Below are 72,089 nucleotides of genomic sequence, written 5' to 3'. Positions count from 1 at the left end.
GGTTTTTTACAGGGTTTTTATTAGAAAAATATGTCAATAAGGCAATTTGCTACTTATTAAAAAAATAACAAAAATATAACACAATCAACAGCTTTTGTAATTTAATGTGTTTTGGAATTTTGAATATTAATTTTTTCACTGAAAAAATACTTCTGTATGTCACTGAATTTTATTACATACTTGGATGCTTCTGAACTTAGGCAAACACTAAATGACAAAAAAATACATGTGGACCACATATTTCTTTCTCACATTCTATTTTCAGTTCTATCAGAACATATTGTCACTACGAGAGACTGGTATGTTGTGTGACTGCCTATGAAAATAAGCATAAAAATCTTATACCATTCATATTTTTCCCCAACTTGTTTGCCAGTTTCTGCTAATATTGCATTTGCTTAAAATATTATCCAATTTATGTGATGGTGAGTATCAATCTTTCTAGCAATATAAGTCTGACACCACTCTTACTTGTCTAATTAATATCTATGCATTTCTCTGCCACACAGTGCATCTTGTTTTTATTTTGTTTGACCTTTCTGTGTAATAAACCCACTGGGAATCTTTTGGGAGAGAAATGCATAGGTATATAAACCTGTCATGATCTGGTAGTAAATAGCCAAAGCAACTTTGGTGTCTTAGAGTTGAATATTCACAGAGAGCTTAACTAGATTAAAACCACAACACTTATTTGGTTTAATTTCTAATTTAATAGTTAAAAATTCCAATCCATGTTTTACAGGTTAAAAAAAAAAAAATCTCCCTATTTCCCAAATGATAAAGTAAGATATAATTGTAAAGTAATATAAAAAAAAAGTGATAGGTGATTAGCATTTATTTTAATGGTATTTCATCACATGAGTGTGAGAGTATTTACACCCATCACCTGTATTCCCCTATTTTCTCCGCTGCCGTCATTCGGAGTCCTAAAAGGGTCCCAGGCAGAATCAGAGTAAAAGTAAGAAAAAAATAACATACAATATGAATTTTCTTTTTTAGAACACTCTAATATTAAACAGCTTTTTCATTTAATAACAATTTTACATATGTAGATTAAGTAGAGATTTCTTTTGGTTTTGGGGTTTCCATTTTGGGGGGTTTCTTACTGCCATGAGGTAGTAACCAGGTCTGTCCTGGTTTTGGCTGGGATAGTTAATCTTTTTCCTAGTATCTGGTACAGTGCTGTGTTTAGGATTCAGGATGAGAACAATGCTGATAACACACAGATGTTTTAGTTGTGGCTGAGCAGTGTTTAGTCTAAGTCAAAGACTTTTCAACTCCTCAGCTGGGAGGAGATACAGCCAGAATAGTTGACCCAAACTGACCAAAGGGATACAGTTCTTTCTCTCTGCTCATCACTACTCAAGGGAAAGGCTAAGCGTAGCTACTCATCTCCTGAGGTCAAGAAAGTAACCATGATATCCCCATCAGACTGTGAGCAACAAGCTACTTCAGGCACCAGTACAAACCACCTCTGAGATCATAAAATGGCTTGGCTTGGAAGGGACCTTAAAGATCATCTCATTCCAACTCCCCTCACTTTACACAGGAAAGCCCTGGTAGAGTATAAAACTCTGAGTAATGCAGTGAGTTGTCTTTCAATTTAAAAGTACCTTAGATCATAGGCCAGCCTTCTCCAAAACACAGGAATAATCAGTTCATCAGTTTGGCAAGATACTGTAGCTGATATAAATCTGCTCAGTGTTTATGACTTCAAAGGAGGCAGCCATTTTGATACCACAAAGATCACACCCACACTTCCTCATAAACTGGTGACTCTCAGATCTCACAGACATCGTATGGTAACAATTAAAAAACATTTGCTGACCGGAGCCTTGGAGAAGAGTAGATTTTTGCCATTAAAAGAAGACTCCAGCACAGTTTGGCTTCCTTAACACCCACCACATCACATTTCAAGATGCCAGAGTATTTCTTTAAAAAAAAATGCCAATCAAAAAAAAAATGTCCTTAATCTTTAAAGTTGATAATTAGTTCACTTCATATCTTTCACATGCTAGGGTGAATAATTTACATTTTAAAATATTTTTATTGTCTGTTTCTTTGTCCTACTCAAACATGCATATCCCATGTAATTTACAGTAACTGTCTGACTCTGGCTGCTTGGGACTGCATTTATATTGTCACATCAGCAACCACCTTCAGCAAACAGAGGGGGAGTGTAACTGTACTTGCTAAAAATTAAACAAAACAAAAGCCCAGTCAGGTGATTTAAGAGTAATCTGCCAACATATTTAAAAACATGTAATTAAAAAAAAAATTACTTGAACAAAATTCAATAGGGAAACAAAAAAAGAAAAGAAAACGCTTAGATTATTTTCTGGCAGCTGTAGTTATGCCTGTAGTTGGGTGATTGAAAAAGGCTCACAAAATTACTCAGTCTTGACTTGGCTTTGGTGGTAGTGGTTACAGGAATTTAACTCAGAAAACAGAATAAAAAAAGAGCACAGAGCTGAACAGCAAATAAAGTGGGACAGAGGGAGGCAGATCTCATTTAGTTTAACTTTCTATTATTTTTAGCTGTCAGCTGCTTAAGGTGAGTCAAAGGGACTTTTTCCCCTTTTCAGTGAAACTTTCATATCGCTTTTACAATTTTCTGACTGCTAGGTCAGAAAAGCTCAAGTCCCATGATTTTTTTTTTTTTTAATTTATTTGCAAATTTTCCAAATTGCTGGCAAGTATCCTGTTGGAGGATATTCTGGCCATCAGAAATTACCTAGGGCCTCGCAGGCACACCTCCAGCGTGGGAGCAGTACAGCCCCAGGGAGCAAGGCAGAAGGGAAGGGTTTGGTGCATGAGCGCAAAAAGACAACAGCTCTTACAGCAAACCAGATTATCATCTCAGCATTTGGTCACTTCCTATGCCAATAAATTCAATATAAGCACTCCAAGTCACAAAGTAAAGGGGTTTCCCATCTGTGTGAGCATCCCCCAGATTTTCCCTCCCAGTTCCCAGCACTTCAGATGCTGTTAAATTGCCTCTGGCTAGAAGTGACTGGGTGCGGCTCCCTCCAGAGTTTATTCATGTCATTTCCGAATATAGCCAGAGGGGACATGAGAGTGACACGAGATGTACTTTCCACTTCTTTCCTTCTCTGCTAGCACTGGAAAATGGCCTGCATAACATAATAGGTATTTTCTGTCTATAATTTCCATCTTGATATGCTTTGCAGGAACTGGATGAGCTGCTTACGCAGAACCCCTTGCCAGTGTTTGGACTAAAACCAGTGTTCTGCTCTTTCACTTCTGCTATTTTATTTTTTTTTCTTATTTTTTAATGACTCTGTCATTTATTTTACTGTCTTTTGCCGTCTTGGAATTTCTCCACGCTCCTAATTCTTAAAGAAATTTCTTGCAAGTCTGGACTCCTAATTTTAACTGAAGCATATATTTAAATTTAAATATGCATCTCTGTTACTCATCACTTCAGTTCCAAATTGCCTCCAGCTAAACAAACACACACAGAGGACACAAAATTACGTTCATTCTGAGTAGTACAGGACATACTATACTTCCCAATATTTCCCCTGCCTCCAAACAAGTTCCTGTAATCCCTGATTGCTAAGGCTCTTAGCTGTGATCCTGTTCCATGGTGCTGGTCCTCTGTTGTCCTCTGCTCTCTAACTGATCAAAATGGTCCTGAGGATTTCTCTCGGGCAGCCAGCTGCTGATAGTGCACTCTTCTCCTAATCACGCTCCACATCAAGAAACTCATTTGTTTAAAAATAAACTCAGATGTGGAAGCAAGATGAAGACGTGGATTTTCCATTTGTAATGTTTTGGAGATAGATTTCATGTTCAGTAAACCAGATACCATTTTCCTTGTTAAAGCTGGTCTTGAATTAGACCTAGGACACATGCCCCTCATTGTCTCTCAACCTTTGCTTTTAGTACTATAGATGGGAGACAGGACATTTAATATCTGAGGTTTCTGGGTTAGGGAACCACATAGCTTTTTATAAACTGCATCTGATTAGAGAAAAGAGAAAAGGAGGGAATTAAACCCGGGTATGTGAAGAGTTACGTTAAGCATATGCTCATTGTTCAAAATTATTAAGCACTTTCAATATCCAGCAGAAAAAAAATATTCTGTCATCAAACCAATCAAGAGAGAGTCTTACAGCACTAAACTCTCGTAGATATCAATGTGTGGCTTTCTTTAAGCTATAGCAGACTCTGCCCTATTTCATAAAATACTTTTTTTTTTCAAAAAGGAGAAATCTGTCCACTCTGGAGTTCAAAGTGCTGGGATATAATTTGGCAAGCTTTTGCTGGTAAATGCCAATCCAAAAATATCAAATTACTTCATTAATAACACAAGTTTGAGTGAAAATTGTGTTTTTTACGAAAAGCTGTAAGAGATAATTTGCTGTAGTTTCCATTACCAGTGATGCTGCTTATCCTAAACTGTCTTAAAATTTGTTGTGTCTTTGTACAACAGAGGTTTCCATTAATATGTCAGAACTACTTAATCTCCTAAACAGCTCTGTTGAAAGTGCTTCTCACCCTGTTTCAAGTATGGTTTGGAGTAGAAAGTTACCTGTTCATGAATGGTTTCCAGTTTTTTGAACTTGCATATGTCTTTATCAGTTCTTATCTGTAAAAACTGGATTACTTCTTAAAAATCTCTCCAGAAATATGGGAATTTTATTAATTGTTTGTGAAATGAATGATATTGCAAATATTCTTATTTTATCCCCAGTTGGGATGTTATTTTCCCACTTGCCACTTGAAGTGATTGAACTATACACACACATGTATACATATACCCTCCTGAAAGGGCAAGAAAGAAATCTGCTTATCTTACGGTGTTAGCATCATCATAAACAATGAACCCATTGTATTTTCTGATGTAATTGAGTGTAGCTGATTAGAGATATCTCTTATCAAAACAGTTTTTGTCAGGGGCTGATTTTGTTGTAACTGTTTTAAAGCAGAGTAGCACACTTCTACATATATGTATAAATAACCAATGTATTCCCTCACTGAATCTCTCAAAGTAAGCACATTTGAAAAAAAATCCTTTCTGTAAAGTTAAGAAAACATACAGAGTAGCTCACAGTATTGGTGTTCACTTTATGGAAACCACTTTAAACACTTTTGTATTCAGTCATACTCTGTCCTCCAGCCAATTCAATTTGCCTGGAACACAAGTTCTTCTAATTTTATTTTTGGTATTTAACATACTCTGCATCAATCTCCTTAAATTTAACACCATAAAAACAAACAAAACCCCCCAGTTCCATACCAAGAAAACACATAGAAAATAATTTAGAGAGAATAGTCCTCTTACCTAAACAGATTGAACGTAAGTATTTTATTGAATTTCATGTTGTGTTATAAAATAAATTTGAGTCCTAGCGATATAGATATTCTAGGTTATTTGCTCAGTAGATTAAACAACCATAAATATTGAGTGATTCAACCTAGCAGCCAGTGCTGGCTGAAGTGACTTGCATGTTAACTGATTCTGGAGCTCCAGGACAGCCCAGAAAATTGTGCCTAACTAAGCTTGCTAAAATAACCTAATAAATGCCATTTTTCTAAATACTTATATTACTTATTTTGGTAAGGGCTCACTGAGAGTTTTCCAAAGTGATTAAAACTCCTCATAAGTCACACACTAATTTACTAAAGCTCTGGAGATAAACATTGGGAGGTGCAAGAAGCCCTTCCAGAGAGCCATGACCAGACCACCATCCCCAGGTAGGTTGGAATAAGACTAAAAAAACAATTATAACTGTGTTGCAACTGGAATCTCTCTCTCATCAATACTCTCTTCTGAAACAAGTATTTTAAAGCATGAAGCATAAACAGAAAGGATAGTTATGTTGTCTCCAAATTCCGTCACGTTTACAAATACTTGGAGAGATACTTCTGTTTCCTCTCTATTTCTGCTTTTAGGTATCATTCCTTCAAATTATGCTTCATGGGAAGATACCACTGAACCATGTAATGCTAAACATACAATATTACTCCTAAAAAAACAATAGCAGCAATCTATCATATCTAATTTCACTGGTAGTGTATAATGAGTCTCAGGCTCAATATTTAACTAAATTGCCCAAAGAAATTCTTTCAAACATGTAATGTATAAAAGCAACTCTTCTGTAAATTGTCTGGGAACATACTGCAGAGCAACTCTAAAGAGAAAAACTAGAGCTGAAATATTTTCCCATGCACCCTCCCGGGTGACATTCCTCTCTCTTGTTCAAGATTTATCCCCAGCACAACCAAACAGACACTACCCTTTGTACCCACGTGTGTTTGTGCTTCCCTTCCTGTTGATATTTATGACAGCTGTTTCTGATAGCCTTGTAGCATCATCCTAATTTTGGCAGCAGTTTCTGTGTGTTCACGTTCCAAGAGGAATGGAAAGAACACAAGCTGTCTCCAAATTGAAGGAATCAATTTTCATTTCTAAAGTCAGATGGGCTTTTGTTTATTTCTTATTGACTCCATGGAGAGATAATAATAGTACTAGTTGCTGCTTTCAGTGAAAAAGGCCATTATTGAGGACAATGCACTCAGTCAAGAAAGATGCCAGCTCTCATCCTTCACTCCCCAATTTACAAGCAGGGCTTTTTCCAGAATCTGTTTTCTACCTGGCCAGCTCCATAAGAGCCCCAGGGTATAAGGAGGATGCGAATATTTTTGGACATCAGTACAACAACCAGAGAGGAAATGAGAGAGTGAGCACAAACCTTCTCCAGCGGCAACTCCCCACAAGCCAGCTGCTCCTGTCTCGCAAGCCCAAAGCATCACCATATGTTTGGCTGCCTCCCATGCAGCCAACAGCCCTTGGCTGGAGACATCAAATCCATTTGGACTCCTCTTGCTAGTGCTGAGGGACACCCAGCCTTTTCAGGCCTCAGCCAAGCTGTAAACAGACTGTGCTGGCACCACTGGGCTCATTGAATCAGCTCTGTAGTAACAGAACCTATCCCTGTTCTCATCAGCTTCAGACAAATCGTACCAGGAGACAACAGACCCCAGACAAGATTTACAAGTCTCACATTCCCAAATCCAGCACCACACCTGGCTCAGAGGATTTAGCCAGAAAACCATGCTCCATGTCCAGCTAAGGGTCCCCAAACAAGCTCAGTACCTTCAGTGAGGTACTTAAACCATGGAGCACAGTTGTCTAGGTCTTTTCCCTGCTCTTCCTTTTTCCTAGGAAATCTGTGATAACAAACAGAATAGGAAGTGAAGGAGACTATTTTTTGGATCACTTGGTTTTAAAGTAAGTTGTTTACACAACAACAGTGCCTTTTGAGAGGTTCTTGTAGAGTTTCAGGGAAATGTTGTCTATTCTAATTCTTCTATTACATGCTAATTAAAGTTGGTACTGATGATGCATGGGTTTGCCATTCTACTGCAGCTTCATTTCAATGATGCACTACCACTAAAACCTTATTCTTAACACCAGTCTTTCTGAAGTTTTTAGTCATGGCAATGATATTAAAGATGGGTTGTAAGTAGATGAAATAACCACACTCAAAATCCTACACAATTATTTTGCCATGATATCTAACCTTTAGTCTTTCAATAAAGCAGAGATTTATCAACATGTTTTCTCTTTCAGTATCTATGTTTCAATCTAAAAAAACCACCAGATTTACTTGCAAAACAGTAGTGTGTTCCACATACAGATTCTTACTTTATATTTTAATTTATATACTTCTCAGAAATTAAGCCATTAAGAACTCCATAGCTTGCAGTCCTTCACAAGAACATGATTTTTTTTCTGATTTTCAATTGATTAAAGTTTTCATGGATACCACTGGTTATTTAAACCCTTGAAGTTTCTTTCTAGTTTAATTGCAAAATAATCCTGTTGGTTCTTTGCTGACACATTATATTACATGCTTTTTTTTGTCTAAAACTTGCACTTAAGACTGCAGTTAATGACATGTGCACACCTTTTCCAGAAAGCAGTTTCACTGTGATAAGAAGGAATGAGGTAATTTAATATATGCAGAAGTGCAGAACGACATAAACTAACAAACTGTCTCTCTGCACAGTTAACTTGAACTGCTGCATATTCTCTGAGAGTGTTTTGTTGTAGACTTTTGTAAACAATGTTGAAGAAATTGGTGTTGAGTAATACAGGGCATTGGAATGTGCTACTGCAGTCCACCCATGCTGGAAGCAAGCCACTGAGTTTTCAGTTGTTTACAGATGTTTTCAATGATAAATCTCTTTGCTATTTCCCATATGAAGTTATGTACTCCAACATGTGCTGCTCCAAGTGCTATGTGCGTAAGTGAGACAAGAACCAGAAGAGAGACCTGAATTTTGGTTGCCCTTCAACAAACACACCTACATTTGGGATTTTGTTTCACAGGTTTTTAGGATCATAAAGCATGATTCTAATAGCATCACTTGGTTCCTTAAACCAGTGAAAACCCTGTTCACCTACTGCACCACCGAAACTGTAAATGCCCAAATTATATCCTCTTTCTAAAAGTATTTAAAAGTTTAAATTATAGGACTTTCCACAGTCAGATCAGACTCAACCACAAAAAAAAATCCGAACATGAGGATGCATAAGGATTGTAACAACAGTCTCTGATATTTTGAAAAGATTATAAATAAAACATTCCACCACAAACATTTTTCTAGCCTGAATACAAATCAGCATGTCCTTTCTAAGTTAGGTGACCTGATTATTGCAAGAATTTAAGAAAGCCAGATGGGTCAAAACAAGCCCAAGTGGTCTCAAGCCTGCCAATTTACTAAGCTTATGCTTCCATTGTATTTGAATAAAAAAAAATGTCTATCATTCTTTACCAGAGGTGCACTAAGCTACTGTGGTTGTTTGTCATCATTTTTATACAAACCAACCAGGTTACCTCTCAGTTTGCAAATATTGTGGATAATGGGCATTACTTGAAGCAGCACAGGCCTGATTAACAAGAAAATTCAATTTTTTTTAACTTGTTCCTCTCCTTTTCCTCTTGCACAGTACTATATTAATTTGGATATGGATTTTTTCCACACATCTCTCACACACAGGCAGCACCTTCGGCTCATTAGACCAGAAGACTCTTACAATTAGCTTTTTACAGGGCAACAGCTTCTCTTACTACCCCATCCAGGATTAAATAGAAAAAGAGTCTTTCCACATAAAATTATTACCAGGCTCAGATGTGCCTCCACTTCACCTATGTTCATAGCAATGCACCTTTACACATGTCATAAATGTGTTTTATGTGTAGACAGAGAAACCATTTTGTTTCAAGATCAGCTGAAGCCTGTAAAAAGAGACACAAACACAATACTCTCTCATCTACACTTTGCTTATTTTCCTTGCCTTAGCTGTTTTAGCTGTACATAATAGTAACTGGAGAGTCTGAATTCTCTTTCTGAGATCTAAATACAATCATTGCTTATCTTTTAAAAAGGTAAGACAAGTTATTATAACCACAGTACCATATATGAGAGACTTTCATTTGCCATACACAGCAGAAAGAACATTTCCCTTTAAGACAGAATTCCTGGTAAGCATACTCCTGGAAAAGCTGGCAGCCAATGCCTTGGACAGGTGCAGTCTTTGCTGGGTTAAAAACTGGCTGGACAGCCAGCCCCAGAGAGTGGTGGTGAACAGTGCTGCATCCAGTTGGCAGCCAGTCACTGGTGGTGTCCCCCAGAGATCAGTGCTGGGGCCAGTCCTGTTTAATATCTTCATTGATGATCTGGACGAGGGGATTGAGCCCACCATCAGTAAATTTGCAAATGACACCACACTGGGAGTGTGGATCTGTTGGAGGGTAGGAGGGCTCTGCAAAAGGGCCTGGAGAGGCTGGATAGATGGGCTGAATCCAACAACATGAGGTTTAATAAGTCCAAGTGCTGGGTCCTGCACTTTGGCCAGAACAACCCCCTGCAGCGCTACAGGCTGGGGGCAGAGTGGCTGGACAGCAGCCAGGCAGAAAGGGACATGGGGGTACCGGTCGACAGCCAATCGAACATGAGCCAGCAGTGTGCCCAGCTGGCCAAAAAGTCCAGTGGCATCCTGGCCTGGATCAGGAATAGTGTGGTGAGCAGGACCAGGGAATTATGGTACTCAGTGGGTTGGTGTCATGGTTTGACACCGGCCCAGTGCCAGGCACCCAAGAGAGCCACTCGCTCACCCTCCCCTGCCACAGCTGGGCAGAGGAGGGAAAAGGAAAAAAAGTCAACAAAGGCTTCGTGAGTGAGATAAAGACCAGGAGAAACACCTCAAGGGTGAAACAGGCTCAACTTAAGTTGCAAAGTGAATTTATTGCTAACAGAATCAGAGGAGGATAATGAGAAGTAAAATAAGCCGTTAGAACACCTTCCCCCCCCAGCCCCTCCCTCCTTCCCACCGACAGCGCAGGGAGACAGGGCATGGGGGTTTGGTCAGTTCATTTCCTTCCGCTGCTCCGGAAGAGGAGTATTCCCCTGTGAGACCGTGGGGTCCCTCCCACGGGACACAGTACTCCGTGAACTTCCCCAGCATGGGTCCCCTCTCAGGAGCAGCAGCCACACCGCCCCTGCTGCAGCCTGAGCCCCTCCCACGGGCACACAGTCCTCCCAAAACTGCTGCGCCGTGGCTCTCTCTTTCCACAGGGTGCAGTGCTCCAAGGACAGGCTGCTCCAGCCTGGAAGCAGGGGCCCTCTCTCTACCGGGTCTCCCACTGGATCACAGGCTCCTCCAGGCATCCACCCGTTCCGGCGTGGGCACCTCCCCCATGGGCTGCAGGTGGATCTCTGCATCCCCCGTGGATCCCCATGGGCGGCAGGGGCACAGCTGCTGCACCATGGGCTGCACCATGGCCTGCAGGGAAATCTCAGCTCCAGTGTCTGGAGCACCTCCTCCCCCTCCTTCTTCATTGACCTTGGTGTCTCCATGTTGTTTCCCTCACATGTTCTCACCTCCTCCTCTGACTAGAATCCGGAACTCTTGTGACTTTGTTTTGATTTTCTTCTTAAATATGTCATCAGAGAGGCATCGCCAACCTCTCTCATTGGCCCGGTTTTGGCCAGCAGCATGTCCATCTTCAGAGCCTTAGCCATTGGCTCTGCCGGACATGGTAGGAAGCTTCCAGCAGCTTCCTCACAGGAGCCGTCTTTGTGGCCCCCCTGCTATGCAAAACCAGGCCGTGCCAAACCAATACACATGGTCTAGTTGACAAGGTGGTGTTAGGTCATAGGTTGGACTTGATGATCTCAAAGTTATTTTCCAACCTAGTTAATTCTGTGATTCTGTGATTCTGTGTTTTTTTCTTAAATCTCCATGATGGCCATAGGACACTCCATTGCTATGGAGGAGATTAATTTTGCCAAACAGGTAAAATTTAAATTCAAAATACCATTTTGCACTGAATAATTGTCTTGGGGATGGTTTGTATCCCATAGCCATTTTTTGTGCCCTGAATTGTCACTGTTGCCACCACCTCCCCCCCACCTCCTCCCACCCCATGGCTCAGGGATATCACAATGGACAAAGGGCAGCCCGAGATCCTGCAGGGGGTGGGGGCCAGGGGCTACCCTACTTGTTGGTGGGGTGATCGACACGGTGGCCACATGGCACAGGGGGTGAATCTGACCTGAGATCCTGTTGCCCTGTGGATTTGGGTACTTTTCATTTTTTTTCTTCTTTAAGCACTGTCACCAGGGCCTGCCATTTTGCTTCTCTGCTCCTCTGCCGCTTGGGAGCCCAGAGCCGATGTGTGCTGTGCCAAGACCCAGGAGCCAGGAGCCCTCTCGGCTGGGCCGTTCCCTCTGCGTGGCAGCCCAGCCTCGGGGCCAGCTGTCACTGGTGAGTTGTGCAAAGGAGTAATCCCCCGCCCAGCCTTCACTATTTTCTGCCACTGCTTCAGGCTTTTTACTACACTTTAACCCGACACCCCACATCCACCTGGATCCTGCTGCTCCTGCCACTGCTTCGGGGATAGTTCTACACTTTGATTTGCTGCCCCTGGGGGTCTGCTCACCTCTGCTGTTCCAGCCTGATGCTCTGAGGCTACTGCTACAGTCCAGCTCACCACCCGGAGTGGCACTGAGACCGGCTGCTCCCCTCGAGTTTTGGAAAGGGAGCCTCCTCCTCTCTTTCCATGTCGCCTGAGTTGCCATTGTCAGTGGAGAGGCGGCTGAGCCCGCGCCACAGCGCCCCCTGCAGGCGCGGGGGAATCATCGCAGCCGCCCTGCCCGGCCGGGAGCCACCAGCGCCCCTGCCGGCTGTGAGCGGAACTGCACCCAAGGGGAAAGGGCCCGCGGCCGAGAGAGGCTGGCACTGGCTTCTGGTTCTGCTTGCCGCTGCTGTTCTTGTTTTTGTTTGTTTGTCTTGCTATATATACTCTAGTAAAGAACTGTTATTTCTTTTTCCATATATTCATCTGAAAGCCCTCTAACTTCAAAGTTATAATAATTTGAAGAGAAGGGGGTCATATATTCCATTCCAGGAAGGTTCCCAACCTTCATGAACAGACACCTGTCTCTTAAACCAGGACAAGAGTTTAGTACAAAAGAAATATTCAAGGTTATCACTGTCCATATTTGCTGTAAAAACTGTACATCGACATTGTACACATGCTCGACATGCTGAGAGCTCTCCTAGACCACAGGAGACAGCACTGGCTTCCCAGTCCCTTTGCCCACCATTGCTATTTATTTTTCACCACAAAATCATCCAGTGTTTTAGTGAGATGAAGGTTATTGGCATCCAAACCACAGAGAGAATGAACAAAACAAAAGTGAAGGAAATATTTGAATGAAACAAAGTAGAGCTAGGCTTCCTCTCACACTAATTTTCACAGCAATTGAAGGCTAAATGCACAAAAGAACATATGTACCTTTCCAAACTTCAAGATCTATAATACTAACATGCTTTCTTTGCAATACATGGGAAGAACTTTGTGTTTGACAGTGAATGTCAGACTTAAACAAACCACTAAGAAAAGCAGATTATGGCAGTATGGATTAAACCTCCAGTCTATGGGGAAAGATCACCCTCCACAGCCATCTCTGAGAGGGCTGCATACTGAACTTGGATTAAATGCAAAACTTTTAAAAAAATATTTTAAGCTAGAATTTTATTTTTCTTAAATAAAACCCCACCGTTATCTCTGCTATCTTCAGGACAAGAGCATATAACAATTCTCACAAAATGCAAGTATATGAAAATACAGTGTATACTTTTATCATTATCTGAGCTATGAGACAGTCCAGCTTCAAATCCCATTGTCTTCACAAGAAGCTTCAACTTCTTGTTAAAATTTCAATCTCTTCTAGCCACTACCCTACCATACAATTTCAAATTTTCCCATTGAAGCTGCTGCCTTTGTTTAATGTTTAAAACACATAGTTGAGGAGTGACTGGCTGGAAGGGTAGACAATTGCTTTCCAATGCATGGCATGGCATGCATCCCTCCTTTCTGTCTTCCTGTATTTCCTCTGGAGTCCAGTCTTGCATGTGTGTTTGGAGGCAAACCGCACAGAGATGGGCAATAGATTGCAGTCATGCACTGAAATTGCATGCCTGGTGGAGCTTTAAATGCTTCCTGTGAGCCATAAAACTGTTTGCATGGTGACTTCTCACTGTATTTCCCACACTGATCCTTGGGCAAATGGTTGGAGGATGTCTGCACTGGTCAGATTTCAGCTTCAATTATTACCCAGTTTTTCCAGGGTTTCCCTTGAGTTTTAATCAAACAAAGTATTATTTACCAACTCTGCTGTAAATAATTTTTACAGTATGGTTTAAACAGTTTCTGTGTGACTCTTTAGAGAGGCTTTTTTCAGTAGAAGGTTACTTGATCCCAGAATATTATTTTTTACAAGTGCTCAGTCATTTATGATTCTACAGCTCTGAGGATGTAAAATACAGCAGGGTTGTTAATTATGAATCTTTTTTATTGATTGAAGTTATGATATTATCACTTCTTTTTATATTATCATTATTATTTATATAAACTGCATTGCAGAAAATATTGCAGGCCAAGTTTGGTGCGCAGGCAGAGTTTGACCCTGGTATACAGAAAGGAGAGAAACTGTACCTGAAAGTGTAACAGCCTGCATTATTGAAAGAAAATACACGTATACCATAGTGTCCTAGATCAGATGCTACGTTAACCTAATGCTAAAAATGGAGGCTTCCAAGTCTTCTAATCTTGGGAAACTGAAATCCTCTGCAGGTTGCACAGAAAGAAATTAAACTTCTTGGCATTTTCTATGAATTTCAATATTGCGTTAAAAAAGGTAAGGAAACTGTAAGAGTTAAATATTTTGCAGTGGCTTTTGTTTGATTTCTATTGCTGTTCTTAGACATAGCAACTATGAACACAACCAGGGTAAAGAATGCCGCAAGACATTATTGACAGCCACATCCCCTTAATGTGGTTATCCTAATGGGCACTTAATAGCAAAGTGTGACAGAAATGCTTAAACACAACTTAAATAAGTGGTCAAACAACTCTGATCGTTATTTCAGTGCATTTTTTAATGTAACAGTTTCAGAAATTAATATAAGAAACTTACATGGAGCCTGAAGAAAAGTAGTTGCTGAGCATCCATTAATAAACTTTGTATTTCCTCAAAAGTCTCAGCATTTCCATATATAGAAGGAATCCCAGAACCACTAGCACATGGAATTTGGGTTTGAAGGGACCTTAAAGATCATCTTGTCCCAATACCTTGCCATGGTCAAGGACACCTTCCACTAGACCACTCAGCTCAAAGCCCAACCCAACCTGGCCTTCAATACTTACAAGGATAATCAGTATTTTGGTAATTACCATTTGCCAATTTTCACAACCTTTTCTGTCATTATACCAGGAAGGATAAAATTAGTAAGCATTTATAGAAGTACTAGGATCTTGTGTTCTGGAAAGGACAATCATGCTCATGTTTGGTGCTTAAACCACATGAGCAACCCCTAACTCTCTTTTAGTTGTCAAAATGCAGCAAATATTATTATATATTTTGTTTAATCTGCATACTAACATTTTTCCCTGTTCTTTACACAGAAGAGATTTGGTGCTAGGGTTTTTACATATGCACACATACACTTATATAAATATTATATAATTTCTCTCATTTATAAAGGAAGCCTGAGAAAAAAAGGGACTCTAAACCAAGCAGGATTAAGATAGATTTTTCTCTCATTTACTGCTATCTACAGATCTTTTAATAAGCTTCCTATCAATAATAAATACAACTCAAACTCCGATGCATTTCAGATATAATCTAAATAAACATTCTTGCTCCTGAGGACTGGTCTAATTACTGGTCTCTTTATATGATAAGATTCTTGCAGCAATGCACATATCAAACACTATTACTATGCGTTGGTACAGAAATCCCCTCTTGGACAACCTTACGTGTTTTACGATATTTAGATGCCTAGTGCTACCAGAGAAATTCACTGCAATTTACTTTTTCTAGAAAGTCCCCTCTGAAAACAATGGCTCTTTAAATCATTGAGACTATCCATGTGACATAGGCCAGCAGGCATAAACTGATTTAAGGGTTTTAAATTTAAAACAGGTTGGTAATCCCTAGTGGATGATATGACTGTGAAAATGAAGCTTATCCGGCTGCCCTGCAAGCTTGTAGACGGAGCAAAGCAGTCTGAGCCTGAATGTCTAATATTTCCTCCTCCAGAAATGAGAAGAAACCGCTATCTGCACATATTTGTGGAGGAATCTACACCACTTGGAGGGGAGTTTCATACTCTGCTGCTGATTTTGTAACAGACAGCAATGTTTTATCCCTGTCAACAGAAAAATAATTTTAATAACTATTTTCAAAGTACCACCTTGTACATTTTTAACATAATAACCAGTACACCTCACACATTCTGTGTGCCCAGGCTGGAATCAAATAACCAGGGAGGCATGAGTTTTGTCTTCATAATTGCTTTCCTGACCCTCCCACTTCTGTGAAAAGTCAGCAGTGGGGAGGTCTAGACATACAAGTCAGTCCTTTCCATGCTGTACAGGAACCCAAGAAAAGGCACGGGGTGTAGAGGAATTCAGGAATCCAGTGGAGCTTACAATTACATTGTAATTACAATTACACATCAAAAAATTAGGGCAAGAGAGGATTTGAGGGATGTGCTAGCTAGGTCCAGCTAAAGACGTAGAAACTGGGAAATTCAGTAATGGGCAAGGTTATCAGGATACAATAAACTCTGTAAACATATCTGCAGGCTGTGCAGGATTAGTATGTGGGTCAGATTTTAAGGGAAGTGGAGTGAGAGAGACAAGAGGAGTTAAAATGAGGTAAGGGTGAGGGAACTTGGAGAACAGGGCTAAAACTGGACACTGAAGAAGAGAGAAACAGCAAGGGGAGTGTTGAGATGAGACAGAAACAACCTAGTTAAGGAGGAAGTTATGCCCTTGTGAACTTTAGGACTGTTACAGCATCCTGGCTTCAGAGTCAGCCTGATCTTGCTGTTTTAAAGCATCAAGAAGACCAGGAGCTGAGAGCAATCCCAACATGAGCAGTACCTGCACTGACAAAGTGTAACCCTACAGAACTTGGATGCAGCAGGTTGAGCGAGGTGCTGGCAAAGGGATCCATTGTCAGCCCTCAGCATGCCAAGGCGACAAACCAGGATGAGGATCCAAGGACTCCCACCAGCAGCAGCTGGATATGGCTTGGAGGCACAACTATAAAGTCAGTCCCAGGTCGACCCTGAGAGCCAAAAGAGGACAAATACTCATAGAAGAGCTGCCTGCTCCAGTCTGAGCCCTTGGAGTGAGGGGGAGTGGGAGAATAGGACTCAGGGGAGGCTTGTGGGGCCAATAATGCCTATTAGTAGGAATGAAGGGCAAAAACAGGGAAGAGGCGTCAAATATTTAATAAGGTATTACAACTTCCTCCCAGTGACAGCAGCTCGATGAGACCGAAGTCCTGTTTGCACTCAAAGGTGCTATAACAAACCTCCCAATGTGAGGTCCTGGTATTTCTAACCAGTAAAGCATAGCATGAGCTCCTGATGTGTAAACAAGTTGAGAATCTCTCCATTGTTGAGGTGTCAGCAAATGCCTACACATCTTCAAATGTCCCATCTACAGCACTGTGAAACCAATAAGGAGATTAAAGTTGCCAGGCATACAAAGAAAACAAATGAAGCTTATGCATGCAACAAAATTCTTGCTTTTTTGGGGTAACATTAATCAGGAATTTTTGTATCTAACATAAAAAAATTATTTTATAATATACTTTACAAGTGCAATTCTCCAGAACAAATGCATTGGTTTTAAACCCAGGTTGACTTGGATTATTCCAACAGTTTTTCACAGTTCTGGCAAAAAATACATATCCTATAAAATATACATCTGCATAAAATGCCCAAAATACAAGTTTTTATGGCCATCTCTTAATACTCCTGAAATGAGAACTGGGGGTTCAAAACGCACCCATGTTTCTCAACTGTAAAATCCATTTGTTTACTACTACAAAGATCTCCTTGTGTATGCCAGGCTAACGAAAAACAGTTTTGAAAAAAGGAACTAAAAGGACCACATTGACATTTATCTGAGCAATATTAGTTACATTGCCCCACTGTGGCAATGGCAGCACAATCTAAATGATTTTTCACTGAGCTTCAAGACAGGGAGAAGCCCTACTACGGAAGGATGGGATGCAGTCAGAGTGAATGCACCTGTAGGTTCGCTCTTTTCTAGGAAGTTCAAGCATTTCTGTACTACTTTGCAAACAGAAGACAGGCACACTTAAAACAGAGAATATAGCTAATATAAAAATATAGCTGCTTTGCAGAGGCAAAATATAGCTGTTTTTCTTGAAGATGTAACATTCCTTTTATTTTGGTGTCATTTACAAGGATAAAGCAGTTCACTGCAATTTTTGTATTTACATAAATTCAGAATTCAGCTTGAGGTCAGAAAAGCTGATTTTATTGTATACACCACTGACTTCAACTGGCTTTGCAGTGTAACAACAGCACAACAAAATTAACTTTTTTTTGCAGAAATTATAGTGGAAGACCCAGCACAGAACTCCATGATTTCCTCACTGGGGAAACAGTTACGTGCCAAAGACAGGAACACCTCAGCCTGCAATAATCCATTAATGAGAAAATGATTCTATAGACCAAAAGCATCAAAATAAAAAGGGACATTTTAGGTTTCATAGGAGTTACAATTCTTTATTATAAGAATAAAACATTGCAACAAGGTGTTGGATCATTTACTGAAACTAACATTTGCATAACTTTTTCAGTGTTTTGAATTTGTATTTGAAACATTTGAAAGAAATAATAAGGGAAAACAATAGCCCTCCTTTTTTTTTTTTTTTTTTAACATGCCTGTGTGGCAAGAATGCTCTAGGTTTGACAAGGGTGGTACCATCTATATACATTTAGGAAAACATGCTTGCTTTGGGTGTAAAAAAATAAAATTTATTTGTTAAATTACACATAAATATAAGGTACAAATGTATTTTTAAAATACAGATAATCACACTTGCATTGTGTACATATGAAAATACAGTATTTTAATATTCAACATACACAGACACATTTATGATAAATGCAACTAGTTGGCAATGCCAGATCTTCTCAGTCTATTTTTTATTCTTTTTTTTTTTCCCTTCCAGTTTTCCATAAATATGGAAAAATAGGCTTTTGAAACAATTAGTTCTGCCGGACATCTTGCAGCAGCTTGTTAATTTCTGCCACCAGCTCACTGGCATCCATGAGTTCATGTTTGCCATCGCTGAGGTGGTTGAGCACGTTGTCAAAATCATCTTCTTCGTAGTTCTCCGGGATCTCCTCCATGGCTGGCAGCCATTTGGATGAAGGCTGCACTCCCGAGTGAGTCCCCAGAGTGGGCCCATTGTTGGCAGGGTTTTGGAAATGTGTGCTGGCTGCCCAGGCTGCCACCCCTGGTGGATAATTTACAGTCTTGGCTGGCAAATGTCCCTTTCTGCGCTCCAACGAGTTGGAGCGATCCATCTCATTGCACTCCGTGTAGGCGTCCAACGAGGTAGGCAGCAGGCGCTGGAAGACGCTGCTCATTTCGGAGAGGAGGGAGGAGGTGCAGGTGTCCCCTGATTCCTCCTCGCTCTGGCAGTCCTTCCCAAATGTTGAAAAACTCTTTTTCTTCTCACCAGCCTCAGCTGCCTGGGCATCCTCCTCGAGGCCCTGATGATGCTGCTGATGCAGGTGCTGCTGGGGTGACTGGAACTCCTCCCCAGGGATGAACATGTTGCTTCTGTAGTCAGAGGAGGGAGAGGGCAGCGGTGGCATCCAGCACTGGTCAGAGTGGCCCAGGACCCTGCACTCCTCTGTGCACAGCCGCATCGCTGCAAGAGAGACATGAGGAGAGTGAGCATCCCCTCCTGCTGCACACAGCACCTGCACTCACATGGTCTCCTGACACCAGGACTGAACTTCCCCAGGGATGTTCAAATCTGGTGTTCGGTTTCACCTTCTGTGTGCAGGAAGGTGGCAAATACAAATGGTCTGGTACCTTCATTGCCAAGAACAAGAACAACCAATGCAGTTAATGTAAGACAGTAATACAATCTCTTACCTAAGGCTGAAGATAAACATGTAAATCCCAGATGGAAAAACAAGCACTTGTGGCTTGAAGCCATACAAGCCCTTTGTACAGTTCTAACTCATTAAAAAATATAAAATAAAAGGAAGAAATGTCTACCTCCAAGCACTCGAGTTTTAGACAAGTTTTCCACATGCAACTAGTGAGGCAATTCAGAGCAATAAAGTGGGAATAAATGGACAGGGGAAATAAAGAACAAAGAATAATAACATGCAGAGGGATCTCCTTTTCCATTAAACTCCTTTGTTCTGACATGTATGTAGAACTCCAGATGATCTACTGCCATATTACCTTTTTAAATAAATCAGTTAAATCTTAATCCACTATCAGAATACCTTGGGTCTAATTCCCAGTCTGTGTGACTCTGGTGCTTATACTGGATTTATACTCTCAGGTGTACTTGCAGCTCTGTAGCTCAGATTACTGGCCCATGCTGGCTCAGGCTTTGGCACAAGGAGGGCTCGAACCCACTGGATGGGAATTGAGGTCATTCATGAGGGCTTCTGAAGAGCAGAAGACAACAGACCTGCTCTCTCAGCTTCTTGGTTTATTGATATCTCTCAGGTAGAAGCAATAAGATGGGGCAAATGACTGGAGCCCTGAGAGGTACGCTTATCCACACTGGCCCACCAAGGGGCACTGCAAGAGTTTTCTGCAAACATTCTAAGAGGTCTGAGAATGGTTCCTGGGAGCAGAGACATGAGAAGCCCAATTTGACAGACCGGCAGAGAGGGATGTGCCAGGAGAGACACTAAATTTTCCACTCCAAAGGGAACTGATTGTAGGACACAAAGCCTCGCCTCAGGCTGGGTGTCTGTGTGCCTGCCAGATCTGCTGGAGAAGATCTGGGTGCTGCTGGGGCCCTTACGGGTTTGAGTTACCAACTTCAAAAGACAACTTTCAGAAATTACAGACTCTTTACATTATGCATATTTTGACCATTAGAAACTCCTGCCCTAATCACTTAATGGTTAGATTACCCCACACAGAATAGAGTTCCATGTTCTTTCTCAGTATATACTGACAACATAAGAAATGTTTGCAGTCATGACCTGGAAGTTTTCCTTGCTCCCTCAATACACTTCCCATCTGGCTCTGGATCCACTCTGTTTATCAAAAAATCTTTTTGTAGTGGTGTAAGCAGAATTGAACAGAGTATTTCAATTTAGGATGTACCAGTGATTTATAATAGTGCTTTCATACTGTCAGCACTATTTATTTTTGCACTTTACACAGCCTATCATATTGTTTGCTTTCCTAATGGCCTTTCCATTCCTGTGAGCATAAACTTTCTCTGTGTCATGCATGCAACAGTATGAATTTCTTCAAGATTACAAGCTCAGACAGCAGCCTGGATATTGCACAATCTATTGCAAAATAAGTGCTGATCCAGGAAGTTTCAAACAGACAAAGCAAACTAGAATATATCAGTGGCTCAAGTTTTGATACAAGTGACTGAAATGCCTGCAAGTGTTTGTTCCCATGTATGATGTTTTACAGAAAATGCCCAAGAGTTAGAAGTGTCAAAAGACATCTAAGTGATCCGTGACCAGTTCTCAAGTCATCCCAGAAGGTGAGGACTACACTTCTAAATAAGAAAACTCCTTTAAGACTCCTTTAAATTAATTTGATACTTTCAGTGGTCTAGCATTTTATTAGCAGCAAAGTTTGTCTCAGCATCAGTTTTCTAACTTCTGTTCTCAGGAATGGTTTTGGTTTAAAATAATAAATTCTGATGTTCCTGAACACAAAATCAAAAGATACTCTGAAGTAACTGAATGGTGACACAATCTGTCCTTAAATCAGATATAAAATTAAAAATGTCCAGATGCACAACAGCTTTTTCTTTCTCCTTTTTTCCTTCCCCTCCTCCCCGTTCCCTCCCCCCCGCCTCCTCCCCCGCCCCACCCCCCCCCCCCCCCCCCCGAATATAATGCTTGTTGGTTAAGATTTAAAAAGAAAAATAAACAAGTCTTTCAAGGACAGTTATTGAACTTTCTGATCATGTAATTTGTGGATTTTTGAGAGACTGGCTCCATTCCTTTCTTGTTCCACCTTAAACAGACAAACTGAAAGGGCCTTCCCACAGCATTTTTGCCTGTGTCCAGACTGACAATGCAGAAACCTTTCGAAATGGAGAACAGGAAACCTTCAGGGAGTTATCTTTTCCTTTTCTTATACTGAGGTTGTAGATCAATTCAGGTCTCATTTGAACAGGTTCAACAGATTTATCTGAAGGATTAAGGCCATGCATAGCAGTAAATGGACATCCGGGTAAGATTAAATACCAATCTTGATAGCTCAACCAGGTTCCACACTGAGAGGAGTTTCCCTTACTTTGAATGTAATTAGCCTGGCATTTTTGGAAATCCTATCCTTTGGCTTACTGTTTAGAGAAGGAATTGTAAGAACTGAAAATGGGTCATGGGCATTTCAGCCAGCTAAGAGGACAACCATTCCTGTCTGCTGGCAGCCCCTAGCTGCCCACTGTAAAGGGATCGCTCTTCCCTCGCAGCAGCAGGGCTGGATGCCAGTGCAAACACCATTGCACTTGAAGTTCCCCAGGCAACAGAGAGCTCCAGGAGATCCCTCCCTGCCTCCTTGCTAAAGCATAGGAGAGAATGAGACATGTCTCATCCTAGCTGGCAGAGGAATAAGTAGTAGGAGTTAGGGAGGATGAGGATAAAAATATATTAGGACTCCAGATTTAGGTTAAAGATTCTGAAAACAGAGTAACCCTTCAAGGCCTCCAGTTTTGAGCACATTTGAGGAGGTAGGTGAATAGCTGGGTATGTGATACAAGACCTAAACTGGAGCAAAATATGCACAGAAAATTTTAAAATTAAAATGTATAAGAAAAACAATTTGAACTTTTGGCATTCTGTCTTGCCTAGTGTAATAGCCCTGGTTAATACATGGAGGTCACTTTAGGAGGGCCATGTGCTGCACCACCCCCCAAAGCAAAGGGCCTCCACATATAAAATTACTTTACTAAACTTGTTAAATTTATAAACTTGGTTCAGTGAATCCTAATGAAATTATCTGGCCCTCTGGTTATACAGAGAAAACTAAGTATGATCTCAAGTAAGAACAAGATCCAGGGTACAACCAGGTAATTATTACAACAAAATATACAACCTGTATAATTATTAAAGTAATCACAGAATTCTTCTATCTATACTAAGCATGAATTCCCATGACCTTTTATTTAACTTTTATTTGGGCATAAATTTAAAAGCAATACTTCATACACATGAATATGTATATGTGTGTTTATCCTACTGCCACTCACCCTTTTCTAATTTATTTTCTTTTCGGCCCTCTGCCCCTGAACTGTACCTCTTAAGCTCTTTCTTCCAGAAATTAGGGTTGCAAGATTTAAAATCTGGGACATATTTAGATCCTTCCCTTGCCGCTCAAGTTCATTTTTCAGTGGGAAGAACACTTTTCTTTCTTTTCCATCCATATTTCCAGTCCACTTTCACCCTCAATTTCTAAATGGTAAAAGTTTGTATCATATGGATCAAATCCACTGTGGAAAACTTATCTCCCAAATTATAGTTCACTGTATTTTTAACAAACCACAACTGCCTGGCTTTGCAAAAACATCCACCCAGTCACTAAAAGTCTAAGAACTTGGAGCAGATCATACTTTTAGGAGGAATCTGGAGCCAGCTCAAGATGTGAGTAACAAAAAAAGTAGGCATTGCTCTGGGTAGATTTGCAATTTTATCTGAAGTTTCATTTTAGTAGACATGTCAAGGCTTCAACTCAGTATTTATCATGAAGCAGAGTGAAAAAGGAAGGAAACACAGGACTTGAAAGCTAAAGAATTTTTGCTTTCTCAGTAGTAGTTTTATCAAAGTGACAGCCAGGCAGTACTGTAAATAAACTGCTCAGCTTCCATTGTGCTCTTACCTGCAGGAATTCTCCCATCTGTAAGGAAAAGGTCACTGAATCCTTCCCCAAGAAGTCTGTCAATTGGAGACTCTCTCCCCAAATCATAATCACTGTCTCCAGCTTCACTATCACCCCGGCCACTGTCTTTCAAGCTGAATTTATCCATATCTTGCAGGGCATATCTGTAAAGAGAATTGTGGAGAACTATATTATGTCAAGTATGTTATAGTCCACTTTTTGTTTAAAAATACATGTCTGTATTTTCTGATCTGTGTACATTCATATGTAGCAGAACAGTCTGGATTCTTACCTATAGCTTCTGGAATACTTGTTGCCTCGAAAACTTGGCCTTGGTTGATACTGGCCCTGGTGAAGCATGGAGAGAAGCTGAGAAACCTGCTAAAGAAAAGGTGAAAAGACTGATTCCTTGAAATAAAAGCTCAAGCTCCTAGCTTTAAAACCACTAATTTGATTCTCAGGTTTGTTTGTGGTTTATTTTTTCTCCTTTAAGATTTAATTAAATCAAATTCCTGCACATATATAATGCAGTACAACAGACTATTTGGTAGTGTAGTGTCTGACACGGGAAACATCTGAAGACTCTGTACAATAAGGAAGTTCACTGCTGTTCATTAGCTTCTTAACTCATAATAATTAATTCCTTAACAAGTAAAACAAGCACTTAAACAGAGGTAGAGTTTTGTTTTGGTTTAATATATTAGAATCAAGCCTTTATCATTCCAGGATCCTTATTCAAAACAAAATGGCCTTGCTTTACATGTAAAGAGTTACCAGGACACAGATTTTATTTATTTAAGCCATGACCCAGCATTTCCAGTAAAAACTGAGACAGGGAGTCTCAAAGTTTGAGACACAGTGATCATATTTTACAACAGCTGTACTCAAACTGTGTCAGAACCTTTTAGTTCTTCACCCCCATTAATAAAAGAGTTTCCTGGATTGTTCCTGAATATAAATACTCAGGCACTCTTTCTCAGATGGAGCTGTACAGAGGGAGAGGGCAGGCAAGGAAGAAAGAGTGAACAGTTAACCAGTGCAGAGCACTATGTTCCACTCCATTGTTTTGACTTTACAGAGAAGAACCAAGGAATAATGCAATTAACAATAGATTTAACCCTGTTCCCCAGGGTAATGGACTCTGTTGATATTGGACTAAAACTGAAAAGCTATGACATTGAAGAGAAATCCACAACACATTCCCATGAAGCATAGACCTGACTGTCTCTTGCTCTCACAGATTGCATGCAGGGGGATGTGTATGCTCCCAAATGAGTGCCTGCATAAATGGATGTGCAAAAACAAGGTCTGGACCTTACCTCAACAGCCGGTGTAGCATGGGTGAGCTCGAGGGAAAAATTTTCGGGCACGTGATTCGAGGAGATGGTCACCAGGCTGTTCAGTGATTGGTGGCTGTGGTGGCTCTGCCGGCTGCTCATTTGACCCCTCTCCAGGGCCGGGGACGATGACGGCGAAGCTCTGTGGTGAGATCTGATGGGTAGAGTGCCATTAACCGTTGGCACCAGTGTTATGTCCCCTTTGTGGATCTGCCTGGAGGGACGTTTCGGATGGTGCTGGTAGGTTGATTCAGCCACACGACAGTTGTAAGACCTGGTGTCCTTTTTCTCTCGATTGCACCTCGTAGCAAAGATAACCATAATAACCAACAACACAGCACATATTGATCCTAAGGATATAATCGTTATCATGGAGATGTCCAGGGAGGGTTGGCTTACCAAAGTTGCTTCGGTGCTTGAAAATGAATAAACATGCTCTAAAATGGTACATTTCAGAAGAGCTTTAGTACTAAGCTGAGGGCTACCTTTATCCTGGACTATTACTAAAACCTCCCATTGTTTTGCTGGAACTGATCCAACACTCACATTGATAGAGATGTCACAAGTTTGGGGATCCATCACAAAGATGCTGTTTTCCTTGTCAGTTGCTATGGAGCAGCTGAGTTCAGAGTTCATACCAGAGTCTCTGTCTGTAGCCCTTATCCTGGTGACAAGAAAGCCAATTTCAGCATCTTTAGGGATTGAGATTTCTGCTGTGCTGTTGTGCAGCGCTGGCCCCACGATGACAGGAGCATTATCATTTTCATCAATGATGGTGAGTACAACCGTGGTGTTGCTAACAAGCTGCTGGCTCCCTCCATCCCTAGCTTGGACCACGAAGGCAATTTGATTTACTTCTTCATGATCAAAGGTCCGCAGGGCATAGATCGCCCCGTTGGAGGGATCAATGGTCACATAGGTGGTTACAGAACTTCCCAAAACAGAGTTCTCCAAAATAGTGTATGTCACCTGCCCATTGTCGCCTAGATCTGGGTCTGTGGCTGTGACTGATGTGATGTATGCTCCTGGAGAGTTATTTTCCAAGATAACAACTTCGTATCTGTTTGTTTGGAAGCGGGGTGGGTTGTCATTTTCATCACTGATTTGGACAGTAAAGTGTTTCACTGTGGAGAGACTTGGCGTTCCCTTGTCCTCTGCTATTACAGTCAAACTGTATTCAGATCTCTTTTCCCTATCTAGAGTGGCATTAGTCAAGATTAAATAGTTATTTTCGTAAGTCTTTTGAAGTTTAAAGTGGCCATGCCCGTGGAGCTTACAAATGATCTCTCCATTCACACCAGAGTCTTTGTCTTGCACTCTGACCAGGGCAACAAAGGTGTCCAGGGGTGACCCTTCAGAAATGTAAGCTACCTCTTCTCTCTCTGTGGACATTAGATTTAAGTTAATTTCTGGCTTGTTGTCATTCACATCCACAACTTTAATTATAATTTTGCAGTGAGCTGGAATAGAATTTGGCCCCATATCCTGAGCTTGAGCATCAATTTCGTAAGATTTGGTTACTTCATAGTCCACTTGCTTCAGCAGGGTCAGGTGACCTTTTTCTGGGTCTATCCTAAAAGTTTCTGTAATTTTGGCAGACACATGACTGCTAAAGGAGTACATGACCTTCCCATTGGCGCCCTCATCTGGATCAGTAGCATTGAGGTCTATGAGCAAAGTCCCAATGGGAGAGTTTTCCAAGAGCTGGATAATATACGACTGCTGCTCAAACACAGGGCTGTTGTCATTGGAATCAGAAATGCTGATTTTCAGCAGGGATGACCCAGATCTCTGAGGCACTCCTTTGTCAGAGGCAGTGAGTTGGAGTTCATAACTCGACTTCAACTCACGGTCCAGCTCTCTAACCACGATCAGGTCTGCATACTTAGCACCATCAGTCCTGGTTCTCACATCAATGTTAAAAAAATCATTTGCAGAAAGGGAGTAAGTGTGAAGGGAGTTGTCTCCCACATCTGGATCAAAAGCACCATCCAAAGGAATCCGAGTTCCTACAGCTGCACTCTCTGATATCTCAATAGGGATAAGAGCTCTGGAAAACTGCGGAGAGTTGTCATTAATATCCAGCACTTCAACTTCAACATGGAAAAGCTGCAGATGTTCAGTGGGCAGAGTGATCACATCAAACTCTATGGAGCAGTTTAAGTTTTTCTGGCACAGTTGTTCCCGATCAATTTTAGCTCCTATGCTGATTTCTCCATTATCCTCACGGACTACAAGCAAGGGAGAATTTCCCCTCTGCATGGCTCGAAACCGAACTGAGGAAGGGTTAGGCATTTTTAATAAAACATCAGCAACATCCTCCGATAGTCTTGCAATTACTGATCCAACCTTCTGCTCCTCATAAATCCTGTATTTCAAATTCTTGCCCAGCACAGCATTATTGCAAGATATTATGATCAGTGCAAAAATGAATAGAAAGTGCATTTTACTGCCGATTCGATACATTTGTAAGTTTTTGCAATTAAAAAGCAATTATTTTGCCTTCCTTCGGTACCTTAAACCCAGAGCACATCAGAACCTTTCCAACTTGAAAACGCCTTTCTAGCAAGCCAAGTATTAATAACTTACAGATCAGAGAACTTTTTGCTATTTTTATACACACCGTGCCGGGACATCCAGATACAATCTGTAAGCAATCCACGCTTTCTCATTTGACTCAGCGCTCCTCTTCCAGGTTGAGGTGTTCCGGGGCAGCGTGCTACTCTCCCGCCGTTAGCATCCAGGGACCGCCGGGAGCTGGCGGGATGGAGCTGCAGCCCGTCGTCCCCTCCCTCTCCGCACTCGCCGCCGGACTGAACGCTCTCCCTCGCTGGCTCCAGCCTAAAATCCCCCGCAATTTCACACCAAGTCCCCAGACAAAGCTTTTGCCCGGCCTGTGCTGAGCCCAGTGCAGCCAATCAGCCGGGGAGGGGAGGGGATGGGAGGGGGCCCGCAGCACGGCGCGCCGGGGCGGGGGGACCAGGAGCGCCGGGGCGGGACTGGGGGCAAGCGGGGCGTCCTCTCGGCCAGCACCCGCTCTCCGCCAAGGATGGGAGTTGGGGGGCACAAATGACTAATGGGCAACTTTAAGTCAACGTCTCTCCTCCCTACCCTCCGAATTTTCATGGCACTTTCAAGAGGGGTTTTGTGATTTTAATTCCTCCCCTTCCTGCCACGAGAAATGCGATCGCGCTCCTTATTTACATACTTTTAGGTTCCCGCTTGTTTAACTCGCTGGGAGCTTTTAAGTGGGTTTGCTTAGTAAAAGAGCTGGGGGTGACGTCTTGCTATCCGTGCCGCAAGAGCGTCTTCTTGCTGGCTGTTTACCTATAACCGGCATGTTCCCAATATATGTGCTCCTGTCCGGAGCCCAGCGAGAGCACCTCCACTCCACGAAACCCGTCCTCCTTCTTCCCAAGTTAGGAACATTTTGCACTCTCCGGTCCTTCGCCGGCTGCATCTTGCAGCATCTCTGCCCTCAGCGCAGCTGCCTCTGCCTGAGCCCCATTCCTCTGTGTGTTCGTGTGTGCAATTGTCTTTGAGCTTTTTTATTTGCTGTTCCAGTGCTACTTCAAATGATCTTTTTCATCCTATTTGAAACAGCACTTCATGCTCCACCGTGACAGTCTGTGCTAAGCATACATTCTACATGCCAAGTGTTTTAAAGGAAAGGAAGCCACAAGACAGATTGTTTAGAAAATGACAAATTCCTCCCCTCTCTGATGTTGCAGAAAACTATTTACACTCCCACACATTTGCACACAAAAATACAATCTTATGTCTGAGTCGAGCATGTATTTTGTGCACACCAGAAATGTTACAGATCCGTGCATAAGCTTCAGGCTGCGTTCAGGACATGGAAGCTGATGCATTCTTCTCATTTCAAATTATCTATTTACGTGACTTCTACTTCCTTTTTACACATGCTTTTATCATTTTATTCACAGGCTTGCTGTGTTTCTCTTTGTTTTTCTGCTATCTTTGTCCATTTTTTTATTAGCATTGTCCATAAGGATACATCACTCTTTTATTGCTCTTCTCCCTCTCTTATGTTCCCCCCATGGCATATTCAAAAATGTAAAGAGCAAATCTCTTATTCGCCCAATTTACTTACTCTCAGCGGAGCTCAGCCAAAGTCACTAAGAAGGTTTTTGCTGAAAAAGAAAGCAGAGGAGGCTCAGTGTGAACTCTCCTTCTTTTTAAGCATTCAAAAGCATTTTATAAGCCATTGTCTCTTCTTTTTTTCTTCCACAAACTAGCACCGTGTGGCAAATTGTGCAGAATAGAAATGCCCATAATGAATGTATTTAGTACTGGGTCACGCTGATGAACATTCTGCCCCCATGAATAATACTGTTTTACAAGTTTGCAGCCCTTTCAAATTGCTGATCCCCAAACCCTATAGGCAAACTAGAAAAGCTAACATAAGCAACTGGGACTTTAGAAACCCATAGCCATCTGGCCTAAATCTCTAACAATCCAAGCCAATAATTATATCAGTTCAGGCTTTAGTGAACCCCTTTGCAAACACCAAAAGAGCAAAGAAAGGAATTAGTGACCATTCTAGGTTCTGGTGGAGAGAGAACCATAATTCCATTAGTTCATGGACAGCTTTTTTTGCAGCTCTGATAAATCTTCCTAAAACATTTTTCCAAAGCGCAAGTGTAAGCTCTTTTCTGACGATAATTGGGGAAAGAGGTTCAATTAAATGCTGTTCTTAGTGTCAATAAAAAGTATTTTGTTGATAAAAAAAGTCACCAACCCTTTACATGATGAGTACAGGAGATGAATAATTCATAGTAAAAAGAATTCCACTGCTTTAAAACTATTGTGTATACTTTTAAATGATAACATGTTCTTCCAAGGAACTGTTTAGTACACTTATATATGCAGAACTTGCTTTATGCAATTTTTATCACTTTCCAAATAGTAATTCTACTTTGTCACATCAGTTTTTCTCAGAGGCACACTCTATATTAATAGAGAGCAGGATACCTACAGACAGGAATTACAGCACCTCTTTTCTTTTTTTCCCTTTTTGAATTTATTTTTTATTTTACAACTTCACCAGTCATATTATATGTCATATTATCACTTAAGTTCACAATGTCTTGCAACTGACAACTTGCACTTAAAATGATGATAAAATGTCAATGCACAGTAGTCCTTACCTGAATTCTGAACTAAAGTAAGGAAAAAAATTCAATTTTCTTTCTTTATTTTTTCATTTGACAAGCTGCAAGTGAGGAGGAACACATCTTGAGATTGTTTGCTTAGATGGAGCAATATTTAAGCATATAGCCCTTCTAAAAGTGATGCTTCTCTAGGGTGCTTAGGAGCAATCACAGCAATCCCAAGGCCGGTATCTCCAACATCCAGCAAAAGAGTTTTGTCTGAAAGTCTCTTAAACTCCAGTCCACCTTTGACATAACAGACTTCCCTCACAAAGGAAAGGCAGAGTCCCCACATGCAGGCAGCAGATGCTTCTTAGTGAGCGTGGTATTGTGAGTGCAGTTAGGCACATGAGCGGAGTGCTGCTGGCCTCCTGGAGACTAATCTCGGTTATTCCCACCTAAGACAGGCCTATTCACCACAAAGTTCTTCCCAAAACTTGCACTCCAATTCTTCACTGATGGACCTAAGAAAAACAAACTCACTCTGAATTGCACTTTCATTTTCCTACAGTACTGCTTCAGAAACCATAGCTGCACAACAGATTAATTATTTTTCACTTAGCTGAAAGGAGGTTTATTTCTGGGATCGATACACTTTAAAGTCTGTCTTGTTACTCGGAGGAGTTTTACTGAGCTCTCAAGCCTATATTTTCTTCTAAAAGTTTGCGACCCACTAGATGCACAATACATATGCAAAAATTAGGTGAAAAAGAATTTTACTTTGAAGAACTATTTTGATAAACAGTCCCTCAGCAAGGAGAGGAGAGGAAAAAAAATATTTTCATAACAATGATAGAAGCACCATAAAATTAGCACTGTGCCATTTAGTTCTTTCCCCTCCTCAAGACACATACACAAAAAATGAGGTTTTATTCACTTCACTATGATTTATTACCTTATGTTGCATTATGTTACAAAATGTCACATGAGCTTTGCTCCAGTGCACAAGACATTGCAAGATAAAATTTGATTTGACACCTGTGCAATGAATGTCAAAGACAAGTCTTCCTAAGTCAGTAGTGTATTTTAAAAAAACATTTCCGTCACAATGAACGACAAAACCAAGGAGGATTCATCTCTCCATCTTGCTTCTCTCCTTCTGCTTCTTTCTTTCTCTCTCCCTTTCTCTTCCTCCATCCCTCTTCAACAAGCTTCTTTCCCAAAGTAAAACTAATATTTCCATCTATTGCAGCATGAGTACAGATTGAGTGAGGAGTATCCTTGTAGGCAAATGAGTGTTGCCATTTTATACTCACTTTTGGGCCCAAAAAGCTAATCAAAGGTCAATATGATAGTGTTCTTTGGAGTGGGTGGAAGGAAGCTGACATTTCAGTCCATTTTTTTGCATAGACAACCATATTACAGAACTCATTACAAATTAATGCTGTATTTGTCCAATCTACTATCCCATCAGTCATGTTTATACCTGATGTTCTTTTCAGAACTGAGGGACATCAGAGGCTGACTTACTTTAAGAGATACTAAAGGCAGAAAAGACTATTGGACTATCAAAAATATGGCCTCTGCATCACAGTCTTCTTAGTTAAGACCAAATACGTTAGGCAGAGCACATTTTTTGATCTGTGGAATATTAAACAGTGTATCTCAGACATCAGTTACCTAGTTCACATGAAAAGGCAGTCAAAAATGAGGTCAGGAATCCTGGCAGAAAAATCAGAAAAGCGAAAAGTCCACATGATGTTATCAATCCTGACCTCCACAAAATCTATATCTTAACTATGTACATGTATATTAAGCCTTTTAGTACTTCCTGCTGAAGATACCCTGGCTCAACAGTATCTGTTCCCATCAGAGTACTGCCCCTTCTGTGCAGTGTCCACCACAAGCTGTCTCAAGCCACTCTGTTACCTCAGAGACGTCCAGAAGACTTTTGGTAAAAGTAATAGCTGTACCAGGAAAAAGTATTTTCCTGCCCCAACAAATAGCCAGTCAAAGCCCTGGAACAAAAGACCAGGATTCAGAAGAAGAAATAAACAGAGAAATTTAGGTCAGAGCCCTGACCTGTAATTTTCACTTTTTCAACTTGCTTGGAAAAAAGATCGGATGGGTCATTAAAATACATCAAAATACCAAAATCTATACACCTGGTGATGGGAGAGAAAGTTTTTTGAAAAGTGAGTTTAAAATTAGGTTTTACTTTATCATCAATCATTGTAGCAAAGGGCAGGGGATCATGTTTTCTGCCACATGAGTAAATTTCCAAGGCAGTTTTGCAATGCAGCATTGTGTATATAAATCATGAGTTAAACCCATATATGTTCCATGCATGGTAAGTACCTAGATATTAAGTCTCTTTCTGCACCAATAAAACTTTTATCTCTCAAAGATTTACCAGGTGAAAAAGAGAAATATGCATGTCTTACAGTTTACTTGATCTCTGTTATAAACAAATGCCTGTAATACATCAGTGGACACTTTTGAATTTTTTTGAGGAATAGTTAATATGGCACAGTATACAATGGAAATTCCATTGTTTGATCATTTTAATGCATTTGTCATTTTGTTTAGTTATTGCCTTGTAAAGTATGAAGTAAAATGTCTCTAATTGATAGCTGTTTACCCAAAACTGCCTTTAAGAGCAATACATATGCTTCAGCCAAAAGAGGGTTTGAGCATATGTATGTTTGGGAGAAGAGGCACCAGTCAGGATTGTAACACATTTCTTTCCCACTGCACCTAAGCCAGCAAATGTAATGTTGTGTGGCCCTGTTCCACTTTCTCACAAAGCCACCCACACCCAGCTGTAGGTCCTGTTGTGAACAAAGGTGCTCTTCCACCTCCTGTCCCCGAGTGGTGCAGCCACCATGGGGCTGAGGTGGTCACTACTGCAGACAGAAACCTCGGACCTCTTTCATCCCCACAGGGAAAGCACCAGCAAGATCTGTGCTCTCAGCCCAAGGTATGGTAATCAGTCCTACAAGGTGGTGTACTGGCATTGGATTTACAACATCTGGTTTTATTCCAGATGTTAGCAAACTCATACACCACATGCACTGGAGTTTGAAATACTTTACATGAGTAAATTTGTCTTAAACTGCTGCTACTCTGACAAATGTGTTGTTCTTGTACCCTGCAACACACTATCTAAGATGTGATGATACTTGGAAGGCCACTCTTTATAAAGAGCAGAAAGAAGCAGCTGCATTTGAGATACTTTTCCTTGCAGGAGTGGGGTTTCTGTAAAATAAAACATTTGAAGTTTGGTGTAGATGTGAATTTAGTCAGGGCTGCAATACATAGTCTGTCAAATTACTGGCTCAACCCAAGCTTTTAATGGAACTGTAACATCCTCCGTTACCCCTGGGAGTTTAAAAAAGGAGCATAATTGGTGTTTCCAGTGTCTTTTTACCAGAAAAAGCACGTGTTCAATCTTCCATTGACAGCCTAAGCCAAATAATCCAGATCCACTCATTTACCTACTTCCAGCAGCTGCTAGTGACTAACATGCTCCAAGGATGCTGGGGTCTCTCAAGAAGGAAACAGGTCAATCATTTTCAGCACAGCCAGAGTTCAGCCATGTGCAGCCATGGTAGAGCCAGAGGTAACTCCAGAGTTTTTAAGATGCTTTTGCCTTCTTTGCAGATATGGTGCTAGTGGAGCTGCCAGCTTTAGATTGATGGGTGGACTTGATGGTCTTAGAGGCCCTTTCCAACCTTAATGATTTTATGATTTTGATGCCGAGGCTGACGGGGAACCAACCCAATGCCCAGAAAGGTTTTGATCAGCTTCAGAGTTAGTTAAAAATGTCTTGAAGACAGTGAGCCCCACAGGACTGCAAAGCTGGACACAACGTTTTGCGGCAAGAAAGGACATTTCATCAGATTTCTCCAGAAACATCTGCTGTTGGGCAAATATTTCCTGGAAGGATCTAAACCTCTCTCTACTGCAGAATTTAGGAAGCTTGCATTAAAAAGGATTGTCTATAAGGAACCCATAGAAGCCATTCTCACTTCAAAACCTCAGCTACAATCCACTACCCAGCCTGCTTTGTGAATAAGGAACAAATATGTTGTCTATTTTATTTTGCAGTAAATATTTATACAGTACTCCACATGGGTATCTGCATTTTTTTTCTTCTTGATTTTTCTGGGAAAAAAAAGAGGAAAACATGCTCCCTGCTCCAGTGTAATGAGAAAACACGTGAAAATTTAAACCTGCTGTAGGAAGCAGACACAGTGGGAGCTGTAATGGGAAAAAGGCAGGCATGCTTTTTCAGCAGAATATGTAACATATACCGAACATCTGGCTTCCCAAGTAAGTGGTTAACAGTGCTCAATGAAAATGTTTCTCTATAAAGAATCAGATGTTCCTTTTTTTTTTGTTCAATAGCTGCAGTATGATAAAACTAGTGCCATAAAGTCATTGCAAGAGACAGCAAACAACTTTGTTATCAATAGGCGTTTTTTTTCCCTCCTTTTTTTAACAATGGCTCTAGCAGGTGGCATGTGGCTGAGACTGGGTCTATCACTATCTCCAGGGTGCCAAGACATCCCTCAAAGTTTCTGTGGGAGGAATTTGTTGGTGGGATTTGGATTGTAAAGGCACGTGAGCATCTGCTGCCTGCTTGGTCTCATTACCATTGACACAATTAGCTCCTGCAGCTCTTGGCCAGGCAGCCAGAGCAAGGACTCAATTTTCTTGCCTCCCTGACAATGCTCATTATCATTCATCTGAACCTGTGGGTTCCTCTGCCTCTGAGTCTGGGCAGGGGGCTGTGAAAACAAATCACACAGAGGAACACTGAGAGAAGGAAGAGCAAATTGAGATAATAGCTACAAACAGCCTAAAATCAACAGCCTTGTAGACAGCACTGGTGATAAACTTTCATTATTCATAGTAGTTGCTCTTTTCCCTTCTGTGTAGGTTACTTCATTCCTGAAAACCACATTCTATGGATCTGTGCTAATGTATGCTTTCTGTAAGTAGCTCATAACCGTTTAATGTGATTCAGGAGTATTGTGTGTAATAACGTCACTATTGCCCTTCTATATTCCCAACCACTTGCTAAGTTCTGACAAACTCTTTTTTTTCTTTTTTTTTTTAAAGATATGCAGAAAAAGTCCATTTCCCACCTTTGAGTTAATTTGGAAACAAGACTAAAAAGTAGTATTTTTGCTCCTTATGGAAAGTAGGACCTTCTGTTTATTCACACTGTCCTCTGGCAGCCACAGTCTAAACAAAATGTTAACTCACATCTGCAGATAAAGGCTTCACATTCCTCTAAGTGTCCTCACCCCACATAAAACTGCAATTATTTTACATTTCCTTATAATAGAAGCTGCGTAATTCCTCCTTGCTGGCCTTATGTCCTTTTATTGCTACAAAAAATCCTTAGCCCATAAATGGAAGATTAGAAAAGTCACACATTTTTCAAATAAATCACTTGGCTAAAAGCAGCGAGGAGGGGAAGGAGGAAGAGGGAGAGATTTCAAACCAATCTATTGCCTGGATATACGTCAAGGATTTCTGTCTACGAACAAAGAAAACAGAAGGGCTTCAAGGTCTGAATCTGCAATAATCTTGTAGTTTTCAGATGTTGCATAGCTAGTGATTTGTGACCTTGCTGGAGAATATTAGATTAAAGCAGAAATACTTTTACCACAACACATCTTTCCTGAGACGCAGCCTTTACTAGTCTTTGTAACACAGGAGAATGGAAAACATCACAGAGAGCTGGAGAGCAGGCAGGGGCATGACATTTGCTTTCAGATGTTTTTAAAACTCAAGGAAGTGTTATTGTTTTCATAAATCATTACTAGAGGTTTATTTTCCTCCCCCCTTGCTGTCTTGTTAGAGAAAACTTAAGATGGGCATTGGCTTCGCTCAGGGCTAAAAAGAAATAAATGGGAGCATTTTAATGAGTTTTCCAAAATGATGACTGTCACAGTTTTAATCCCAAGTTCCAGGCAGTACAGAAATTGTGCCAGCCTGGAGCACTGAGGAGAAGAGGGACAAGGCCATCTCCCCCACTGATGATGTCCAGAGCCTATGCTTGTTTGCAGAACAGCCCCAGTTCCCCAGGCTTTGTCATGGAAATGTGAATCCTGAAAGAAAAGTCTATTATGTCAAATTACAGATTATATTATAGGGTTTTAAGTAATTGTTTGCTGACTGTTGTCATGCACATGTGGTTTGTTGGAAGATGATGTAATCATTGTGGCAAATTTCCACCAGCAAGAATCAGCCAGGGTGAACTCTGAAATCAGCTGCTGTGAGGGTTCACATCATGCAATTACTGGGTGAAAGACCAGCATGGACACCCTTCAAAGTTAATTTACACAGATCCATTTTAGAAGTAGAGCATTATGTCTCAACTGTATGAAATGTATTGTGGACATATTAGCATTCACTAAATTCATTAAAAGCACATTAGTTCAAATGAAAGAGCTCTGTTCCTTTCGCACTATAAAGTTTAACATCTTTATGGCCAGCAAAAAGATATAAAGTATATAGAAAATATAGCAAAAGTATGGGCTGGATTTTTCTGGAATCATTTGAATAAAGTTTTCCTCTATCAGAAAGATTTTTGTTTCAATCAGACATCAATTAAAACAAATATGTAAGACTGTTCCAAAATAACCTTAACTTACTGGAATGCATTCTCTCACCAGGCTGTATAAATATGGGTACACCCACTTTTTTTCCTCAATTCTATGGTCCAAAACATCTGTGTCAGATCTTGGAACACTTCAATATGATGTAATGAGGCAGCTGGCATTTCTTTTTCATAAATTCACTATACCAATAAAGAATAATACTGTCGTGACTGGAACTAAGCATAAACTGAAATATTTGCTTTCCAAATATAGCTGTGTGGACTTTTCGTTGAAATAAATTGTGTTATATATATTTGTATTTCTATGTATTTATGTATATATAACATTTTAGAGAAATAAGTGCAGTAAAAATAACTTGAAATGCATCTTAATAACCTGCCCTTACAGTTTTCAAGTATTTATAATTGTTGTTCATGGGTGCTTTTCCTTAGGACATCCATGTTCTTAGGATATTGGTCTCCTGTTTTGTACTTCTGTAGACTTCTATCACAAAATGAAGCTACAAAGGAAATGCAGAATAAATCTAGCACGCCCAGTGTGACATATGGACAATTTCCATTAAAGAAGTTCAATAAATAGATAAAAAGGGAAAATTGGTAAAATAAATTGTAGAGTCTAAGTGAATTTCCTCTATTACTATCAGGATTAAGTGTTACACAAGTTAAGCTCCACTACAAAGACTAGTATTATTGCTAGGAGCTGTTCTTCCAGCCCTACTGTGTTGTTTAAACACTGATTTTTTAAATATATTTTTATATGTTCTATAACATAGTTCAAGTATTATTGTTTTAGTTCCTTAGTAAAGAAATGGTTCAATGGTTAACAATAAAAATCCTCACAATTTGTCACTTGAATTCTAAAAGCTATAAACCAAGTGATAAATGTACAAGCGTATTTTTAGAAAACCTCAGTGTTTTTGACAAGTTTGAGGGAGTTTGTTGTTACATTTGGTTTATAATCACTTTAGACAAAACCCTTGCACTGATTTTAAACCAGTTAAGTAATATGCAACCTGCCATACATGCTATATAAGCCATCAGCATATATTTCCCCAGGCCTGTTTGAAAAGCAAACCTGGGTGCTTTCTTTTTCAGCGGTGCAAACCTTTATCTTAAACAATTATTATTTTTCATTAGGGATCACATCGGCTCATGTAGAGATGTCAAAGAACCTTTTCCTAAGATGGCTTTAACACCAGCTTTCATTTTATGACTAATGAAGATAAACTCCAAAGTCTATGTTGATCTGAGCATGAGAAAGATGGAGTCTGTTGACTCAGATATCTACATGCACCAATGAATTATAATTTCAGCCAAAGTGTGTATCACTGAATCCTGATGAAGTTTAAAGGTAGCTCCTAGATCATATAGATGTCTCATACCTGCAGCCAATAACATTTTAAAAGTATAGCTTTGGAAGTTATAGTTTATACATCTTCTTAACTAAGTTCTCATCTGATATCCTCTCGGGTAAAGCAGCATTCAAGCACAAAAACAGTTGATCTGGTAGTTATCCAGCAAGGTTCTGATCCCTAACTAGTACTTGAGAAGACATTATTCTCAGAGGTACTCCTTAAACTTCATTGCAGTTCATTAGTGCCTGATGGCTTGGGATGATTTGAGTTCGTTGTGCCATTAGGGACCTCACTGGAAGTGAGTCCCATTCTTTGACTTTGGTCTGACTTCAGATGTAAAGGGCCATCTCTTCAGATACATGGAGTAAAATTAAAAACCTGGAGGCCACAGAAGGAGCAACTGTGTTTCCGGTTTCCCTGGATTGTATACATTAACAGAATGTCTGAATACTTGAATACCTGAATGTCTCTAAAGTCCACCTCCCCAAATATCTGCTACTGGGCCAAATTCTGCTATCACCAGGGAGCAGACCAGGTCTCTCCTTTTGACAGGATTAAAAGAAGGAGATAAAATCTCTTTCACTGGATGACTTCTCATGTGGGCCAATTCAATTTCTCTTTTGCCATAAACAAGTTTAACTGAACAGATCTCCCTTTTTTATAAATTAATTCATTTCCTTGAAAGACAAAAGAAGTGTTGGCACTGTAGAAGCAATAATACACCTGAAAGAATATATCTTTTTATAGAAACAAAAAAGGAAAAAAACCCTGAACCTATGTAAGCCCTACCATGAAAAAGAGACCAAACAGTCTGACCTCTGTTCTCAACTGAGGGAGAGCCATAGTCTACTGATTCACACACTGATGAACTGAGAAGGACACTTTGGAGACATTTCCCTTCAAAAATTACTGGCCCTGATCTCTGTTACTAGGTTTAATTTATGGTGCCCCAAAAACACAACAGCGAAAGGGTTACTTTTTAAGACATGCCACAATGGAAGAATTGTGAAATGAGTTTCATGGAGATGAGAGCCCTGGAGGTTGTTAGGTTTGTCATGGTATGTATACACAAATAGTGAGAGAGAGAGGGGAGAGGGAAAGAGCTCTTCTCTGACATCTCATCATTAGAATTTTGTAGGGCAACTAGCCTACTGTAAAATCAATTTGCAAAATTGAATAATTTTATCATGAAAGCCTGGTGCACTTCAAATCAAATGCCCATGCTGCATATTTAAAGCAAGAATCATGACTACCCCAAGAGGAAAAAAAGTAAAAATCAGTCTTGAACTAAAGACATTACACAAATTTACATATGAATCCAATAAAGCCAGCCTGACTTTGTTAACAGAGAAGTCCTATTATGTTATCTTTGTCCCATTCTTCCTAATAAAAATTCAACCAGTTACTTTTTGTTGAAAACTGAAGAAACTACTGCTTTATAGCAGTTTTCAGTTCTCAGGCTCCCAGTTGGTACATCTACCTTACTACATGGCTGACCCTGTGTTATTATGCAAAATTGCTCTCTCAGTATTCTTACCGCTTATTACAATAGTAAGGGACTGACAAAAATATCGAAGCCTGCAAACATGCAGCCCTGAAGTTTTCCCTCAGTCCTAAGTCTGTTCCTAGATGGGGCCTTGCTTCTGAATGCTGTGTGCTATAAAGGCAAGTGGGATATGATCTGAGATAGCTCCCAAAATTGATGGTTGAGTCAGTTCCTTCAATTTTATCAACTTAATACTTAGGTGCCTGGTGCACTTAGTTGCCATTAAACGACCACAGAAAATTATCCTTAAAATACCTGTTTCTCTAACTAATCAAACTGAGAAAGAAATAGGATTAAATTCCTTTGTTTGTTTTATTGTTTGTGCTGGTCAAAGAGGCCCTAAGATGGAATATCTTTCACAATTTATTAGACTTTTCCTTCCATCCAGTCTGAATTTTTGCATATCCATTTAAGTGCAAAAAATTCAGGCTATTCCCTTAACCAATCTCTTTTGCTAAATTACTTCAGTGAATGACAGCCTGTTACGTGACTTACAGGGTTGTTATGGTACACAAATGCTATGAGCAGTAACAAAGAATACCCACAAAGCTAGGTATGGACATCTAACTTGAATGGAAAACCCCTAGGAAAAGCACATACATCAGTCTTTTCTTTGAGATTTAAGGAAAAAAAAAATCCTTTTCCCATGATTATCACTGTATTTGATCTAGATGCCTTAAGCTATTTTTTATCAGAGGAGCTGCTTTTGCTGCTGCTCTACTGGTCATTGTGACGTGTTTTCTGAGTCATAAAAGTAGTTTATATATGTGTAGATATATGTGCACACACATACATCTTTCTAAAATTAAGTACATTCTTGACTGTGCCAACAAGAACTACATTCATTCAAAGTGGGTGCCACACTTGGGGCTTCCTCCCTTTAAATTTTTTTGGTACAAAGAGGAGTAGGTCCGTTGTTAAAAAAAGGTGATTTCCATGTAGGACTTTATCAAGTCTAAAACTTTGATTTCATGCGAAGTGAAGAGAGAATAGACAACTGCAGTGCTGCTGTGTCTTTACAGCTACACAGGGAATTTGCCATGCTCTGAATTTGGTTCCTTTTTCAGGGCCAGGTGACAGGTAAATATAGTCCTCAGAGTAGGAACAAAACACAACACACGAGACATAACAAAGGTACCGAGAAGGGATGTCAAGTTTCATGGCCTTGCACACAGGAGCAGGGCAGTTCCCCTGATGACAAGGTCCATATGTGGGAGCCAGGACAGGTGGAGCTCATTAACTCCCATCCAAGTTACAAAGGTTTAAGCAAGAAAGACCAAGATTTGAGCAGTGAAACACTTAGGAAGAGCCCACAGGTCAAGAAAATATTTTGTTTGAAAGCTTTGTTTTGTGGGAAAGCAAAGGGAAAAGGAAATGGAAAGGGAAGGGGAAGGTCAAGGGGAAAGAAAGTTTATCCAGTCTAAATGTATTTTGTCAACAGTATGAAATTTTTCAAAAGATTGAAGAATGCACATGACTTGGCGGTGCAATCTAATATGAACAATGTCATATTTTTTGCACAGGGGCCTGCCTACGGCATACAAATTATGAGTAGAATGCATCAAGGTTCATCTTACTTTTGATGTTTCTATATGTGCATATATGTATACAAAATAATAAAATATGTCTTTCTAGTGGGAGACATATCAGATCCTTAGAAAGGATGAGTAAAGTCATAAGGTTAAGATATTGATAGAAAAACAGTTGCTTAAATGTTTTAGTATGGAGTTTAGTTTTGCTCAGAAAATTTTAGAACAATCATATTGGCATAAAAAAAAAATCAGACTTGATAAGTCAGCCTTTTTAAAAAGTATGTATCATTAAAATGGCCCTGAATCACTGGATTTAAGAGCAATAGAAAATCCAGACACAAGTTTTAATTAGAGCAAGTTAAGATCCAAATGGAAATAAATGCCACAGTGTGGAAATAACCTTATTGCCAAGACTACTCAAAATATGACTGAACCAAACAAGTACAAATGATCAGGAGAAATGAGGGACATCCAATACTTAGCAGCAGTAGCCAGTTCCCATTTCTTTAGTACACGTAATGGTTAAACCTGGCAACGGGCAGTTGTTTTATAAAGATTATACTGCTTAGAGAAAAAAATCATCAAACAGCCCAAAGCCTTCCTGGCCAGCCTGATGTTTATCTTTGGACTGACCCATTGGAGAAAACCCTGTTATTTAAATACCAGCTCAATCTTTGTACCTCAATTATAATAATTGATTACTTCTAAAATTTAAAAAGAGATTCTTGTCTTTCATTTATAAAGTTTTAGTTTTGTAAAAATCTAGCATTTATACTCCAGGTCAATTCCAAGAAACATCATTATTATTCAAAACTAGCTCCCATGACAGTTCGTGCTGCCCAGGTACTCACGGCATCGCAGTGGCACTTCCATGGCCTTTTACAAAGTCTGCTTTTTTCCTACCTTTATTTTTGCAAAACCTAATAGAACGTGACCCAATTTTTCAATGTACAGGAATGTATTTAACCTCAAGGAATAAACTGCCTGAAATAAAAACACCCTGCACATCTCCTCAACAAAATATGACTTCACTTGCACAGCCCAGCCAGGAACCCAGCTGGGCTCTGGTGGTGAAGAGGGATTCAAACATCTCTCCGTTTCAGACATATGTAAGGACCCATTTACACAGGAGTCACATACGCATATTTTTACTATAATTTTGAGACTCACCTTTCCAATGACTCCTTACTGATCCAAAAGAAAGGTGTCTGACCTGAAAATCCACTTTGCTCCTATGTGGATGAGATGAATGGCAGATTAAAAAGCAATCATTTCCTCAGAGAAAAGTATACAGGGAATGGAGAACTTCTGGATTAGAAGATTTTCTTTTAAACTCTAGGGAAAAAAAAACATTTATAAGAAAATTTTTAAAAATGTAATAGGTATGAACAAAATGTAGGACTTAAAATACCTTTCTGGAACTGACTGCATTCAAAGTTGTTGCATTAAGTTGCAGTTTCTCCAATAAATCAGTAAGTATGTTCTTAAATGTTTGTGTTATATTGTATTATGACAGAACTTCTCAGTGAAATTTCACGCTGAATTATATTTATTATTGTGGAAAACAAACCCAAATGTCAATAGCAATAACAATAACAACAATAATAACAATAATAACAATAATAATAATACATAATTTGTTTCCTTGTACAAGAACCATTATATCAAGGGGCCTGATAATTACGATCATTTTAATTTTACTAATGCAAACTCCTGATACAGGTGCTTATCTGAATCCATCTGTTATTTCTGAACATTGCACACTCTTCATCACCTAAATTGCACTAATTTTTTGCTTCTGCAATTTTAAAGACTGGCTAGAAATGCAAATACAAAAAAGATATCCTTTTTGTAGATATGCAAATATGAGTACATGTATACACATACACATACATATAATCAGCATTACACTTAAATTAATTTTTTTAATAGTTACATTTGCAAGTTACAATGAAGCCAATGAAGTTACAATTGTTTTGAAAGCTATTTTTCTTTTTTTTTAAAGGAACTCCAAGTTTGTCATTGTAAAACAGAAGAAGTTGACATCTTTGTTTTCAAATGTTTATGCCCAAATTTTCCCCAGAAATCCCATCACTGTCTTCTAGCAGTCCCCAGCAACAGCATAGGATTACAAAACAATTATCGAAGGATGTGAACTCAATGGCAGATCACATTCAAGGGCTATTTTCCTTGACATTTTTGTGCCTATATTGTAGGTGGACAGGTTGAGTTTACTCATCCAGTCAGTTGAATGTCTGTGACAAAATCTATTCTGAATGTAAAAATTTTTTCTCCGTCAAAACTTCTGCATATGTATGTGTATATATATGCATGTACACCATTGCAAATGTGCTTTTTTTGCACACTGAGCTATATTCCATAAGGCCTTTCTGGTAGGAGCAGCCAGTTTATATTCAGTTTGGATTAAACTTCTTACAGATAGATGCATATTGGGACATCTTACAGGAAATTTTTCCTTGTTATTTCTTTTCTGTTTAGCAAAAACAAAAAAAGTTCAGGCTAGAAAGGTGTACACTGCTCATGGAATTTGAAAGTTTATTAAAGGATGGGAGAAACTTCCTTTTGCATTCTGGACACAGTGGAAGAGCTGGTAAAAATTGTTTCAGTGGTAGCAATGTGTTGAATATCCAAAGCCACAGAGGGTGTGCTTATTCTATATACCTGCATACATACTTTCTATATAGGTACAACTGTCTCTTTCCTACAACTGGGTAAGAATATTGGGATATTGGGATATTGTCCTAGATTTGCAAATCAAATTGAATACACAGTTTAGTGTGCTTAAGTAACATCTCTGAAATGCTATTAAATAAAATAATTAAAATTTATATATAAAGTCTAGTTTTCAAGGGAGCATCTCTTAGTCTAGAAAACTGGTGTGAGATTTATAAATGCATGTGACCATTTTGTTAAGGAAACAGTCTTTGGAGCAGCAGTTTAGGACACCTAAGTATCAACAAAAAAATCACCCAATCCTTTCTAGAAATTTCAGAAGTATAAGCAAGTTTGTGTCTAATTTCAAAGTCTTTACAACCTTTTATAGCAGCTTTGGGATGAAATTTGGATAAGGTCTTCAATTGCTAAGATGAAAACAGTGAAAGCTGTCCATGCCACCAAAGTGATGGGCTCAGTTCTATTCAGGAGATGGGATTTCAGCTCACCAGCTGCTGTGTCCTTTTTAAGCATGAAGCAAGACCTTCACCCCTTCTCCTTCACCCTCTGATTGGCAGAGGAGTTCTCTGTTCACAATCAGAGGAGCAAAAGGACAAGTGGGAAAGGGAGGGAAGGAAGAGGAGAGAGTGCATAGGAGAACCTTTCCAAGCACACACATCTCTCCTACAGCCTGTTTGACAGATCTCAGTGGAGAGTGCACTGTAGGAAGAAAAACATGTCACTGCTCTGAAACTGTCTTTTCTAATTCAGTGCATCCATGTATTGTTATAAATCAGTTTCCCAGCCACTGAGAGATACAGAGACAAGAGAACAACTTTGACTGTTAGCTATCAACTCAGATAAGGAAAACTTTCTTTCAGCATTAAGCCGCCAGCGGATGAAAAAAGACTGAAAATATAAATTAATGCTGAATGTTTTGCTTAGGAAAGGGTTCCTTCTACTCATGCTCATAGGACTCAGACATTTACATTTATCCCTCTTCCGGGGTTTTAAAGGGGCTTCTACAAGCATCTGGAATTCTTCATTACAAATCGCAGCCACTTAGTATTTCCATATCCTTAAATCCCAATCACAGTGTTGCTGACTGGCAAAGCTGTTGTACAGTCAAGGATCCAAGCATCATGCTTGATTTCAATTTATTACTATTTTATTAGAGGTCATCATAAAAGCATATTGATAACACTCTATACCTTACACTTGGGAGTCAGATTTCACCACCAAGTTCCTTGAAACCTATGTATACATACACACATTTCTGCAGGGACACTGGCAATTTTACTATAAACTTATGGTCAATAGAACACTTGAATAAGAACTAGAGAGATAATAATATTCAAATCTCATTATTGGAACGATGTACTTACGTTAAACATAAAAGCCAAGGATATTTTGAATGAATAGCGTGGGGCTTTTTGACTCTGAGAAATTCTTCCTTCTTGTATATACTTCACCACTGGGTGAAGTTAATGTGCCATTAACTCATGATTTTTCTGGATAAAGAGTCAGGAACATTGAGAATATATATTATCCTCTAGCCTCAATTTGCCACAGTAAGCAAAAAGCTATTATCCATGAGCATTTCAGGAAAACAATAGAACCCATCTTCATATTAGCATCTCTGCTTTGTTTGTCAGCAAAGATGCATTTTGCTGTCTAAGTCTCAGGGCAGACATCTGTCTTGGGGATGGTTTATTATCCCATCCCATTTCTGGGGGTTTTGATCAGTTTTGTTTTGTTTGTGCCTGGGGTGGCTGCTGTCCCCGCCCCATCCCCCATCCTCCCTGGCTCTGGGACTATTGCGATGTTTGGGAGCCAGGCCAGGGTTTCTGGAGGGAGCTGGGGGCAGGGCAAGCAGCAGACCCTCTCTTCTGGCGCGGGCTGTTCAACCAGACACATGCAGCCGGTGTCTCTGACCAGGGATACTGCTGTTTCTGTGGGTTTTGCCTGCTTGTTTTTTTTTTTTTTTTTTTTTGCTTCAGCACTGTGACCGAGCTTGTCAGATTGGCTTCCTTTGCTGCTCTGCTGTCAGGGAGCCCAGAGACAGTGCGTGTCCCACCAGGACCCGGGAACATCCCACTTCCTGCTTGAGGCTGTACCTCTCCACATAGCCTGGACCCAGGTTCCAGTGAGTGACGGTGAGAAATCCCACCCCTTGTTCCAGAGCCAGGCTGGTGCTGCCCAACCCCTGCCATACTTCAGTGCTTTGCTCCGGGTTTGTGCTACACTGTAGCTTTTCACTCTCTGCCTGCTGGGAGGTCCTGCCATTCCAATTTGCTTCTCCTGAGGTTTCTGCTACAGCTCTTTTTGCTATCCAGAGGGGGCACCAGTATCTGCTGCCCCTGAGGATTCATAAAGGAAACCCCTTCTCCATCACTTTCTACCAGCTCCGCCCACCATTGTCCACATGGACAAAGATGGCCGGACCCACGCCACAGCGCCCCCTGCAGGTGCGGGGGAATCATCGCAGCCGCCCTCCCCAGCCGGGAGCCACCAGCGCCCCTGCCGGCTGTGAGCGGAACTGCACCCAAGGGGAAAGGGCCCGCGGCCGAGAGAGGCTGGCACTGGCTTCTGCTTCTGCTTGCTGCTGCTGCTGCTGCTGCTGTTGTTGTTTGTTTGCCTTGTTATACATGTACAAACTAGTAAAGAACTGTTATTCCTTTTGTCATATCTGTGCCCAAAAGCCCCTTAATTTCAAAATTATAGCAATTCAGAGGGAAGGGGGTCATATTCTCCATTCCAAGAGATGCTCCTGCCTTCCTTAGCAGATACCTGTCTTTCAAACCAAGACAACATCTTATTTATATAACTTCAGTTCACCAGTTTGCTTCATAAAGAATGAAGCCTTTCTCTAAAGGATAATTTTGTTGACCTCTAACAGGCTAGTGATTTACAGGGCAACAGAGACAACACATTGCATTTAAAAAGCTTTAAGACACCATTTAAAGCTTTTATAGTGAAGTCTTGCTTCTAACAATACACTTGCTGCTCTAAGTTCAGACACTTTTCTGAATGAAGAAATACCATTTACAATGAAAAATTTACTCATGTTATAAATATATTTTACTCCAACCTGTGAAAAACAGCTCAAAAAATATAGCTACAATTTAATGGTACCTGGTAGTAAAACGAAGAGCAGTGAGGGCAGAGCAGGAGAAATCCATGGATGTCTGATGGAAGGTAAAATGACATCTTTGATGTAAAAGCACCCTAACAATGTAAACTAGAAGGATGATGTACATAACCATTCTAGTGTAATGGACATGATTTTCACTTGGACAGATAAGATGTTATTTAGATTCTGTCATGAAATATAAGTCTTCATTTTCCTTATACATTCAAGTAACTAGATTTTCCACTCAGCAAAGCAGCACAGTTAAGTAAGTCAAGGGATGGCATCAGATGCTCAAAGTTTAAACACCTTCTCTCTTGTGGGCCTGTTTTTTACTTACTCAGCTGAATGTAGTAAATTTAGTTCTAGGTATCTCAAATGCACAACTCTCTTTTCCCATTATTGTTTCTGGGTAAAAACCAGCTTGTGCTCCTGTTCATTTGCCTTTTTTTGTTGGAATGGGGAGGAGGAAGCAGGATCTTGTACAGACCAACCTCTTTGTGCTAGCAGCCACTGCCAGCATAAAGTGATGTGTGCGTGTGCGTGTGTGTGCATCTGTGTGTCTGTGTCTGTGTATCTGTGTGTGTGTGTAAGGAATATTCCTTAAGATTGGAATAGCATAAAAGAGTGGGTGATATTTTTTCACGCAAATTTCAATCTATCCTTTCTATGCAGTTAAGAGCTTCATTCAAAGATCTTTAAAGTCAGGGTCTTTCTGGCTCAAGTGTTAACAGCTTAACAGAGAGATTATCAGAAAGTTCATCATACATAATCGCCACCTAGTAAGGATTTCTTTCACTTTTCTTTTTTTCTTTCCAAAGGAAAATGTTATTTAGGTTCTGTCAGGAAATGCAAGGTTTCACCTTTTTCTATACTAAAGTAGCTAGATTTTCTACCCATTGCATCACTTTATGAATAACAATCCTGGACATTTCCAGGACACATTTTCTCCTCCAGCTGTCAAAATATTTAATGTTCACAATTAGGCATTGCAGTTGAAAGTGCTACATTTTGTTTCTGCAGCTTTGGGAAGAAATGATACCTTGGTCTCACTGGGTCATCTAATACCAGGTTTCTGCAAACTTCTGGCATAAACTGTTCCTATATTCAGAGTACTCAAAGCCCTAAGTGCTGTGATCAGATTGAGGAGCACTGGCTATTAGTTTATCTTCTTGGTTGGACATGTGGATTGAATTACCACTTTCAAATCCCAGCTGTGTCTTTTGGGAATGGAATATGAAAAGATGAAGAGAGAGAAAAATTACTTGCCAGCTGGAAAGAAATGGTGGGTGTAGTCCTGAGGATTAGCAGTGACTGAGCTCAAAACAAGAGAAGATGTGGAAAAGAATAGAGCCTTTCCTGAGCTGTGGGACATCTCCAAATATGCTCCATGATAGAAAAGAGTCCTAGGGTGAGGGAAGCAGGAGAAAAATGCAGCACTCCCTGGATTGGGGCTGGCTGGATGCTTCAAGTGACAAGCAGAAAGGGGTCCCAGCATCCACGCTGAAGACCAAGGAACAAAGTGGAACAGAAGCTGGGAAAATGCTGCAGGGACATCAATTAGTAGCCAGCAGTACAAGAAAGAGAGAAACTCCTGCAAGCAGCAGAACAGAGACAGCCACCTGGCAGAACTGGGGAAGAAAGGACCTGATGAGAAGCTGCAGCTCCTTCCTTTGCTTTCCTAATGATTTGAGCTCAAAGCAACAGCACATTTCTTGTGCAGATGCTTAAACAATATAAAAGCCTTCTGCAGTCAGCAGACTGCAAACCAGCCTAACAACATGGCATAATTTCTGTGTTCCTGCTGAAGCGGTCTGGGATGTTTTCAACTAATCATAGTTTTAGCAAAATATGCTGCTTCACCTTAATTAAGATATTTACTAGAACCTGCTTCTCCCAACAAAACTTTAAATGAAAACTTGTCTAAAGACTAAGATCATCCAGTAAATTTTGACCACAGAAGAAGTATCTGCTTCTGTTCTACTCCTTTTCTCCTTTTATTTCACTTGCTTACCAAATGAAGTTAAATCGCAGTTCTCAAAAAGCTTTCCCAAATGGGAATTATGAAGAAAACCAAACAAAATCCAGTTCCCAGGTCATAAAGAGTAGCTTTCAATATCCTGTTTCAGTTTGATCTCTCCATTGCAATGTAAGGGAAGGAGCATCTATGTAAATCAGTACTGTATAGACCTCAGTCAGTGTGTGGGTAAAGGCATCGTGGAAAGGAACTAGGAAAACATCTGAGAGACCTCAGAAACAGCAGTGCATAAACCTGAAGAAGACTTTAAAAGTAAGATAGATTGTATTTATTACAAACTTCTGTAATTAATTTTCATGTTGATGTATCGGTCCATAACATCCATAATATTCCTTTGGCTAAACCAAAGAGAATTAGTAGAAATTTCAGAAATGTCCTAGCAAACTCTGAAATTCCAGCTTGGAAAGGCAAGAGTTTGGAAAGATGTTTAATGTCCAATAATCTGAATAATCGCTGCAGGAACCTTTTGAAGGTACACTAAAATGGATGGTTAGTCTCCTAGATACAACTGAAATACTAGTCCAGCTAAATATTTAGACACTTAATGCCTTAAAAAAAAAATAATCTAGGCCTGACAGCTCATCTGTCATTGAATAACGGAAAAACCCTAAGATTCTTCAAGATTTGGTGCAAATTTTGCTGTGTATTACAGCAAAAACTACAAATGAATCAGTCCAGGCCATAGGAATAATGCATAAATAAAATCCATAAAATTTATATAAGATGAGGGGAGGCAAATCCAGCTTTGGATGGTATTATAGAGAAGTAGAGAAAGGGAGATTTTGATTATTTGGATGACGGACACAATCCTGGAATTTACCTTTTTTACCAAAGTGAATTCTAAACAAAGAAGTTCAGGTCTCCTCATCATCTCTTCCTGAAGAGAACTTGTATTGTTAATAAAAGACTAGATTGCATTCCTCTGCAGAAGAAGAAGAAAGACTACTGTATCCCAAGCAGATGTGGTATTAGAGCTGACACTTTCCCATATTACAGCAACTTTCGAGGCTTTTATTTCAGGTTATTGTAAAAGTAGGATTAAAGGATGATTCTGGAGAGAGGAAAAAGGGATAAGGGGCATAAGGGAGCTGAGGAGGTTATTTTTTACACACCATATTTTCTTCAAGAATACTTTTGTATAGTTTTTTCGTTTTGGTTTGGGGGGGGGTTTAATATTTATTTCATAATCACCTGGTCAGGTATTATCTTTTTGAAAAATTGATGTGTAAACAATGAACAAGGGATCAAGGAGAGCTTGAAAAATGTATACATTTAGGGATTTTTTTATACCAGGATGTAATATATAAAGGAAATTATAAACTGAATGTATGGAGATAAGCAAACTATCAAGAAGGACATTAATAGAACCATTACAGAACACAAGTAGGATGCTGGTGATAGGAAAACTTGATATTGTTGGAGAGGCAGAATTAATTCTTGTCTTAGTACTTGCTGAAGCAGACAGACCATTAAAAGTAAGTGAAGTTTGCAAGGCTTTAGAAATTCAAGTTAATTGAGGAGAAGAGAACACAAGAACTTTTTCTACCTGCTTGAGAGTCTGAATGATTACGGCTCAAACAGGGTGAGTAATTTAGAGCTGATACTTGCCCATAAAACTCTAAGTGAGTACTGCAGACCTATGCACTCAGGAACATTAACATCATTAAGAAATGAGATACTTACACATAATTTAGAGCTATTTGAAATTGCTGAAGGCAGCATGGCTTCAGGAAATAAATGCATTTTGGCCAGAGAGGAGAAGAACTGAGGTAGTATATGGGTAATAGCAAAAGAGAATCCTAAAGAGGCTTTGAATTAATTCTAATCTATGATACAGCTTCTCCTTGAATTTGAAGGTCACAAATCATTGTGTTCTATGCCAGGTTTGGGGTAATCTCTTGCTAAATGAATGAAATATTCAATGGGTATTTGTTTTGAAGTCAGCCACACTATCACACCAGCAATTTAGCTAGCACTTCATCCTGACCAAAGACTTTTCTTTTACATATATTGCAGAGTCACTAAAGTTATCTGAATTTGTACAAGCAAACAAAGTTTGATGAGTTTTACCAGTGATGAGCTCTGCATTGACTTGTGACAGTCACTGTGATATACTGTCCAGCTGTGAAGTAAGCTCTGGATTTCTGCAATGAATTTGAGTACTTGAAGAACTTCTTGCTGTGGTCTAGCAGAGCTTCTACTACATCTGGTGCAGTTCCCATTGTTTCAGGACGCTGTATGACTCATAATCCAAATAACCTGGAAGAAACAAACATACACTCACACACACAGAGGAAAAAAAAGTATTATAGTAGAAGCATTTGATCTTCAAAACTACCATTGCTGAGGAAGAAATGAAGGTAGGTTAGCTCAGGGTATTCAGAAACTGTGTTTGGAACAAGAGATCAGGTAGAGACTCGTTTTAACAAAGATAATTTTTAATTGTTTTGTTTCTCAAGAACAGTGAGAAATTCAGTAGGGAGTAAGATAGACAAAGGCACATAAAATATATTGTTGCTTTAAACTAGGACAGTTGCACCCAGAAAACCACTGGAGAAGCCTCAGCTCAAACCATTAGACAGCAGAAAAAGTTTCATGCCTTTTGCTATTCAGCATTTTATTCTAATGTTCTATTTTTCCATCTTAACTCATCTAACACCTGTATTACCAGGCCCATACTGGAGGTCCATGTCCACCATCACCCCTCCTCCTCAACTTGCAGATAAATGTAACACTGCATAGAATAGTTGTTAGAACAGCAGAGCTAACATGCTAAAATTAGAAGGGATTGCCAAATTGTAATCAGACAACTAATTTTTCTAGGTGATAAAACTTCTAATCACAGTATTTCCAGACAATCTGATTATACTATGGACAAAATAAGTGAAAACAATATGCCAGGGAAAGTTTGTCAACATTGTAAAGCTGACAGAGAAGAGACAGTGGAATAAATGTATTAGATTGAGAAAAAAAAAAAAAAATTATAGAACAGTTGTCAGAAGGAAAGCTTTTCCCATCAATCTCTGAAAAAGAATGAATTAGAATATTACCCTTCCCATCCAAACCTGAGAAGCAGCCATCTAAAGCAATTTTGACTGGTCTGGCTTACTTTTGGCAGGCCCTGAGATCAGAGGAGATCAAGGAGTTGTGTCACTGGTGCAGAGCCTGAGTCTGGACAGATTTATTGTTTGCCATAGGTGCTGGTATTACAAAGATGCAGACTTGGCATATGTTGGCGTTTAGGATTTTTCCTTTTTGTTTTCTTTCTCGTAGGAAATTTTCTCCCATTTTGTTGCTAAGAAACAATAACGACTGGTACTTAAGAGAGACAAAAGAATTAACCACAGAGAAGGGGGAGGAGTGCAGCCGGCTTTACTAGCCTAGCTGAAGGGCATTCTCTTGGGAAGGGCAGAAACACCTCGAGATGTGGGCTGGGGGAAGGGGCTCAGCGCAACTCCTAGCTCTCTCCTGTCGGCTTCGGAGGAGGATGGTAAAGCTGCTGCTTACTGGCGGGGAATTCGCTGCTGCTGCCAGAGCTCAGTCCTGTCCTTTTTCTCCTGCCATGGGTGAGCCTTTGCTCATGAGAGCAGCCATTGAACTGGGACCTTACTAACACCTGACCTCACAAAAAAAAAAAAAAAAGACCTTCACCCTCTGCTCGGGTGCCTCAGGAGAAACCCCAGGACCCAGAGCCCATTCCCACTCTGAGGGAGCCGCTCCCTGCCACGCTCGGGAGCCGGGCTGCTGCTGCCCAGCCCCTGCCGTGTCTCTGCCACTGCTCCGAAGTTTTTTGCTACACTGTAGTCATGCACCCTCTGCCAGCTGGGACTAGCTCCTGCTACAGCTGTGGAGTTTCTGATACATCTCATTTACTACTCCCGGATTTTGCTTGTCCCTGCCGTTCCAGCTTGCTGCTTCCAGTGTTCCTGCTACCAGCTCCTTTTGCTATCCAGAGAGGCAATCAGCTGCCCCTGGGGGGTTGTGAAGGAACCCCTTCTCCACCCCTTCCGCTGCCTGAGCCACCATTACCATGTGAGGGAGATGCAGCTGACCTCGCGCCACAGCGCCCCCTGCAGGCGCGGGGGAATCATCGCAGCCGCCCTCCCCAGCCGGGAGCCACCAGCGCCCCTGCCGGCTGTGAGCGGAACTGCACCCAAGGGGAAAGGGCCCGCGGCCGAGAGAGGCTGGCACTGGCTTCTGGTTCTGCTTGCTGCTGCTGCTGCTGCTGCTGTTGTTATTTTTTTGCCTTGTTATACATTCCAGTAAAGAACTGTTATTCCTTTTGCCATATCTTTGCCTGAAAGCCCCTTAATTTCAAAGTTATAAAATTTCGGAGGGAAGGGGGGCTTCCTGCCTTACTTAGCAGACACTTGTCTTTCAAACTAAGACAGCATACTGCAGTCAAAGCTCCAACAGGACTCTAAAAAATGGTATCCATGGAGAGGTTGCTGGATTCCCATCCTGGATATTACCCTAGAACAGATAACACTGGGCATGATTCTTCTCTGGAAGAAGCAGGTGATCTTTGTTGCATAAGGCACGCTAACATCAGCCAACAGCCTTCCCTGCTCAAATGAAAATAGCAGTTCCCTTTTCCCTATAGAGCTAGGATTTCTTTTAACAATGCATTCTATATTTCAGCCATAGAGCAGTTAACCTGGCATGAAAAGACAAGGTGTACCTGGTGTGCAGGTAGTATATTTTCAGCTCAGCAGTGGCTCAATAATTCTCCTCATACTCCTGTCAAAACTTCAGCACACCGAAAGAAACCAAGACCTGCACTGTTGCCTCTTCTCAGAGTGCTGTGAGAGCAACCTGCCCACTACTAATTCTTTCTGTCACATTACTAGCATAATAGATATTTTATGTTTTATTTAGTCACCTGGATTTTCTTATTCAGATTTTTTAAAGATACACTAAAATTCAATCCCTTGCTGGTTTGAGTTGGCTTTGTTTCTCCCTTCAAAGTCTAGGGCACTAGGTCTTGAGCACTAGCTTAACAGCTGAATTGTTTGTTTTCTCAGAAGCTCTTGTCTCTTGAGAGCCAGAGATCTTGCTTGTTAGAAGCTTTTCCATGTCTTAAGTAGATGATGGACTTTAAAGGAACTGGAACTAATAAAATAACCTCCTGACAGAGAGTTTATAGATATCCCTGAAACAGTGTCATTTAGAAGATGCATTGTATTTCCACAGATATTAAATTGGTTCTGCTTCTCCTAGAAATAGGTGTCATGTTTTTGTCTGTAGAATATGGAAATTGCTTTCAGGTCTGGAGCTGAAAATAATACCTGGATGATGTATTCAAGAGAGTGACAGTACTTGTGCCTCAGCTAGTAATCATGTTTATCAAGCTCTCATTGTTGCTTCTGGTTTGAGCTCTGTTAATATAAATGTATTCTTCAAAAGAGGAGTACAACACAACATTTTCAAGTCTTGCAAAGTGAACTATCATCTGATGCCTCAGTGTTAAGAGATAGAAAGCGAGCATCGCAAAGACAGGGAGCTGTTTCTCATTAACAATTGTAAGATGTCAGCAAGATTAAGGTGTCAGGGTATAGAAAGATGAAGAAGAAAAGAATTATTTAGCAAATAGGCATAAATGAATATAAAATGTGAATAGAGGGTTCTAGCTCCTTGTAAGGGTAAAAATAGGCCAGTAGACATTACATTGTGCTACAATCAAGCCATCCACTCAATCCTGACCTTCAATTTTATAGGTGAGACTAGTGGGAGCAAAATGTTACCACAGAGCCAATGCTGGGAAATTTCAGAGCCATTATTTCTGAAAAGAAATGAATATTCAAAGGCCCCTTTGACATAATGAAGGTTAAATCCTATATAGAGTTTTGCAGGCCCATGTGAGTGCTGTCTGACTGGGCTCTAAAAGAGCCAGAGTTCAGCCTGTCTGTGAGCTGCCTGGGAGCTCTGTGGCCATGGTTAGTGCAGGGCTGATCCCGTGTTCAGACTGGAGAGGAATGGAGCTTTACATGGCATCTTACAAATGCAGCTACACAAGGTGGGCAGAAAAATAGCCCTGAAAGAAAGAAAATATCTGTGAGACATTTATGTATACAGGGAAGTTGTTAGCCTACATATTATTTCATACCTGACTCTTCTAAACCACATCAGGTATTGCCAGCTAATATCTACGTGCAAATGGCCAGCTCATACCATCCATGTGCTGTCATCTTGCCTGGGAAGCACTTCAGTTCAGAATTTGCAGCTGTACCCGCCAAAGAGAGCAAGAAAACACCATTTTGTCTAAAGGACAAGTAATTCCAGACAGAAACTGTAATTAAAATCCTGCTTTTCAGGAGGAAAGGAACAAAAATAAAAAAGAAAAAAAGAAAACAGCATAGAAGTAGCAGGGTACAACTTCCAAAGCAGTTCCAAAAAAAAATTATTATCGTTGTACAAATGACACTTAGCAAATTACAGACAGCATTTTTGAGCAGTTTAACCACATTTAATTCACGATGGTCATTTTTAAGTATAGTGGCCTTCCATAGCTAGGCAGCTCTTCCGCAGCCATGACTAAGCACTGTAAAAACCTTTTGTATCTGGAACCTAGGACCACTTCTAACATCTTGCATTGATTTAAATTGTGAATCAGTTTAGCTAATCTGACATAAACCTTATATAATTACTTTGCATCAGATTTATACAGATAGAAAAAGATGTATCTGTTCCCTCAGCAACAGTTTCAGTCCAGAAATTGTAGGCAGAGCATATTAGCTTGTGACCAGCCTTCAGCATTGATAATTTGTATAGGTTTGAGACTGAAGCTTGTAGAATCCATGCACCTCAAAGGTGACTCTAAATCACACTTTTAATACTGATGAGACCAATTTAGTTTCCATATAATGTTAGAAAAAGAGATATATCAGTACCTCAAACCCAGTGTATTTATCTCATACTTTCATTAAATTGATAAAAACCCCTTATGTCTCATTCTACCACTGTACTTGCAGTCAATGTGTAGATCAGTCAAATTTGCATTTAGTGAGGTACTGTTGGCTTATGGCTTGTAACAGTGCTGGTGATTGCAAAAAGATAGAACAAGAAAGGTTTGTTGTAGTGGTTGAGTCCATAGACCTTTGTTACCCACTTTTATAAAGGTGCTCTTTGTTATGCTTTCATCTTCTTATTTATTTGGGTTGGAAATGTCCCTGTTTGTTCCACCATATTATAAAATCTTGGCTCTGTTTCCCATCTGCTGTCTTCAAGAGATCAATTGTAGAGCATTCATCAGTTGAAACATGTGGCTTTTCTGCCATAGTTTCTCTAAAATCCATCTTGCCAGTCCCATGTAAACTGAAATGGGTTAGTTTTCATCAGCTTTGGCATTAAACCTCTGTACTCTCCTGTTGCAGTGGCTAAGTCCACTTTACACCCCCCCAAGTTGCATTAGAAGTGGTCTCTCCTTACAACACGGTGCCAGAAAGTTCTCCCTTTGTCTACATGCTGCTGGTCACTGGCCCTCTCCCCCGTCCCATCCCTTTTCCCATTGGCCCCTGTTATGTCATTCAACCTTGCCTCTGCCCCCTAGCCCTCAGACTATTGGTTTTGGATGCTCTGCCTGCCTTTGGGAGTTTTTGGGATAAAAAGGGGCATGGGCTTTCAGTTGTTCTTTCTTGCCTCTGTTCCTTTCGGGGTGTTGCCGTTAAACGCCTCGGAATTGCACACAGAGAACCCCTCTCGCTTCTTTGTCTCCGGTTCGTGCACACACTGTGGGTGTGAGCGGCTGTTCGAAACCACCTGTGAAGGTGAGATTGTGTGCTCGCGTAGGTGCTGGCAGAGTGCCGCCCAAGCGGTCCACGAGCAGCCCAGCAGGGAAAAATGCGGCATCAATCCACTGAAGCCCTTTCTTTACTCTCCCATGAGCCCTATCCAATAACTTGAGGGGTTGGAGTGAGAAACAAATTAGGTGTCTCTCAATTCTACTTTTCTCATTCAGATTCCAGTACATCAAAACTAGATCTCCCTGGGCCAGAACACTTTGTCATGTTACCTGGAGTAATACTGGTTTGTGAATTATGCGTGGTCAGTTTAGTGTCTCAGTTTGGTCACGTTAATCTCTTTGAATCACTGAACACTACCATCTCATTTTCATCTTGCAGAAAGAAGCTGTCAGACTTTTTGTCTAGTGCCTGGCACACTGATTGCTCTGCTGACCCCATAACAGTCAGAAGAACCCAGAGGTCTCACAAGAAGCATCAGGACCAGCCACCAAAGATACCCTGTCCTCACCCTTCACTATCTCATCTATTACTTAACAACCATGTAAATGGCACAGTAATCCCAGATGATGTAAGAGATCCCATTTCACATACTTTAGCAGATTAACAGCTCACTGTCTATCCCAAGTTGCATGAACACAGAAGAACATTGTGAATTAATAGACAAAAATTAATTTATAATTACTAGAGGATTCTATATTTATATATACCATCTTTATCAGTCTTGAGGTGCTTACCTGTGTTATTGTATTTAGAAAATAGCCAGCTAAATATAATGCATTCAGTCTGTGTACATAATCCTGATAAGCCCATGATGCAGATATGATTTTGAAATTCCGTTATTATGGATCTGTCTGCATTCATTTGCCTTAGATCTTCAAATGATCCATAAATTAGGAAATATGATTGATAATTTCAGTAAATAACTTAGAAAAATCCATACAGAGATTTCAGAATTCATTTGGAAGTGGAACCTGTCATCCTGCCAAAGAATTCATTTTGACTGTTGTCATTAGATATTTCGATATGCTCCTTTTTAAACTAATAAGTTTTAAGATATGGGGGGTTTTTCCCAAAATTACAAGTTGTGTTTAAAATAGAGCCTTTTTCTTTTAAACATGTGTGATTAAGAGGAGCAAAAAGCTTTTCTTTACTATGGAAAATTGTAAATGGTATGGATGGGAAATGAATGTATCTACTACTGCTACAGATGTCTATAGTCACAAGCACCTAGATACTGTTGTATGGTGTCAACTCTCAGGATGTTTTAGAATAAAACAGTTCAGATGAAATTACCATCTCGGCCATCTAGAAACTAACCTGCACACAATGCAAGAAATGTTAGGTTGCTTAGAGTATCTATTTATCTAGAGGCCTTTAAAGTGGCATTTTATAAAAAAAAAAAAAAAAGTATCTTTTAATCTTTCTCTTGGAAAAGAAATAAGGTCATTGGATTTTATTTCTGCTGTAAAGGAAGAAGGGAATGAAGTTTCCCCTGAGTTTTGGGGTAAAATGAGGACTAGCTGTAACTAAAAGCAGAAAAAAGCCTAGCACATTCCTTTCCCTCCAGTCCTGTTTTGTCAGTCCTTTCCATTATTTGTCTTTTACAGTTTCCTCTGATTTCTTAGCTTCCCTGATAAAAAACAAGTGGGTTTTTTTTAACTCAGAAAGTAAACAAATAGATAAACAAGATTCCCATGAGAAAGCCCAAGTTCATTAATAAATACCTATCACTATGTATTCCTTTTAGCTTTTGAAAATTGCATAAGCTGATAAACCTAAGATTTTGAAGAGAAACTTACTATGAACTGAAAAGTGTAGTTAGGCAACAGTTTCCCAGAGACTTGTCACAATTTTGAGAAATGTGTCAGGATTTGAATTTGCCTTATAAGGAAGTATTAAGTTGCTTTAAAAATAGAAATATATTTATAAGCTGTAGAAGGATGACATTCCAGGACACTGCATGATGAATTAGATGTACTCATAGTGCTGGTAAGGGTGCTTCACAAGAAAAGCAGTCACATCTGAAGAAACTACCCATCTTCAGAATAGGGACTATAGAGGAGGAAAAGTTGTCCAAGGGACAGCAGCTGCAAATAGAATAGTTTTTAAAAACTCATATGTGATCTAGATTCTGACCAAATCAAGGGATTTGTGAATAATGCCATGTAAGCCACTACTGGCTGTTTTTATATCTGTTAGAGAGGCTGATACATAGCTCAAAATAGGATAGAATAAATTGTGCAAGAACTAAACCAGGATTTCTAGTAAGAAGGTTTTAAAACACAGTATGATTTGTTCTATTAGGATCTTCTTCAGTTGACAGTGAAATAGAGAAGTTGAAGAATGGAATAGGGAGTGAAATACGAGCCCTAGAATTTCCAAAGAAAATCTTATTTGCTTGAACATGGCAGAGAGATGTTAAACCTTATGAGCCAGCTAAAATGATCAGTAAAATTTGGGCTTCCTCAGATACTGGGCATGGATGTTCCATTGGGTATGCTAACAACTGTGTAAAATTCAGTCTATTTCTTCGTGAAGATATGCCTGAAGCAGATATTAAAAGGAAACTGAATTATGGATTAGGATCTACTTTGGGGGAAAGAACTGAGAAGAAATCAGATGTGAATAGAAACCAGTATTTCATTGCCTAAAGAGTAACTGTGTTTAAAAAGGTGAGAAATTTAGAGCAGGATATAATTTTGAAAAAATCACCCTCAGTGGAGTATGCACAACATCAGGACAGCAAACCTCCAATTGCCCTAAAAGAGCTTTTTCCAAGAGCTTGGTTACAGAAGTTTATTTCCTTAAGGCAAGTTGTCAGTCAGCAAGTATTCTGTTCAAACACTGCTGAGTTTCTTGTTGATAGATACACCGTAAGTTTAGAGACAGAAATGGCAAAGGTCGGTTCACAAGTGGAAGAATATTTCAGAATATCGCAAGATTTCCACCTTTGTTTAGCACAGTCAGGGAAATAAATACCTCTCTACATAAAAGAAGGTCATAACAACCACTGTGTTAGTGCCCTGCTGTTTCAAAATCACAATGTTGACAGCATCCTCATGCCAACAGAAATGTGAATGAAATATTGAGGAATGACGCATTTATGACGCATTTATGTTTGGCTCTGTCACTGATATGCTGGTGGAAAAAATATTGCTATTGGGATTTGCTGTCAGTGCCCAAAACCTCTGTGGCTAGTGAGAGAATAAAAGTGGGAAATTTTTAGGAAACTGTAGTATAACCTGATCTTTACTTTGGGAAATTGCTTCAGAGATTACGTTCAGTAGAAACAGTGAAGTGCTACTCTACCTAAAGACCACTCTCCTGAAGGGAAGATTTGATCCCAGAGTTCATGCAGCATGCAGTACACATTTCTGCTATATTGCATAACATTAATCTCTTTATACAGATGCCTTATGTTCCAGACAGGGCAGGTATCAATGTTCAAAGCAAATCTGACATGGACAAATCTAGGATTTCTTGTTTACCCAGCATGCGGGGTCATAAATTACACATATATGAAGACATAAGTCACACTGCAGGTGTCTGCGCTCTTACACTTCTAACCTCCAGCATGGGTTCTGCCTGTGCTAAGTAGATTTTCCAGACTTGTCACTGAAGTGCAAAGGTTAAGTGGCCTTCTGGATGGAAGGCTTTAATCAATTAGAAATTAGGCCTCCTTGAACATGGCTTACATTAAAAAGAAAAATAGAGGAGAAGAATAAAGTGTCATGCTGAGGCTCCATGTCCAGGACAGCATGTAACTCTCCAGGGTCCAAAACAGCAGCAACTCTCCATCTCTAGCCCACAGTAACCTCCAGGAGAATGCTTCAGCTTCAGGACATATTGATAGGGAAGTGAAATTGATACTTAATGTCCAATTTAACAATTTAACAGCAGAGAACTAATCATTCACAAATATTGAAGCAGGTGGTCACCATATCTTTCATTTGGGTAGGTTGATATGGGCTGGAGTGGCTGGGAAGTAGATTCCTCAATAAGTGGAATGGATAAGTCAATTACCATCTTCATTGTTGGTCCTCAAATGTTCTACCTAAAATTCATCCATGTTAGAGATCTATCCAAGTCATGTTTCCTTCCTCTGTTTTCCCAGAAGGCTCCTGGAAGTCCTGTTGAATCAAGACAAAGAGGTTGAAATTATATTAACACTGAATTCATACCTCAGAAAGGAATACATGTCAGCAGACCAAATGTGTATAAAATCTGATTTTGTTTTCAAAGAAATTGTGTATATTATCAAAAGTTTATAAAGCCCTCTCTCTTTTTTTCCCCTAGCAAAATCATAGTTCATTGATTATATTCGCTGATAACTCTCTGCAAGAAGGAAATTAATGATTCAGGGAGGCACATAAGTACATTTTAAGGATTGCTAGGAAGATAGAGTAGAAATATATGTGAGCAAGATACTATGACAGTTCTTCTGGAGCAATAAAGTATATAATGGACATGGTCTAGGCCTGATAAATGTCAGTCATCTGCACCCTCCATCCTTGAACCTAAGAGGTGCAGGCTTCCTGGTGATTTTTTTCTGTTTATTACACTCTTACTACACTTTCAAAGCAGAAGCACAACTTGCATTGCAACACTGAGTACTGTAAAACACCTGTCGGTTAAAGGAAAATTTTCTAAATTAATAATATCTCAAGCCTAACAAAGTATTGACAGGATTAGATTATTTTAGTGGGATCTCAGAAAATGGTACTCTGATTTGTTCAGAAAACCTTCTGGTAAAGGATTCAAAAGGCAGAATAAATAGAATAAACAATAAAATCATAACTTTTAAGTGACCTTGTCTTTCTGCTGTCTTTGAGAGAGACCAACATAGAGATTTTCAAAGTCTATAGTGAATGGCACATGCATTTGACTTACGGCACATGCAAAAGGTTTATGTCAGGAATCATTATCACCTGAACCTGGGTCATCTGATGTTTCAAAAGTAAAAACCCTTCTCATGGCAGGGATTATGGCAATATAAGATGGGAGTCTAAGCTCACAGTCACCCACCAGGGCTAGACTGGTTTGCCCACACCTGCTAGGCAGCGTGACTGTGACGCTCAGAGTATGGCCGAGCTCTCTAATAGCCATTGTAGCTTCACTGGGACAAGCCTGCTTAAGAAGCTTGTGTTAATAGCACCACACTGCAATTTGTGCTGAAAACACATAGTGAAAATAGTATATTGTGACAATAATGACTTCCTGACTGAAGTAGTAAGTCACACATGTCAGAAGTAATAAATTTAGGCTGGAGAATGACCAATAATACTAATCATTACAGCAAGGATAGATCTGAATATGTTGAAGATGAATGTGGTTACTGTTCTTTCTGGAGATAATTATTTTGAGAACTACCTATTTCCTCTGTTAATCTCACTGGTTGATTAATATTGGCTCTATCGTTCTGAACAATATAAATCAAGTCAATTGACAACGTCAATCTGCCTTTTTAACATCTCCAGAACAACTGCTAACTTTGATACAACAACTGTGGTATCTGCTGTGTTTAGCAGATTCTGTGGCAGAGAATCCTAGAAGATTTCAAGTGTATTTATTAATTTGATATAAAATGCATGAAAGAAGCACATAGAGTTACTGCTTTGTTTCATCCTCTCAAAATCGCAACTGGGCCAGTAACACTTAGTACAAAGTTAATTTAGTCAAGATACTTGAGACCCACTTGGCTGTGTTTCTAAATTCCTCCCTTTGTCCTTTGCAAAGCTTTGAAGTGTTACTTGTGAGGTGGATGTTGTAATGAGCCTGTTTCTAAGAGGATCAAAGTAGCAGAGCTGCCCAAAGCAGCATCAAAGATACACAACAGAGAGCCCTTTAATGAGCAAGAGGGACATAACTCTTTTCCCCAAAAATAAAACCTAAACCAGGATTTAGATTAAATATTTAAAATTGAAAATTATTTTATTTTGTCTGGAGCTTGCTAGCAGAAAGTAAAAACCTCAAAGAGAAGAGGAAATTTCTCCAGCTGACTCGGCTAAAATTTAATGACTCTCATTTGCTGGATGGCTTAACTATCAGTTAATGGAGTCCAAATACCTGTGGCCTAAACTAAAGGTGGCAGTGACAGCCAGCATGGGCCCAGGCAGGAGAGCAGCCTTGTGCTAGAGCAGATTCCTTTCCCATGGATATGAAAATAGAAAGCAAACATACGGCAGGAAGTTGCAGCATGCACCGCAGAATGAGAAGACAGCTTGGAGGGGGAACAGGGGGGAAGGGTGGGAGAAAGAAAAGGAGTGGGAGGGAGGACTGGACATGTGAATTATGTGCCAGGAAATGAATTCCTTATAATGTCTCTTGCCAGAAGCTAAATCCTAGCACATGCAAGTCATCTTTTTTCCCTTTCTTTTGCTCTTTACACTGTTCCTCTGCAGGTCAGAGAGGAAGAAGCAGGGACAGGAAGAGGGGCAATTCGGTGTTTACTTACTTACTGTGTGACGAAAGAGCTATATGATCCGGCTTTAACATCAGAAAGCATGTGACACCATAAAAGTGACGAACAGGATAATATCCTGCTTCTCATTAGATTGGATTTTTTCATCTTACTTTATTTGGCCACAGGGATTCTTCAATATGTTGTAGGGTTGAAATACCAGAAGAAACGTGTTTCTGTTCAGAGGCTGAATATCCTTATTGCACTGTATTCAGTAATGAAATGGGGGTTTATTTGTTTGACTTTATAGCTATTTGTGCAAATACGGCCTCCACATATGTTTTTGTTTAAGGAATTATAGCATCTTTCAAGGCTGTAGAAATATATGCCACTGACCTGTGCTCAACGTGGGGACAAAATGACAAGACTTATGTTTGAGGTTGGATGTTATTTTCCAGAATGTAGCAGAAAACATCCAACAGAAAGTTAAAATCCTTGATAGCAAACCAAAGTACACTTCCAGCTTATGAGAGATTAATGAAATATGATGCAGAGAGCAGAATGAGTAATGAATCTGGACACAAAGTAATTATTTAGTGCACTAACATTTATTGGGCATTAAGCATGAAAGGTAGTCTTTCCATATGTTTTTTCCTTCCCAGCCCACACAGTTCAGGATACCACATATCTCAGCACGTGCAATGCCATGGACAAAACCAGTATCATTTTCTTTGAAGATATTTTGTGGGTAAGAGCACTGGACACTTTCAGATGTAAGGAACACAGATATTGTCTTTTTCTTTTTTTTAATTATCTGCAACGCTAAAATATTTACGAAAGTCTGTACATAGCAAAATTTTGTAACTTAAGTTAGTAAAGTCAAGTAAAAGGCTGCTTTCAACAAAAGCTGCAGAGAACCCAGGAGTTTCCAGTGAAAGGAATTAGCTGGTTCTATATAGTGTCTTAAAAAAAAAAAGAAAGTTTATTTTTAAGAATGTCTGAATGTTAAACCCTTTTCAAGCACCATAATTTCTACTGATTTCTTCTGCTTCTGTACCAAGTATAACCTACATTGCTCAGTTTTGGTAATGTCTTAACTCAGGAATAAGAATTTTTACATAAGAATGTCTTATTTTCCACATAAAGAATACCGAAGATTCTTTTAAGTATTCTGCTTGTATTCTATTGATCCATTTCCTTACTATCAAAAAATATTATATTCAAAATGAAAACAATTTGTTTTAATTGGAGAGCAGAGTTCTACTCAGCCTTTACAAGCATAATTTCTTAACAGTGCTAATTTAGGCACTTTTTTCTATAGCTGTAAATTGGATTCATCTTGCTATTGGAAATTTTGGGTAAAAAAATGAAAAGGATGTTTCCCTCAAAGCATAGGATTAGCTAGTGTCAAGTTGTGGGATACTGCTCTCCCAGGAATTTACTGTATTAGTTTAGTTACACAATATCTGAGCTATTTACTTCAGTCTTGCTGAATTAATGCTGCTAAAATGAGAAGGACTTGTAGCAATAGGTGATACATTAGGTGTTCCAAAAAATCTTCCATTCAATGTAAAAAAAACTTGCACCTTTGTTGTGTATGCATTTCCAAATGTAAGTTTTCAGTACTGTTAGTCATAGCTTTCAAAGGTTTCTTTGATGAAGTAGAAGCTGCCGAGTCCTTTCTGAGCAGCTGTTTCCTCTGAGTATCATCAATGAGAAACCTTTCTCCCAAAATCCTCTTATGCCAGGCAAGACTTAAGAACAATTCCACTTCCAAACTGTTGGAATGACCTACCTAGAGGCTGCAAGGCTCTCAAGGTACAATGAGTGCTCTCAGTTAACTTCCCAAAAAAAAAGCAAAACAATAATTACCACAGGCTCTAAGTATATCACATTACATTTAAACATAAAATATGCATCTCTTTCTACAGATATCTCATACTTCTTGCTGTCATTGCTGTTGTTTGACAGGACATAATTTTTGTAAACTGACAAGGTGCCTAATTAAGGTACTTGAACAAATCTGAACACTTGAAAAATACCTTCATTGTCAAAACCATACATGAATAACAGAAACTGAAATCAAATGTGGTTTGACACTTCTGTGCTACTCAGAATCACATGCTGAGATGCCTGAGTAGAGCAATTCTTGTCTAATGTCCTGTCAAATGATTTTCTAAAACTCTGTATTCAGTGAAAATCAAGATAGATGTCATATCTTTATGCAGGTATAAATATTAGTCCTGATCACATGGCCTTAAGGATTCTCTGTAGCTGTGGTACCTGAAGCAAGATATCTTTGATGTTTTAGCATCCTTTTTTTAAAAACTGGGCAAAACTACCCCCATGCAATACAATTACTGTAGGTTTGCAATACGGATTCACAAGCAAAGCACACTGAGAATATTGTGAGGCTGCTGAAATGTTTCATGAATTAACATGCTTTACTTACCCTTGAAGCACCAAGTTTCTAGCTCCTTCTCTGCCTATAAGAATAAGGAAGTTTTAGCAGGTAGCCCAAATATAATACATAGAGACTAATTTTAGGAACAATGACTTCTGTCAAAAGGAATTGCAATTTTTATTCATTCTTCTAATCTATACTTGACTGAGTTCTTATGAAAATCAAACTCTTAAATAATTTGCTTGACCTTGTTAAGAACATTTCACTTCAGTTGTGTGTCAAAGTTCTTGACCATATGATAGTGCGTAAGCAGTTTACTTAGAATATAGCAAGGTGCTAAGTACTTCAACTCTCTTCAATTAAACTTATGAACACTTCATTTTCAGGTCTTTTTATTGTACTTGGCATTATTGAGATGATTAAACTCATAGTTATATATGTTATATCTTAAAACAAATTGTAAATCTGTCTATTTGAATATCACAAATTATGCTAGATGGTTTAAACCTTATGTGGAAACCAAGAGCTATTTGGTCAAATTCTGTGATCCCATAAAACATAATAAATGGTGTATTTTTAATAAAAAATTCCCTTTGCATTGTAAAACATTGATTTAAACATGATAAGAATGCACTCTTTCACATGAGTTATTGATATTTCCAATTTCCTGTCTAGAGGTATCAGCAGGTTAAGGATTAGATATACTCACGGCCAACAGGTCATCAAATAGACTAAAAAGGAGTACATGCCTGCCTAGCCCTAAACTAGATAGTACCACAATTCTGGATGTCCAGGGGCCGAGGGGCTGGACTGCTGGAAGTGCAAAAGCTCACGTGTCCTTCCCTATAGCACTTCTGGAAGCTAAGCCACTAGTCTCACCCAGCAGAGCATTTCTTCATTTCTTAAGTCTTCTTATTAATCAAAAGAATGACAATAATAATAATAAAAGAAGAAAAAAATTACTTACCTCTCTGCTTTTTTGTATAAAATTGTCTTTCTCTTCCTACTGTAAAAATAGCTAGAGAAGAAGAGTACTGATTAATATACTTGTGACTAACACTGCTTTACAATGCAGAGTTAGAATTTGGCCCAAATGCTGCTTTTCATTTTTCAAAAAGCAGCAGTATTTTTTAAGGTGATTAGCAATGGCAGTGTCTTTTCACTTGATATTATGAATATATCAATATGAATTATTCCTAGTGAGGACAAATAAAGAGAAAAAAGTGCAATATCAAGTAACACAATAGTTCTTTTGTGACCACCACTTGCTCACAAAAGTATTATTTTCCTTTCCTTCATTCACTTGCATATGTTTTTATTTGCAGAAGGAAAAACACAATTATATAGATCATTTAACTTATGAAAGATATGAAACTTGGATGACTCATTTAAAAATTCTCAGAAATAATCTCGGTGAAGTGGTTTTATTCATCTCATTCTATTTTTCTCAAGGGCTGACATATGCATAAAAGGGGAACCTGATCCCTTGCACATGTTCTCCATGAGGACTGTGTGTAGCACCATGATTAACTTAAAACAAGCTTTGCTGAATCTTATTCAAAGGCATTGCTGAATCCAAGTCAATGGAATTCAGACTGGCATTTCTCCATCTCCTCTGACCAGGGAATAGTGTGAAAGGACAGTCCTGTTTCTCTACACCAAGTATTATGTTTCAGTGGATCTGTGTTATCTGTCCCAACAGCTCTGTTGCCATCTGCAATAGTCAATAAATGAACTTAAGCAGCACAATTTGGGAAATGGAAACACCAATCTTTATATAAGATTATCTGTAACAAAAGCTGTATTTTTTTTAAATTAAAAACAAATTTGTCAGTTTTAAACATAATCTTATGTCAAATCCAAGTCAAGCAGTTAATTTTTTAGAAAAGTAGTATTTTGTTTAGAGTCGCTTTCAGGAACCACGTGAGCTTCCCTTATTGTCTCATGGGATGTGGACTGGAGTATTCCCCTTTGAGACAGCTTTCCTTGTCTCTGTTGGGATATATCTCCCAAATGCTTCAATATCTTCCCTCCAGTTAGACCTCAAAAGTGAACTACAGAATTAAACATATGAATGGTACCCAACTGGATAAACAGAGTAATGAGAGAGCCCAGCTTACTGGAAATTATAAATATTTTATAAGAACAAAAGAAAAATTATACTGGGGCAGATAAAATGTTATCTTCATATACATTTGGGCTTTTGCAGTGGTCAGTAGAAGAGGTAAGAAGATACAAGAAAATTAGAAATTAATTGCTTCTTCTGACACGTTGTCCCAGTTCCCCAAAATGCACCATTTCTATGACTTCCTGAGCTACAGTTTGCATCTAAAGTACTGTAATATGAACTTTATTCTTCTTCAAATTAATCTGTTTAAACCCATCTATACTTTTGGCCTTCAGAATTTACAGTAGCAATGAAATCTTCAATTAATCATGCATAGTGAGAAGAAAGGGTTTACTTGATTAATTTCAGAACTTTTATTTTAAATTGGTGTTGGTTGTCTTCCGGTCATTTAATTGAGAAATAGTGAATAATGGTTCCCTATCTACTATGCCAAGCATGATTTTTTAAACTTGTACCACATCCCTCTTATTGCCTCTTCTGTCCATGTATCCTCCCTTGCTGTGGAAATGGTCTCTATCTTTGATCTCCCCAGTCCTCTCATATGTTCCTTGAATTGTAGTTCCCATAACTCTCTTGAAGCAGTTCAGAAGACATAAAATGACCTTAAATGTATTTAGAACAAAACATTTCAAAATTTCCAAGTAATATAGTTGATTCCCTTCCTGTGCATTCTATGTAATTTAGTCCCACAGGAATATGAAAATAATTACAGAGATTTAATAATTCTTCTGGGAATAAAAACTGCAATTCCAATCAGTTTTTTCAGAATTTTTCCTAAATTTTGGGAAGTATTTTTCTGATCTATACTGACATCAAGATCAAAGTCCAATTTGCCACAAAATTTAAGAAATCTCAATAAGAAATTCTTTTGATTAAGACACACGTGTAATTTTTGCTTTTCTTTTTCAAGTTGAAATACTTGGTCACCAAATCTGGAAGTAAAAGTGGCTGCAGGCAGGTATGAAACACTTCCTTCTGAAGCTGAATGAAGTAAAAGATGGGAAAAATAGCACATGGTAAATCTAAGTTGGTTAATTATTCTTTTTTAATAGAGTAAGTCACCTTGGTAAAACAAGGTAATGACCTATAAGTCTGAAAAAACTCGGTTGATTTTAGTGCATTTGCACTCACTGAACAGAGAGAAGAATTTATCATCTGATGTTTTCCTTTAAACAGTCTTCTCCAAACACTGTGGTGGAGACAGATATTTTTTGAAAACTTCTAACATTGTCAGACTAAAGCTTGACAGTTATGCACACATGGTAGGGCAGAGAGATTTCACTCTCAGAGAAATGTAAAATCTAAGCCGGGCTGAGGCAGCTGAGATCCTGTGCTGAGGCACCAGGGCTGTAAGTCTTTCTCAGCTTTTTCCAGCCAGCATTACTAAGATAACAAAAATGTGTATGCTTATTTTCAAGCTCTGTGCCTGGAGAACAAGCACAACAGGGCTATCACCCCAACAGCCTGTTTGTCTGCTCTGGAGACAGTTTACTATTCCAAGAAACCCCCCCTCTCTCCACCAGTCATAGTAACTTGCCCCCTTCACTGTGAAAATAAATCAATCTCATTTGCCGCTGTTCGATCGCTTTCTTCTCCCCGCCTCAGCTCCTCAGTTCTGCTCTCCCTTTGAAAGCTCCTTTCCACTGCACCATATGGCAGCTGGGAGAAGGGCAGAGCTGCTATCTATCTCATAACAAAAGAGGCTGTGGTGTCAAAAAGCCTCATAAATGCATGAGACACACTCTTGTATAGAGAAATGCCTCCAGCTCTGTCAGGGAGGACTAAAGAGAAGGCTGGTAGACCTGACAGCACTTTTGGGTTGAGAAAGGCACCAGCTCTCTTTTCAGCTCATCCCTTCATTCCTCCCCTTCTTTGGTTTCATGACAAAATCCTATTAGATCTATTAATGACATGAAACAAAGTCAGAGTGTGTGGCGGAACAAGAAATTAAATCAGGCCACCTCATTTACTCCCTATCACTATTTTTTGAGATAGAATCATACTGCTGAAAGAAGAAAATAGCCACAACAAACTAGACTTTAATAGTGTGCCAAAAAATAAACAAGTAAGTCCTATTTCTGCCAAAAAAGGGATTGAGCACACTCCTGTACATTGCCTATGGTGGCAGATTCACAGAAGAACTGCAAATTGAATGCTGGCAGGGTGACCCTGAAATACTGTTTAAAGCACACCGTTGGGTTCATTTTGCTTCCTCAAGCTGCTGCTGATACAAAAAAATTACTGTGGGGTCAGAAAATTAGCTAGACCTATGATTATGTGTGCCCTTTGAGCTGTTACAGAGGAACTACACTTCATTTTTGACTATGAAAGAAATGCAAACTGGAATTTACAAAGCATACATTCCTTTACCTTCTTCCTTCCATTTCACTTTCTCATTTTCTGTTCTGGTGATGTTTGACATTCTTCATTTCACAGAAATTCCTACAAAATGCATTCTTGACCTTCATACACACAGTTAGCACAATGGTAGAATTTCCACATCTGAAATACACAGATTACAAACTTTTACCGCTATGAGGGGGGAGGAAAAACCACCACTTCTGTGTAACAGAATGAAACAGCATATATTTAATGAAGAACAAGTTACTGAACTTAAATATTTCATTAATAACTTCAGTTTATAAGTTTCATTTATTTCATTAATAGCTTCAGTTTCTGAATGTAACTGGGGACAACTGTGCTGTTTTATCTCCATAAAATGAACTAAACTCAAACTAGAATTGTGTTATTGTTTCTGTCTCTTCCCTACAAAGGCCTCAGAAATCCCAAAACTCTCTGTCCCTGGGGTTACTTAAAGCAACCTGGGCAAGCTTCCAAATGCTGGTATATGTGACCTTTACAAATATTCCACAATAACAGCTCCCAATGAAATAAATCCATGAACATGTGTATAGAAACTCAGCAGCGGCATGGAAGTTAAAAGATGAACTTCTATTAACATTGTTGAATTGTGTCCCTACAATCAGCTTAGAAGTTTAGTTTAGAAGATTTTACTTTAACATATGTAATTGCATAAAATATGTTTATAGTATCTCCTGAGTCTTCTTTCTTGGAAAGCACTTGATGTAAAGCTATTGAACAGCATTATATATGTGTATATATTAAAGATACTGTTTATACGTTCATCATGTCACAGACAGCTTTCAAAAATAAACTACAATGAAGTATGAAATGTAGAAATCCCACTGGAAAAAACTTTGAAAGTGTCTTTTTAAAATTAATTCTGCCATGTGTTGGGAAAAAAACTCCTATAAACTGCTCAGGAATGCCTCTAGAATGACTCTGGGGAGGTGAGTGTGCATTCATGATATTTGATAGACTTAAAACTTCAGTGCAGTCTGGGTTTCTTGAATTGTAACAGGCAGAGTTTAAGCTCTCATCTTGGGAGCGGGACTTGTGCTGTGTGCCTGCTGGGAGAGAGGGAGCTCAAGAAGGCAGGGAACAATGCCACCATTCAGGCTCCCCATTCAGCCCAGCCACATATGTTTACATGGCCTGTGCCCACCTTGGAAAAGGGTGGTCCTCCCACCTCCATTTCATCTCACATGGCCCTGAACAGTGAGTAGTCTGAGAGCTTTTCCGCTGGAAAGCTGCAGTTTCAAATTTATTTTATGTGGCCAGAGCTGAAAGGCAAGCTAAATATAATGTGCACATTTCTAGAGTCTGGTTTGTATTTTATTGTAATCTGGGAACAACTGTAAAATTGTCCGAAACTCCCCAGTTTCAAAATAAGTCTAGCACAGAGGATATTGGCATTGATCTTGGGGGGCTGAACTTTACAGTCTTTATAGACTTTTAAGGAGTTTTTCCCCTGAAACAAATTTTGTGCCTCAAATATTTTTAAGCAATACTGACAGCACTCAGAGAATGACTAAAAAGTGTATTTTACCAAAAAGCATTTATGTCTTACTTTTTGTTGTCCATGTTTAGAGTCCATAGCTATACATTCTGCACGTCAATAAACAGTTCATGTAGAAATAGTGACTGCAGTAAATTTCTGTTTAGATACCAGTTCTGCAACTTTCAAACTGAGCATCACTTTATATAGAAGATACTTCACAGAAACCAACATACTAGGCTAAAATGATTGAAGACCAATAGACCAGCCCCCCATTTTCATTTGAATTGAAACTTTAGCTGATATAAAATGATGCATGTCCTTTAGAGGGTCAGAAGAAGCCCATGATAACCAGGGAAAGCAGGAGATGTAAAAGCCCCTGAAGCTTAAGGCTGTCCACTGTCAGTGTACCAGTGTGTGATCAATATGAAGCAATATATAAACACAAAGCAAACTTTATGCATTCGATGTCAGCATGATTTTTCTCTGCTGATTAACTCATGAACTTATAGAAGTTCTGCCCAAAAAAGAAATGCAGGCTCATATGTCTGCCAAAAACATCACAGTAATTGCACGGTAAAACTGTTAAGTTTGCAAGTGTACTGAAATTCATGCTACAAGAGGAGTGATGGTATCACAATACACTGGATATATAATAGAGAAAAAATCCAGCAAGTTCCAAGGGAGATTACAAAGCAAAGT

At 39.6% G+C, this 72,089-nt stretch overlaps 1 protein-coding gene across 2 annotated transcripts; it reads right to left on the bottom strand.

Moving 5' to 3' along the window:
* Window positions 1–16,833: 16,833 nt before the first annotated feature.
* PCDH18 (protocadherin 18) lies at window positions 16,834–27,739 on the bottom strand. Of its 2 annotated transcripts, none has more exons than XM_048304835.1 (4): window positions 24,812–27,739; window positions 23,785–23,873; window positions 23,493–23,656; window positions 16,834–19,317 (listed from the first exon to the last, which is right to left on the bottom strand). In XM_048304835.1, exons 1-4 carry the CDS (start codon window positions 27,293–27,295, stop codon window positions 18,647–18,649), a joined length of 3,408 nt encoding a protein of 1,135 aa, XP_048160792.1. In that variant the 5' UTR covers window positions 27,296–27,739; the 3' UTR covers window positions 16,834–18,646. The 2 variants fall into 2 exon arrangements, with proteins under 2 accessions (XP_048160792.1, XP_048160793.1); XM_048304836.1 differs by having other exon boundaries at window positions 23,785–23,870.
* Between the last annotated feature and the right edge of the window lie 44,350 nt (window positions 27,740–72,089).

The sequence above is a fragment of the Corvus hawaiiensis genome, chromosome 5, assembly GCF_020740725.1.
Source record: "Corvus hawaiiensis isolate bCorHaw1 chromosome 5, bCorHaw1.pri.cur, whole genome shotgun sequence".
Classification (NCBI taxonomy): Eukaryota; Metazoa; Chordata; class Aves; order Passeriformes; family Corvidae; genus Corvus; species Corvus hawaiiensis.
Note: the sequence above shows the minus strand (reverse complement) of the source record. Positions and strands in the feature narration are given on the sequence as shown.

Coding starts and splice junctions, on each gene's coding strand:
- PCDH18 (XM_048304835.1), bottom strand. CDS start 27,295: ATGTATCGAATCGGCAGTAAAATGCACTTTCTATTCATTTTTGCACTG. Junction 23,874..24,811: donor ATGCTACACCGGCTGTTGAG/GTAAGGTCCAGA, acceptor CCTTTTCTTTAG/CAGGTTTCTCAGCTTCTCTC. Junction 23,657..23,784: donor AAGTATTCCAGAAGCTATAG/GTAAGAATCCAG, acceptor TTCTCTTTACAG/ATATGCCCTGCAAGATATGG.